The sequence below is a fragment of the Nelumbo lutea genome, chromosome 1 (assembly GCF_056320005.1).
Source record: "Nelumbo lutea isolate HS-2025 chromosome 1, American lotus-T2T, whole genome shotgun sequence".
Taxonomy (NCBI): Eukaryota; Viridiplantae; Streptophyta; class Magnoliopsida; order Proteales; family Nelumbonaceae; genus Nelumbo; species Nelumbo lutea.
Window position 1 is genome coordinate 149,623,177 of NC_142684.1, and position 61,466 is coordinate 149,684,642.

The window sequence follows — 61,466 nt, forward strand, 5'->3', positions numbered from 1 at the left end:
TATGTATTTATATACTATTTGTAATTATTTTGATCTTAAATTTAATGATATTAATGTATTTACAAAACTTGTATGTATTTTCCTAGTGTATCCATGCGTTTTTATATTTTCCGTCCATATCCATGTGTTTCTAAAGCATATTTGTATCCGAGTTATCCGATATGATACCCGATATCGGTACTTTAATCATTGGATGACAGATGTCTTTGCTAAGAAAAATTTTGAAGAAACTGAGGAAATTCTAAGAATTCTCAATAATTATGAGAAAGCTACAAGTCAAAAAGTGAATTTTTGGGTCTTATTTATTTTTTTCAATGAGAACACTCCATTGAGATTCCAAAAATTAATTACTAGAAGCATGCGAATGAAAAGGGTGGAGAAGCCTAGCAGCTTCTAGCGGAACTCTAAATATCCAAGAATAAATCCTTTGATTTAATCATTGAAAGAATTAGCGGTAAAATGCAAGGTTGGAAGGAACAATTCTTGACCCAAGTAAAAAAAGAAATTCTTATAAAGTTTGTAGCTTCTACTTTACCTATATACACAACGTCTTGCTTTTTAGTTCCTAAGGGTGTTTGTAAAGCCATCTCAAAACTTGAAAGGCAATTCTGGTGAGGTGCTTCAAATATTTGAAGGAAGATAAAGTGGCTCAAATGGACTATCCTCTATAGAAATAAGGAGGGTAGCTTAGGCTTTAGGGACCCATACATCTTCAACTTAGATTTACTAGCTAATTAGGCTTGGAGGATTCTAAATAATCCCGCAAACTTACTTGCTCAAATTTACAAAGCTCGTTACTTTGGTAAGGAACAATTTCTAAGGGCTAAGATCTCCTAGTGCAGTTCTTGGGGATGGAGGAGTGTGTGTGCAGGTAGAGAGGTGTTAAAGGAAGGTTTTGTCTATAAAATAGTTAAGAGAGAGAATGTGGATATTTGGAAGGATCATTGACTTCCCAGCCTTCCCAATTTTAAAATTTCCCATGATAGCTGATGGATTATTTAGGGCCTGTTTGGCGTGCCTTTTGGAGAAGACTTTCTTGTAGCTCTAACAGTCAAAAGACCCATTGAGCTTTTGACATAAGATTTGGGCAGCCCGAAGACAATTTGGCAGATGCACGTCTTTCCGTGCATCTGTCCACGTCTTTCCACTCGAGATTAAAACACGAAAGACACGGGAACCATCTTTTGGTGACTAGATCTTCCACGAGTCAAACGGGAATATACTGAAAATCGGTCTTCTTGGCTTGTAAACAGCCAAAAGACCGTGGAGAAAGACATGCCAAACAGGCCCTTAGTTAGCAAGGTTTTAGAGTTGATTAAACATAGAGATCAGTCCTAGAATTCCAGTCTCATTAGTACCCTTTACCTCTAGCTATTGCTAATGAAATCCAGAAAATTTATACCCCCTTCTCTTGCAGGGAGGATAAAATGGTGTTGGATTCTCAATAGGAAAAGAATTTTTTTTTCCAATAAAATCTACTACTCAGGAGGCCGAGATGGATGGGTGTTTTGCTAAATCTTTGAATTCTACTAATGACTAAAGGAACTGCTGGGAGGTCCTTTGGAGCCTTGAGCTTCGACCTAAGATAAAAATGTTTTTCTGGAGGGCTTTACATAATAGTCTTCCATAACTAGTTAGCAAAGGGCTTGTTGTTTACAGTATATGCCCTGGCTGTGGTAAGGAGGTAAAGTCTATATCCCATGCTCTTTTGTACTGTGAAGAAACTAGACCAATTTGGTTTTACATCATCCATGAGCATGAGGCCTGATTCAGGGTCCATTCAATCTCTTGGTGATTATTTTGGTGTTTGGACTATAGGTTTGCAAGAGAGAAAGCTGAAGAAAAAAAAACTATTCATATTTTGTAACTGTTTGCTGGTGCATTTGGTTAAGAAGAAATGAAATCCTTTTTGAAAATAAAATCGGTAATGGTCAAGATGTTCTCTCTCATGTTCATAGGATCTTGATGAATTCAAGAAACTTGGGTTTGAAGAGCTCTTTCAATTAAAAATCAACTATTCGGCCCCACCAAGGGAGGGAACCTCATCCAACTAATTTTAATTAGCTTTGGTTTAATGGCAGCTTTTTGAAGAACAACTATGCTGGTTATGGTGTCTTTATCTCAAATGGAAGAAGCAATTTTTTAGCAGCTCAAGCCAAACCTGATTTTCCAAGACCTGCAATTTTCTTAGAAGCTTTATGCGGTTCTATTAAGCCTAAGACTGGCAAACAGTTTGGGACTTTGGTCTTTTATTGTTAACAGTGATAGCTCAATCCTTTTTGACATCCCTTCATTCTAGTTTCGGACACATATCTTCTGAAGTGTGGTTATTGGTTGATGATGTTCTGCAAGAAGTGAAACCCGTTGATTCAGTTGTGTGAAATTTAATTAATAGATCGGAAAACTTGGTGGCCCTCTTGGCTAGCATCAAGACTCCAAAAGGGGTTTGGATTGGAGATCCCCCACTAAATCACCTTCACACCCGAAGAGAGGAAAATGTTAGCAGTGGTAACACGCCTTCACAATGATGAGTTTCAAATAAAATAAGAAGAAAACGTTGTTGCTTCACTGGTTATGGTGGGCGAGAGTTGCAGAGGAGAGCCTAGAGAGAACTAAGGGAGAGGAAAACCTGAAGAGGTCATGAGTCATGACATCTAAGAGGAACAAGAGGTCCAATGTCCAGAAAAGAGGCTGTGACTCTGTGAGACTTGGGGGATTTACCTTGCCAACCTTGGCGAGGTATCCCGAAGAAGCAAAGATTGTCAATCCCTCCCCCTCATTGTGTGTTTTTAGGCTTTAAAGTGTAAATGTGGAATAGTTTATATTATACTAAAAGTAAACAACTCTTCCTTAATCCCACTTTTCCATCTTTCCTTTATGTGTATAGTTTTCCAACCCCAACAATGCAAAGAGGTGGTTATGTAATAAGTATAGAGTTAGAATGACCCAAGGGTTTGTTGGCTTTCAAAAAGATGAAAACAAGTTGATCAAAGCTACTAAGTTTAAAACCTATATTAAACCAAACCCAATAAGTAATAACCTATATTAAACTAAAGATAATAATTATATAAGCATACATGTTTGGGTCGAGTAGATTTCGGTATTCAAATGTGAAAACCGCAATGGAACCAAACTCTCGGGTTGTTATAGTTTAAGAACTGAAACCAATAGACACTTTTAAAAGAATGATTAAATCAGGTTGGGTCGGGCTGGTTTGATTGGTTTGGTTTTCCTTGTGAGCAATCTTAGGTCTACTTAATTTTGAGTAGAATCGACCCATTTTTTCACTCCTAATTAAAACTAAATGCAATGTCACAATTAGGGGTAGCAACGAGTTGAGTTTTTCATGAGTTATTCGAGCTTGACTTGGTTTAAACTGAGCTTCGAGCCGAGCTCAATCCCAATTTATAGGCTTGTTTACTAATCGAGTCGAACTCGAGCCTAATAAAGCTTAGCTCATGAGGCTCACGAGCTCAATCGAGCTTTTACATACATACATACATATATATATATAATATTTTTATATAAAATAACTAATTATTATAATTATTAATTTTTAAATATGAAATAAAAAAATTATGTACAATTTTTTACCTTTATAAATCATTTGACTCATAATCGAGCTCGAGCTTATGAGCTTTTGACTCAAGCTGAATTCGAGCTCAAATCTTTAATTTGAACCGAGCTCAAGCCTCATATTGTCTTGTCAAGTCGAACTTGGCTCGACTCGAATCCACCCCTAGCCACAATTACAAACACCACCGAAATAAGCCCAATTGTACCTCTGTTGCACTTGCAAAGATACCAATGATATGCTTTTTTTTTTTTTTCGTCTTTGCATCAAATCATCTCATGGCAATTACTACTAATATATAAGAACTAAGAGTATATTTGGTTTATAGAAATAGGCACTTGGAATCCGAATGACCCATTCCATTTTCAACTATTTGGTTGATCTGAACGGGATTCCCATTCCCATTCTAGGCAGAATGGGATTCCCCTAATGGGAGAATAGCCATTCCTCTCCCTAGGAATGTGATTCCCATTCCGCCTCTCTACTTTTTATTTATTTTTGACAAAGAAAAAAAAAAACCCATTTCGATCCAAAGTCCCACTCGACCTCAAGTCTTCATCTCATAGGCCTTCCTCCATCTAAGTTAGCCGTTGCCAACCGCCATTTTCAATGAGATAAGACCAGTAGCTGCTTGGTCATCCTTCCCCCGCATTCCCTCTCTTCTTCCTTTCCCTCTTCTCCTCCCCTCTGTTGCCGGCCACCACTACTACTAAAGTACTAATACCGTTGATGGTAGGTATTTGCATATCCCTCTCCTTCTTCCCATCTCCTTTCTTTTTCCCCTCTTCTTTCTGCCCATCTTCTTCCAAATCTCAACCCAACTGAATAAATCTGGAATCCACCCTCTTTCTTTCCCTTTTCTTCTTCTTCTTCTTCTAAATCTTTGTGGTTGCCAATACGAATAGGAGCAGAACTGGAAAATTTGGTTGAATCAAATAGCAACAATCAAAATTTAATTCAATTTCTATTTGATCCAAATAGGTAGGGGTGAGCAAAAAAAATCGGAAAATCGAACCGAAAAATCGATTAATCGAACCAGTCAATTCAGTTTTAGTTAATTTTATACAAAAAATAACAGTTAACCGAATCGACCGATATATATTATATATATTATATTTATATTTATATTTATATTTTTTTAAAACTGAATAACCCGGGTCTGTCCGCCTAGCTCCTGTGCCCCAGGTTAGCCTACTGGCGCCTTTTCAAATTTCATACAAATAGTAATATATATTATTTTTAAATCGAATAAAAGAGTTGGCAAAGAATTTAGCCTTTCTTTTAAAATTTGATCCTTTCATTGAATGTTCACCGACTTTCATTGAAAAACGAACTTTTCGTTGAAATCAAAGTTTTGCAATCCATCAATCTTCTCTCTCTCTCTCTCTCAAGTTTCACTTCTCTTCTAATTTTCTTCTTTTTCAACTTCTCATTCTTTCGATTCTTTCTATTCTCTACTCCAAATGGCCACGTGGCCCGCACCAACCACCAGCACGACAACACCGATGGTCGCCACCTCGCTGGCAAGCAAGGCAACACTGATGGTCGCCACCTCGCTGGCAAGCAAGGACTGATCTCTGTATTTTTCTTTTCTCTCTCGCCTCTGCTCTATGTGTCTCTGACAAGCTCTCAAGCTCTCATTTTAGGCTCTTTGCGTCTCTGATAAGCGGCAACACTGGCACCAACCAGTCCGACATTGACAACAACCACTGACAGTTTTAGTTTTTATTTATTTATTTATTTTTATTTTGAAGACATAAAAAAACCCGAAAAACTGAATTCAGCTGATTGCATCGGTTCGGCTTCGGTTTACATATTTAAAAAATCGAACATATCGGTTCAATTTGAAAAAATATCCCATGATTCGGTTAACTGAACCGTGAGCACCCGGATCCAATTCCAATACCAAACAGACCCTTTTTGGTAGTATTTTGGAAAAATTTAATACCGATAGATAATAACTAAAATACTACCAATGACTGAGTTGTAGTTTGTTTTTCTTGTTTTTCTTTTAGTTTTCTATTTTTAATTTTATTTTACTTTTGAGTTTGGTTTGTGTGTTTGGAGTTTTTGGTCTTTGTACGTGATGAAGGAAGATTTGGCCCGACCTCACAGTTATGCGACATGTGGCAGAAGCAACAACTCGGCAAAAGGGCCAAGCCTAAGGCGTGAATAAGGGGACACCAGCGGACCGAACTCCCTACGGGGCCTCCGAACTCACCCTTGGCCCAAAACCAGAGTAATCCGAACTGGCCAACCTTGTAACAGCTCGGGATATACCTCGCCGAACTGGCCAACCTTGTAACAGCTCGGGATATACCTCGCCGAACTGGCCGACCTTGTAACAGCTCGGGATACACCTCGCCGAACTGGCCAACCTTGTAATAGTTTGGGATACACCTCGCCGAACTGACCTGCCCTATAGATACCTCCGAATTCAAGACTTCGCCTCGCTCACCACTCCGCATCACCTTCTGGGCACCAAAACCAAACAAGTCGTACCATGCCTGACACTGAGGAAGTTCGTGCCCGAGGGCGCCGCACCTGACTGACTTGGGATCTGACGCTTGGCGGCCGCACTCTAAATGGCCACCTGCCACCACCACTGACACCGCCATCTCCAGTTAGAGAGACGGTTAGGCAGTGACGGTTCTATCCCAGCAGAAAGGATGACGACTGAATTGACAAGCACAAGGGTAATCATACCCGACCTAACAAGGGCCTCAGAGCGAGTGCGCGAAGTGATTATAAGAGCCCCCTGCCCCCCAACAAAGAAGTTATGCAAACTTTGCGCTATCTGGTGTTATCTTGCTTTTGAAGGATTCTAACTTGAGCTTCGGAGCCGCTAAACCGGGTTCCCCCCTGGAGCTTCCTCATCTCCTCCGTTTCAGGTTCCCTGCTACCCCGTTCAGAAGCAAGGTCATTGACAGCTAAGACCGGCTGGATCGTGCTTCATCAATTGGCACCGTCTGTGGGAAACGCTTCAAAAAGCCTCCCTCCAAACTTCCATAACCCCTTTTCTTCAAAAAACCCAACACTCATGGCCTCCTCCAGCAACGCCGGACGTGGCACGGAGACAAACACCACCGAGGAACAACTTCAAGTCCCCGTGGTGTGCGTTGGACAATTCACCATCCCCCTTTCGGTGGATGGGATCCCCAGCTTGAACACGCCACAAGCAGTGGCGCCCATAAACCTTCCTACCACAAGCATCCCCTTTCCTCCCCCTATTGAGACAACCTTTATTGAACCAACTGCCGTCCCCCTGGCAGCCAGCCAAAACCGGTTGGACGACCTGATGCAGTGCATGCGGGCAATGCAAGCCCAAATACAACAGTTCCAGCAGCACCAGCTTCACCAGCACCAAGTACTACACAACATCTCCCAGTATCACTATCAACAGCAGTTCCCCCAACTGCCGCTGAACCAACCACTACTTCCACCTCGCCACCCCGCTCCGAGGCCGGTCAAGGCCTCCCCGCAGGATGGACGCCCCCACTAGGCGAAGGCCTCCTGGCCCCAAAACCCCCCTAACAGCCAGGCCTCGTCCCTAGGCCAAAGAGAGAAAATATCATCCTCGCCTCGCAACTCGCAGGCGGGTCGGGAACCTCGCCCGCGAGGTCGGCACCCTGGCGCTCCAAGCCCGAGTTCCCGCTCACGGAAAACTGATTCGGTGCCCTGGCGGCAGACTACCAGCATTTCGGGTCCATCGAGCTCGGTAACACGGAGGTTAGTAGCGCCAGCACAAGGCCCACTCAAAGGGACGAGCTCGGACGAGGTAGGAGCTGCCCCGATTCTCTCGGTTCCTTCCCCCCTCACATCAGAACTTCTGGTGGTCCCCTTACATAGAAATTTCAAGCTCCCACATCTGGACAAGTGCGACGGGTCCTTCGACCCCAACGACCACGTTGACGCTTTCCAGTCCCAAATGCACCTCGCCAGGGCCAGCGAATCGTGCATGTGCGTGGCCTTCACCACTACCCTTAGGGGAGTAGCCCGCACTTGGTACAGGAACCTGGCCCCCGGGTCGATAAAGTGTTGGGCCCAGTTTGTGCAGGTCTTTACCACACACTTTGTCACCAGCCAACAGTGCCCTAGAACAGAGGAAAGCATCTTCGGAGTAGTCCAAAGGGAAGGAGAATCCATCCGGGGCTACATCAAGCGATTCAACGAAGCATGCTTGCAGATACCGCGGTTGGACCCCACAGTGCAGCTCACGGCGTCCAAAAGAGGTGTAACGCACAAAGAATTCAAATGGCACATGGTGGCTAACCAGCCTGCAACCGTGGCCAAATTCCTCAAGCTCGCGGACAAGTTCATGAGGACAGAGGAAGAAATCAACCAACGAACTGAAGGCGGGAACGAGAAAAGAAAGAGGGAAGGCGAGCTCTCCAACCCGGTCGACAGAAAAAACCCGGCCCGGGAGCCGAAGCCGAACCAGTCGTTCCGAGCTCCCCTAGCAGTTCGGACGGATTACACGCCGTTAAACACAAGGCGGACTGAGATCTTAATGACGATCAAAGACGCCCTGTATGTGAAGTGGCCAGCTCGCCTAAAGGGAAATCCGAACGAGAGAAATAAGAATTTGTATTGTAGTTTCCATAGAGACCATGGTCATTGTACCGAGCAGTGTAATAACCTCCGGGATGAGATAGAGGGGTTCATCCGTCGCAGATACTTGAGAAACTTTGTACAGCACAACAATAATAACAATAAGGCAGGTTGGCAAGGGGAGCACGAAAAGGATGCCCCCGAGTCTAGCAGCAGACCTGCCGAACCGTTGCAGCGACAGCCTCCGGAAGAGAGGCCAGTTCGGGGAACCATCCATGTAATTGTGGGAGGTTCGGTGGTAGCGGGGTGTACCTCGGCAGCGGCCCGGACTTTAGTTCGCGAAGCGGCCCTCGAAGAACGGAACCCCCCAAAGAGACCAAAGACTGAAGAAGAAATCTTCTTCACGGAGGACGACGCGCGAGGGGTCCGCTACCCCCATGATGACGCGCTTGTCATTAAACTAAGGATCAACTTCTTCGAGGTCAGATGCGTACTCGTAGATTCGGGCAGCTCAGCGGACATCCTCTTCAAATCAGCATTTGACCAGCTACAGTTATAGAGGAGCGAGCTGAAGCCCGCGAACACTCCCCTGGTGAGTTTCAGCGGAGAGGAAGTCAGGCCCCTCGGAAAAATAACAGTACCTGTGGAAGTCGGCACATGGCCTTGTGCGGTCAGACTCAACCATGATTTCCTGGTGGTCGCGACCCCCTCCCCATACAATGCCATAATAGGGCGGCCGATCACGCATATCCTACGGGCGGTGGTCTCCACCTACTATTTGGCCATGAAGTTCCCTACGGACTTCGGTGTGGGAGTAGCGTGGGGTGACCAGCTCGAGTCCCGCAAGTGTTATGTTGCCGCCCTGAAGGGAAAAACCAAGGCGGCTGACGACCTCGAACTGGAGCGGCCTGCGGAGCAAGGTGAGGAATGAGCTTTGCCCACAGAGGAAACGGTCGCAATCCCGACTTCAGCTACGGACCCAGCTCGCACACTTCAGATCGGAGCTTCCGTCGAGGAACCCCTACGAACCAAACTGGTGAGTTTTTTACTTCAAAATTTATATATTTTTGCCTGGTCCGCGGCTGACATGCCCGGCATTAGCCCCGGCCTGATAACTCACAAACTTAATACTGACCCTGTAGTCAGACCCGTTAGACAGAAGAAACGCAACTTAGCCCCAGAACACTGGAGGGCGGTCAACGAGGAGGTCAAGAAGCTCCTCGCACCGAACTTTATAAGGGAAGTCCATTACCCGAGCTGGGTGGCCAACCCGGTGTTGGTAAAAAAGGCAAATGGCAAGTGGCGCATGTGCGTCGACTACACCGACCAAAACCAAGCTTGCCCGAAAGATTGCTTCCCCCTCCCCAGAATTGACCGCCTAGTGGACGCGACCTCGAGAAATGAGTTGCTAAGCTTCCTGGACGCCTACTCGGGCTACAACCAAATCCAGATGGACCCATCCGATGAGGAAAAAACCAGCTTCATAACCAAGTTCGGCCTATATTGCTATAAGGTCATGCCCTTCGGATTAAAAAATGCCGGGGCGACTTTCCAAAGACTTGTAAATAGGCTGTTTCGGCCCCTGATTGGCACGAAGATAGAATGCTATGTAGATGACATGGTCGTCAAGACTCAGTTTTCACAAGAATTAATACAAGACTTAGATTCTGTCTTCCAAATCTTGCGTCAGTTTAGCATGAAATTGAACCCCAACAAATGTGTCTTCGGCATCACCTCGGGCAAATTCCTATGGTACATTGTCAATCGACGCGGTATTGAGGCCAACCCGGACAAGATAAAAGCCATTCTAGATATGAGACCACATCGGAAAGTAAAAGAATTTCAGAGGCTAAACGGTCGCATAGCTGCTCTAAGCCGCTTCATGTCCAAATCGGCAGACCGCTGCCTACCTTTCTTCAAAGCAATCAAAGGCAAAGGGTTCGAGTGGACCCAGGACTGCCAGCTCGCGTTTGGCGAGCTAAAAGGTTACCTCGCTAGTGTGCCAACCTTAGCCCAGCCTGAGGAGGGCGAGGTCTTAGAACTGTACCTCTCGGCAAGCGACGAGGTGGTCAGTTCGGTACTAATAAAAGAAACAGACTGGGTCCAGCGACCCATCTATTATGTTAGTAAAATTTTGTAGGGAGCAGAGACAAGGTACCCGCAGATAGAAAAGCTAGCATACGCACTAGTGATAGCAGCTCGGAAACTCCGCCCATACTTCCAGGCTCACCCCGTCATCATCCTAACTGACAAACCTCTGAGACAAGTTTTACTCAAACCCGAGGTTTCCAGTCGACTGACGAAATGGGCCATCGAACTCAGCGAGTACGACCTCCAGTACAAGCCAAGAACCGCTATTAAGGCCCAAGCTTTGGCAGATTTTATCGCTGAGTGCACTTTCAGCCACGAAGCCCCACAGGTCGAGCCCGAGGTCCCTAGTTCGGGTGAACCCGGAGCTCCCGAGCCAATAGAGTCTGAACCCCGTGAAGTAGCAGCCAGTGTGGCATCTCTCCTGGTCAGGCGAAACGCGAACTGGGATGAGGAGCCCTGGATCCTTCACGTGGATGGTTCCTCAAACCGGCAAGGCAGCGGAGCTGGAATAGTCTTATGCGGCCCGGGCGGCACAAAATTAGAATACGCACTACGCTTTGAGTTTGCGGCATCCAACAATGAGGCAGAGTACGAAGCACTGATAGCTGGGCTGGACCTAGCACGAAAGGTAAAGGCAAAACACTTGGTCATCTGCAGCGATTCCCAGCTCGTGGTCAACCAAGTTACGGGCGAGTATGAAGCACACGAGCTCTCCATGATCGCATATTTGGCCAAAGTAAAAGAAGCCCTGCTCAACTTCCAGTCACACTTCATCAGGCAAATCCCGAGGTCAGAGAACACTGAGGCTGACGCTCTGTCCCGGTTAGCCAGCACAAGTCACAACAACATGAGAACTGTTTACATAGAGGACTTACCTCGGCCTAGTATTCTCGGGGGGACAGAGGAGGTCGCTCCCGTCTTGGAAGCAGAGCCGAGCTGGATCGACCCACTCGTGAGCTTCTTGATAGACGGAACCCTCCCTGCAGAACGCAATGCGGCCAAGAGGGTGCAGCGCCAGGCAACTAAATATGTCATAATAGACGAACGGTTATATCGACGGTCGTACACGCTCCCCTACTTGCGTTGCCTGCGACTTGCCGAAGCCGAGTTCGTACTCCACGACACTCATGAAGGCCTGTGCGGCGGACACTTGGGGGGCAGAGCATTCACCCAAAAAGCACTTCGACAAGGATACTACTGGCCAATGATGAAGGCAGAAGCTGTCGAGCTCGTCAGAAAATGTGACAAGTGTTAGAAACACGCCAATATCCACCATCAACCTGCCTCTGACCTCAAATACCTCGCCAGCCCGTGGCCCTTTGCACAATGGGGCATCGACCTCCTGGGGCCATTCCCACCAGCAACAGGTGGAAGAAAATTCCTAGTTGTTGCAGTAGATTACTTTATGAAGTGGATAGAAGCCGAACCTCTGGCAATTGTTACGGCCCGAAACATACAGAACTTCTTTTGGAAGAACATAGTATGTCGCTTCGGGTTACTTCGGGTACTAATCTCCGACAACGGCAAGCAGTTCGAGGATATCAAGTTCCAAGAGTGGTGCCAGAACATGGGGATTCGGCAAAACTTCACATCAGTCGCGCACCCATAGGCAAATGGTTAGACGGAAGTAATGAACAGAGCCATCCTGCGTGGACTGAAAGCACGTCTGGATCGAGCTAAGGGATTGTGGGCCGAAGAGCTACCAAGTGTCTTATGGGCTCACCGAACTACAGAAAAAACCGCCACGGGAGAAACCCCCTTCAACCTCACCTATGGCACCAAAGCAGTGATCCCGGCGGAAATCGAAGTACCAACATTGCGACTAGAAACATACGACGATCGGACGAACGGAGACGAGTTACGTACCAACCTTGACCTATTGGATGAGGTAAGGGACCTCACACACATCCGAACAACGGCATACCAGCAGCAGGTAGCTCGCTACTACAATACCAGAGTAAAGCAACGAAGCTTCCGAGTCGACGACCTGGTCCTTCGTAAGATTATGGTGCCTGAACCCGGCATGGGAAAACTTGGACCAAACTGGGAAGGGCCCTATAAAGTAAAAAGAGCGCTCGGGGGGGGGGACATACGAACTCGAAACCTTGAAAGGCAAATAAGTACCTCGAGCGTGGAACATCGTGAACTTAAGGCGATACTACCTATAAACCGCCAAGCGAAGTGGATGAAATTAGGTCCTATGTGCCACGATGTAGAGCCAAGAGGAACCTCGGCATAAACAAGCAAAGAAGTCAAGCATATTATCAGCTCGGCAAAAAATCAGTTCGCTGCAAAAAGCCTTCGCGGCAAAACAGGTCGCGGAAAGTATAATAACCCGGACAAGTGGCATATTCAGTTCGACAAAGAATCAGTTCGGGGAAAAGGAACAATTGGGCAAAAAGGTTATCTATTCCGTTGCAAGAAATAGGAATACATTGGCCATCAGAAGGGACTTACAAAAAAAAAAGGTTGTTACATGCCCGGAGCTACTCCTTCGCCATCAGAAGGCACTTCAACAACACTCGAAGGCCCTGCCTCTCCTTCAGAGTCTGGCTCGCCATCGGCAGCATTGGCCATCTCCTGAGTTATACGCGAAGTGGATATGGCACTAACATCGAGGTCGGGGTATGTATTCCGGATCATCCACCTGTTCAGTTTGAACCCCCTCCTGTAAGAATCCACCATCAGATCGTCAAAACGCGGAGAGGCAATGTAATCTTCAATGGCCTTCTTTTTGGCGTCTTCAATGCCTTGGGAAAAAATCTGTGTTCTCTCCCTGATGTCCTCCTGAAGATATTCAACTTGATGCTGCAAATCCAACTTCAAGTCCGCCATATGCTTGAAAACTACCCCCATGGCCTCGGCGTCACGCTGAGACCTTGCCTGCCTGGCCATCGCAACCCGAGCAGCCTCTTCGGCAGCATAAGCGGCTGCCTCAACAGCCCGGGTATTCGCCTCTGCAACACGGAAAGCTTCTTCAGCAGCATGAGCGGCAGCCTCAGCAGCTCGCGCCTGTCGCGAGCTCCTCTCCACTTGGGCCGCTAAGGCATGAATTGAAGAATTCACCTACCAAAAGAAACAAGTGAGCAATAACAGCAAAAGCGACAGAAAATGAAAAAGGCAGACGGAATCTAACTTACCACCATAGCATGTGTTACGGCACGACAGGCGACCTGATTCAAAGGAAGATCGGTCCACGCCGCGACCTCCTCAGGGAAAGTAGCCTCCCTACTCTTCTGAAGAGTGTAGTTCGGCATCAACACGCTCCTGAACTCCCCTTGAGCTCCTGAACCCGAGGGCCCAGCCCGCGTATGAGCGGACCCAGAGTGAGCAGGAGCACTTGAGTATGCAGGAGCGCCCGTATGAGTGGTCTCAGCGTAAGGCGCCCTGGCAGTTTCATGCATCGGTGGAGTCACCTCGGGCTCCCTGGGCAAATCCTCCCGCGTGTGGTATGGAATTTGGGGCTCCTCATCCAGGGGCAGCTCGGTACGAGTTCGCTTGGCGACCCGCTCCCTCCTCTTCATGCCTTGGAACAGACGCCCCCACGAGTTCTCTCCGCATCCATCACACCTGCAGAAACGAGTTCGACATCAGAAAAAATGAAAGAACAAAGCAAGCAAGAGATCGCATAGCTAGAAACCTACTCAAACTCAGGCCGGCCGCAATTAGCTTGGCCTCCGTTAAGTAGTGATGGCACTTTAAACCTTACTGTGCCCATTGCCGAGGGCCCTTCACCGTCTCTTTGTCGAGAGTAACACCTGAATCAGGAGCGGCCTCACCCCACCCGGTCTGAAAGGGCCATCCTTGTGCACTTCGCACACCGAAGTAGTCCTGCTTCCACGCCGGGACCTTATTAGGAAGATCGTGCAGAAGCTTAAAACCCTGGCGAGGAGAAAGGTAATACGCCCGTCTTCCCCCGGGAAGAGAACCCGCCTGTCTCTTGAGCATCAAGATGGAGGAGAATATCTCTAAGTCCAAGGGGAAATTCTGCTTGCAAAAAAGGGAAACTGTCCCCACCAGGTTCCGAATAGAGTTCGAATGAAGTTGGCCAATGGTGACACCGAAGTGGTTTATGACTTCGACGAGAAGGGGGTGGAAAGGAAGTTGCAACCCTGCAGTGAGCTGCTCTCAAAAAATCACGATCTCATCAGGACCGTGTTCCCAAGGAAAGCTACCCGAAGGAATAAAATATGTATACCCCCCGGGAAGTTTGTAAGACATAAGTATGGATTGAAGCCCCTCAGGCGTCATGGTCGAGGGACCAAACCTGTCTAGCATCTGACCTCGGCGGGAGGTAGACGCCAAACTGCCCGAAGCGGCTCGGCCTACTGGTTCATAGTCCTCGAGTTCCACCTCAGGATCACTGAGGCAGTCGGGGGACACGGCTCGGTTGGTAGAACCTACGTCGGCCCTACTTGAAGAGTCGTCTGATCTATCAAAGCTAGACATCGAGGAAAAGGTGGATTTAGGAAGGTACTCATCGGAAGAAAGTTTTGAAGGCTTCGGAGACGGGAACAAGCCAAAGAACCTTGAAGGCTATGTAACCAGCCTTGATGCGAGCTGGAAAAAACTTGGCAGCAAGCTGAAAAGTTGGGTGTGAGCTCAGTAGACAAACCGCAGAAGTGACAAATCGACTGGGGTCCCCCACTATTTATAGCTACAGTAACCAAGAATCGATCGTGCAGATCAAAGACGATCCGACGGCCCACGTTTTCGCTGACCGCATGTCCCATAAGGTCGAGACGTGATTGGCACACGTCTTTCCGAAAAGAGCGAAACATCAGCGCACGCCTTCTTGAAACCGACGTCGCGCCGACACGCGTCTTTCCAAAACTGACTGCACCGCACGTCTCCCTGACAGCCGCCCGCGCACGTACAGCAGTGGCACGCCTTTTTGAATGACCCGCTGTCACGTCCCAACGGCGTGAATTTTTGAAATTTAAAACGTGCGCTGTCACAACCATCAGAATTTATGAGTAGGCACGTTTCCAGCCTTCTCGGAAACCGAAGAACCTTGGCAAAAGCAACTCGCGCAGTCAAGATCTGAAGGACGGGGCAAATCCACCTACTACCTCGCGAAAATCCTCGCACCAGGGCAAGACCCTTGGCGCGAGGAGTGGGGGGCAATTTATGAAGGAAGATTTGGCCCGACCTCACAGTTATGCGACACGTGGCAGAGGCAACAGCTTGGCAAAAGGGCCAAGCCTAAGGGGTGAACAAGGGGACACTAGCGGACCGAACTCCCTACGGGGGGCCCGAACTCACCCTTGGCCCAAAACCAGAGTAATCCAAACTGGCTAACCTTGTAATAGCTTGGGATATACCTCGCCGAACTGGCCAACCTTGTAACAGCTCGGGATATACCTCGCCGAACAGGCCGACGTTGTAACAGCTCGGGATATACCTCGCCGAACTGGCCAACCTTGTAATAGTTTGGGATACACCTCGCCGAACTGACATGCCCTATAGATACCTCCGAACTCAAGACTTCGCCTCGCTCACCACTCCGCATTACCTTCTGGGCACCAAAACCAAACAAGTCGTACCATGCCTGACACTGAGGAAGTCCGTGCTCGAGGGCGCCGCACCTGACTGACTTGGGATCTGACGCTTGGCGGCCGCACTCTAAACGGCCACCTACCACCGCCACTGACACCGCCATCTCCAGTTAGAGAGACGGTTAGGCAGTGACGGTTCTGTCCCAGCAGAAAGGACGACGGTCGAATTGACAAGCACAAGGGTAATCATACCCGACCTGACAAGGGCCTCGGAGCGAGTGCGCAAAGTGATTATAAGAGCCCCCTGCCCCCCAACAAAGAAGTTATGCAAACTTTGCGCTATCTGGTGTTATCTTGCTTTTGAAGGATTCTAACTTGAGCTTCGGAGCCGCTACACCGGATTCCCCCCCGGAGCTTCCTCATCTCCTCCGTTTTAGGTTCCCTGATACCCCATTCAGAAGCAAGGTCGTTGACAGCTAAGACCGACCGGATCGCACTTCATCAATACGTGTTGTCTTTGTGCCTGTACTGGTTGGTTTTCTTAGCCTTTTATAATATTATCATCTTTTCTACCAAAGAAACCAAAATGTACCAAGGGCACCGAATCATTTTTATTATTTTAGCTTTAAGGTGAACAAGTATTTTAGAAATTTTGTAGTGAATCTGAATTCTAAAATGTATAATTTATTCATGTCATACCAATATCATGTGTCATATTTTGGTTTTGGTGGCTGGACATATGGTTTTACCTAATTAGAGAAGCTTTATTGGGGATAAATACACTAAGCTGGCATTTCCGCACTTGATGACACTGAAACGAGGCCTAGTAATCTCCCTGTTGTATTATTAAAAAACTTGCTTAACAAACTTTTCAGAGGTTGAAGTTCATTTGTGTTAGAATATAAATTATACCATTAAAATGTGATAATAAGTTTGATTTGGTAAGAGTTCATACGTCAAATGTGTTTTTTAAATGTGTTTAAGATGGTTCATAATAACTACAATGCCATTTTTTTTTTAAATCGCAAAGGCTTTCAAAAACATAAAAGCATATCTGTTGTTCTCATATGTCAGATCAATAATTAAGAACAGTTTTCTTATTTGATTGCATTTTACACACCAGTGATGTATCACACGCTTGATGTATCCAACTTTGTTGGAGAGTTAAGCTGCATTTGGCATTCCTTATTTTAAGGACTTATCTCTTTTGCATTTAAAATGCTTCAATGAAGACTGAATTTTTTAACTATAAAAAGGAGATAAATCCTTAAAATGTCCCTATACAGGATGCAACCTTAGATCCTTGTTAGAAAGGCATAAACCTTGGGCCCTTTTTAGAACAACATAAACCTAAGAATCAATGACCATTGAATGGGAGAATTCTATCTAGATTGTTTTTTTTTTTTTAATGGATATATAAATATACAATTTAATACATTATGCGCCTGTTTTACGAAATGCATACCTTAACAAGGAATGTTATCGCACTTTTTTATGTTTCTCAAAATTAATTGAATACTGAATCCGCATTATTTAGCTATTTTATGAGATTTATTTCCTAAGTGCCCATACACATTTAATTCTTCCACTTTTTCCTTAACGTTCTTCAAGCACATCATAGTTGTTGACACTTCACATAAGCCATTAAATTGCGTTTTGTTGCGTCTTTATACCTTTTTTTAGTCATTTTGGATCCTTGCACTTAGTAATATTGATTTTGGTGGAATTTGCATTTCTCTGCAATATCTATGCATATTCTAATCATTCCATCATACATATCATGAAAGAACTATCATGAAAGAACAAATTAAAAAGAAAACGAAGAAACTCCCAACGATCATACCTACAGATTTCTAAATATATTCTGACGACTTGATAAAGAATTGCCATATGCTCCTTTCATGTCTCATCGTTTTGTATTTGTGTCAATATCCTGTTGAATAGCCACTTTTTCCTATTTGGATATACATCATAAAAAATTGTTTCTATGCGCATATGATTTTGGGATAGATTCCCTACAGACGCCTCAACATATCGTGGTGATTTCTACTGTTCTCCTAGCAATCAAACCTCCACCACTTCTTGACATACTGTGATAGTTCAATTAAAAGCTACCATCTGCTCCTTTACTTGTCATCTTTTGTGTTTGTGTTAATATTGTGCCGAACAGCTACAGGTCAAAAACTGTTCTTTGTACGTATAATTTTTGTGTTAATTCCTCTTGGGTGCCTCCTCATGTCACCCTGCAACATATCCTCTCCCTGAACTAATTAACATGGTCAGGTGTGCTGTTAGAAGATGAGAACTGGTATAACTAAGGCAATTATGAGTGGTTGTCTAACAAGGCAGTGGCATCAAAGGAACCTACTATCCCCTCACTCAGAAGGCGCATGGCTGCAGCCTCTGAGAACTTCCTTGCAAAGAGGAAGCAGGAGACATATGCAGAATTGGTACGACACCACTCTGTCCGGTACTCAGTTTCATAGTACACATGGTTGATATCCTGCACACATGAATGAATTGTTAGTAATGAGTATCCAGATTAATAAATCTATAAATAAAAAAAAAAAGGAACACAGTGATAGTCAAAGTCAAGTTAAAAAAGCCTTATGCTAACTATATGGGGTCGTCTGAAAGAAAACAGTGACACACAATGAGAGAAAAAATTATCACACACAAGGCCTGTGTAATAAACATTAAGAAAAAATATATAGCAGAGCAACACTGTGAGACAAGGATGGATCCTATAGTTCTCTGAAGAAAGAGCAACGCATTTCCATCAAGGTTGTTCCAAGTTTAAGGAACTGTTTTTGGATCCTTGCAAAAGGGAGTTGAAAAAGGGAAGTGGCATTTCTTGACAAGTCATGCAGAGTGATTAGACAGCATCTAAATTGCAATCTACCATGCTACTAATTATCTTCTTTTTTTATGCTAGAGGATCAAGTAGTTTTTCATGTACCTAAATGATCGAATAAGAAAAAAAGGAAAAAGAAAGGAAAATAAGAAGGAAGAGCCTAACAAGTCTGTATTGGGAATTAAGGAAAGAAAGCATGCTAGAAATTTCTGATTCATTCATTCACATACATGATGTGGTTTCAATGGACCATTCAATAAGATCTCATCTCTGTATGTCTAAATGAAAAATGATGCATATGGGAGTGATCACATATCGTGACAAATGTGCCTAGTGATGCATCATATGGCCCATATGTCAAGGTATAGAGTCAATTAGCTGGAATGATGCAAGATCATTACCTTGATTATTTTGATTTGTTCACGACCTGCATTTGCATAATTGAATGTGATAGGATGCCAACCCTTCCTTTCCATTTTTGATGTAGATTGGTTCCACAAGGTGTAGGTCAAGGTTCTTCGTTCAACTTCACCTTCAAGGTTGCTCATCTGAAAGGACCATATAAATCAATACAATTATGAATCTCTGTTGGAACAAGTAAATTACAATTCATGGACAGTAATGATGATGATATGGGCTGTTGCTTGGTATAGTGGTAAAATATTAATGATGGCAAGTGGGAGAAGATGGGTCCAAAGCAGATAGCAGACATGCAAGAAAATGCATAAGATTTGGTCCATATCCAGTTCACCCCTCCTAAAATTCTAGATACCCAGGACCAACATTGGGTAATGGCCTTTTTTAATGATAACATAATGAGTAATGACAACAAGAAGAGCAACAACAATAACAGTACAGAATGAGAACAACATGATAACAAAAACAATAGTAGTAACATATTTACTTACTGCAAGTAATGTCTGCACATAGTGTTCGTCAGGGATACAGTTGTGCTGTTTCTGAAGCTTCTGCATTTGATATTGAGATGGAAATCAGAACAAAGGGGAAGAATTGACATCATGGACGATAAATCTAGATTGCTAGAAAACAGAACATATCTCCAGAAGTACTGTTCATTTTTTTTTAACTCGAACTGTGCAAAATCTGAATCTACTCCATTAGCCATGACATTAAAGAGTGCTCACATCACAAAAAAAAAAAAAGAAAAAAAAAAAAGAAAAAAGAAAAGAAAAAACAGAACAGGAGGCCCTCCTCTGCTTGTTAGAAACACTGAAACATCCAAGGAGGTAGGACCTTCCATTTAATAAGGTGCCACAGGTGATTTTGGATAAAAGATGTTCACAGGATGGTCACAAACACCATATTTCCATCTTTTTCTGCCAATTACCCTATTCTCTGTGACAGTTAAAAGAAAAATGAAGTACTTTCTTTAACTAGGATCATCCAACATGTCAAATTTTTAGTTTTCTTTTAGCTATTGAATAGAAGGATTCAACTACATATACACCTTTTGGCATCATTTCCAAAGTCAACTAGGCCTCCATTGTAGAGACATTATAAAGTTTTTTAAACCAAGATCAACAATACAGACAGGATTTGAGCAACAGATACTAGATAATGAAAAATATACAGACCCATGATGAAATTTCCTGTTTTTGACTTCATAAGAAATGACAAAATTTCAATGTCATAATTATCCTATAGTTTTTGTTACTAACTGTCCTATGAGTTTCAATAGCTTTACAAGTCCTTTATTCAAAATGTTAGACTAAAACAAGAGATAAAAAAATATTGCAGCAACACTGATCACCAGAGATCAAATCAGATGTGCAGATTTTTAGTTTCTCCCTCCAAAACTATTCAACTAGGCCTCTATTTCAGCACCCATTCTCCACTCATATTTACATGAAAGAATTTATCTTTATCATCAGTTTTTTTCCCCCTCCAAGTATCTCTACAAAATTCGTAACTTCCCATGCTTTACCAACTCTTTAGTCTCCCTAAAACCCTTAGCCCTACAAACTCTAGAGAGCAGTTGGCCGCACTTACCATTATCTTAATTTCAACCTAAAACTTTCTCAACTTTAGCCAGGGTATTGCAACTTTAGGCCCTAAAACCTGAAGAAAGGAAAAACCGTTTGAATTTGTTGAGAATGTTTAGGCAAGGGTGTTTTTAGTCTTTTGCTCATCTTTTTGTATTCTCTTTGTATTTGGGTGCCCAAGTAGGGTTTCCTTGTAATTTCTTGTATTAAAATATAAAGAGTTTTTGAGGGTGAACACTAGAACACACACACACACACACCCCCCTCTCAACACATTCTTCTTCTTCTTCTACTCTACTCTCTTCTCTTTTCTTTTCTTTATTCTACAAATCCTAGTTTTACAACTTGGTATCAGAGCAGGTAAAGGCACTTGGTAATACCTTTCTTGCTGATCCTCTCCCATGAGGTGATCTGTTGACATCAGACTGCCGTCGGATGACATCGGCAGTTCGTACAGGTGTCGGCAACAGTTAATGAATCCTACATGGTTTGATTCGCCCTGATTTTAGAAGACTTTTGGTATGAATCTTGTTCCTATTCGAAGCCTCTGTGATTTTTAGTGGTTTTTTCAAGGAAAAAATTGCAGAAATTCCAGATCTGATGTCGAACCTTATACACCATGTTTAATTATTTCTTCTGCTAATACCTAAACCATTTAAGTTGTTTTACACTTTGGGAGTGACGGGAAGTGGTCCTGTAATTTTCTAAGCCCTGTACAACTTTTGGGAGATTTTATTCTCCCTCTATTTTGCCGTCAACCTAGTTTTTTGGCCTCTTTTTGTCTCTTAACCACGCGGTGACCTAGTCTCTTGGGTCTTTAGCTTTGGTTAAGTTTTGGGGGTCTTTTTGGTTGACATGAAAGTATTTTGATAGAATATGGAATCATCTAAGGATATACAGATAGTTTCCAGTGTGCTCTCGGGAAATGTAGACATTTCTAGTTGTATGATAACTACTATTAAACTTGATGGAACCAACTTTTTAGAGTGGTCCCAATTTGCTAAACTTACCATCACTGGGAGAGGTAAACTGGGATTCATCACAGAAAAGGAGGTGAAGCCAAATCTTGAATATCCGAAATTTGCATAGTGGGAATAGGATAACTCCCTTGTAATGTCATGGTTAATTTGCTCAATGCAACCTCATATTGCCCGGAACTACATGTTTCTTCCAATGACCAGGATATTTGGGATAGAGTTGTTGCCACCTAGTCCAAGTTAACAGTACTGCTAGAGTATACCAACTTCGGAGGGAAGCTTGCAATATGCGTCATGGGGAGAAATCTGTTGTTAATGTACTTTTCTTCTCTATAGTCTATCTAGGAAGAAATGGATCACTTAAAAGTTTTTGTGTGGAAGGAGCTTGAAGATGGTGAACAATATTGAAAGTACATTGAGGAGAATGGAGTCTTTGAATTCTTGCTAGCTTGAATCCAAAGTTTGATTTTACTTGCTTCTGCTTACTCCCTTGTACAAGGGGAAGAGAGTAGAAGGACTTCCATGATGCAACCTCCTGTGATTGATCACTCTGCCTTCATGTCATCTCAGTCCAAGCAAAATACTAGTAAGCACCCTGCTACTGCGAAGGTTGAGGATGTTGTTTGTGGTTATTGCAAAAAGCCAAGGCATACTAAGGAAAGGTGTTGGAAGTTCAATCCTCATTTAAAATCGGAAAAATATAAAATCGAGAAGAAGGGCAATGCTCACTTAGCTACAATTGGTAATGATGCTCAACCTTTTGATGTTCTTAACTCCTTTGATGTAATGGACAAACTCGGGAATATATTGTTGTAGTTGGAAAATGATGGTACATCCTCCTCATCTGGTTCTGGAACTAGTAATCCATCTAGTTCATATGTTAAGACAAGTACTACACTTGCTTGTTCCACATCTTTTAGCCCATGGATTGTAGATTCTAGGGCCAGTGCCCATATGATTGGTAAGCCTTCACATTTTACCTCATATAAGTTAACCCTAGGGAAGGGCAAGGTTATTGTTGTTGATGGATCTTAGACCCCTATTTTGGGTTAGGGTGAAGCCAAACTCACTCATAACCTTTTTTCTTGGATTTGTTCTTCATGTGCCCTAGTTACATAAAAATTTGTTGTCTGTTAGTTCTCTTACAAAATCTCATAATTGCTTAGTGGCATTTTTTCCTACCCATTGTGTTTTTCAGGACCTGAGCATGGGGAAGATGATTGGAAGTGGGCATGAATTTGATGGAGTCTACCTCTTTGATGGACTTTTAGAGCATGGATTATCAAGCCAGACTGAGTTTTGTTCAAATGAGAAAATGAGTCTTGTGAAATTATGGCATTGTCACTTTGGTCATATGTTTTTTAATTCTGTAAAACTTTTGCTTCCAAACTTATTTGACTCAGTGCCAAAGTTGAACCTTGAATGTAAAGTTTGTCATCTACCCAAACAATGTAGAACCACATATTTTGCGAGTAGTAAAAGAAGTAATGGTGTTTTCCATTTGATCCATGTTGATGTTTGGGGCCCATATGCTATCCCTTGCATGGGTGGGTATAACACTTCATCCTCTTCATTGATGACTACATAACAAAATGGGGTGGCTAAAAGGAAGAACATGCATGTGGTTGTAGTTGCTCGAGGTTTACTGTTTCAAACTCATGTTCCCACCCATTTCTGGGGTGATGCTGTTTAGATAGCCTTGTATCTCATTAATGGACTTCCATCAAGGGTCCTTAACCTTTAGTCTCATCATCAACTTCTCTTCCCTGATGAACCTCCTTTTAATCTACCCCTCAAGATCTTTTGTTGTGTTTGTTTTGTTCATGACACAAGTCCTTCCCGACATAAGTTTGATCCTAAATCAGTTAAATGTGTATCCCTTGATTACTCTCCAGTCTAGAAAGGCTATAGATGCTTTGGTGCTCTCTCTGGCAAGAGATATGTCTCTAAGGATGTTACCTTTTTGGAGTCCTCTTTTTTCCAATCATCTCGTCCTTTTCTTCAAGGGGAGAATGCAAGTGAAGATCAAACTCCTTTTTGCTTTCCTGTCTCTATCTCTGTTCCTCCTTTTTCTCCCTCTCTTTGTAATGATGGTATTCCTTCCCCCCTCCTCCTGTGTATCGGCCTCGGTCCTAGCAGTAGTTTTTCACCAAGTGTAGTAAAAAGGGTGGCTCTTGAAGCAGAATGCCCATAACAATCTAATCTCTCGGGCTCAAGTAATCTTGAACCTCCTGATAATTCTACTACTGATCCTGACCTTGATCTTCCTATTGCCATTCGAAATGGGAGGACATGTAGCAAGTATCCTATTACTAACAATGTGTCTTATGATGCTCTTTCACCTTCCTATTGTGCCTATATTTCTGCCATCTCTTCTGTTTCCATCCCTCGCAGTGTTACGGAGGCAATGCAGTCCCCTCACAAGAAGGAAGCTATGAACCAAGAAATGAAGGCCTTAATAAAGAATCAGACTTGGGAGGTTGTTCCTTGTCCCAAGGATAAGAATCTTGTTGGGTGTAAGTAGATTTACATTGTTAAGCACAAGGCAGATGGCTCAATTGAGAGGTACAAAGCTCGGCTTGTAGCCAAAGGATACACTCAAACTTATGGCATTGATTATTTGGAAACCTTTGCTCCAGTTGCCAAAATGAATTGTATTTGTGTGATAATGTTTCTTGCTGTCCATTACTCTTGGCCTTTATATCGAATGAATGTAAAGAATGCCTTCCTTAATGGGGTTTACAAGAAGCAGTGTATATGGACTTACCACTTGGGGTTAACTTTCCTAATAGTGAAGGAAAAGTTTACTACTTGAAGAAGTCCTTGTATGGGCTCAAGCAGTCCCCTAAGGCCTAGTTTGACAAGTTCAGAAATGTTATCTTAAAGATCAGGTTTTTTTCAATCGCATGTTGACCACACCTTATTCATTAGGAGAGTTGATGGTAGAGTAACAATATTGATAGTATATGTTGATGACATTGTCGTGACAAGCGACAATATCACAAGTATCTCTCCGATACTTTCTTGGCCTTGAAGTGAAAAAATCCAAGAAGGGAATTTTTCTATCACAAAGGAAGTATGTACTTGACTTACTTCATGAAGTTGGAAAATTAGGGTGTAGGCATGTAGAAACTCCAATTAATCCCAACCACAAGTTGTGTTCTATTGAAGGAGAAGTTCTTTTAGATAAAAGGATATATCAGAGATTGGTGGACCGCCTTCTATATCTCTGTTTGACTAGACTTGACATATCCTATGTTGTTGGAATGGTTAGCCAATATATGCATGAACCTAGGACATCTCATATGCAAGCAATTAATAGAATTTTAGCCTATCTGAAAGGATGTCCTGGTAAAGGGATTTGTATTCCAATCATGACCATCTAAAGATTAAGGCTTACACAGATGCTAATTGGGCAGGGTCCATTGATGATAAAAGATCTAATTTGGTTATTGTGCCTTAGTCGGAGGCAATGTGGTTTCATGGAGAAGTAAGAAACAATTTGTAGTTGCTCATTCTAGTGCTAAGGCAGAATACAAGGCAATGACTCAATGGATTGTTTGAACTACTCTAGTTGAAGACCTTATTGACTGAGATGGGCATCCAAAAGGATATCTCAATGAGACTACTATATTATGACAATCAAGCAACCATAAATATTACCCACAATCCTGTTCAATATGATTGTACAAAGCATACACTTTATTAGAGAAAAGGTTGCTAGTGGAGAGATTTGTCTTCCTTTTGTAAGGTTGGAAGACCAACTAACTGATTGCCTCACTAAAGGTGTTTACCATCCAAAGTTTGCCAAGAACCTTGCCAAGCTAAGCATGATTAACATATATGCTTAGCTTGAGGGGGAGTGTTGAGAATATTTAGGCAAGGGTGTTTTTAGTCTTTTCCTCATCTCTTTGTATTCTCTTTGTATTGAGGGTGTGAATAGTAGAGCACACAGCACACACACACACCTCTCAACACATTCTTCTTCTTCTTCTTCTCTTCTCTTTTCTTTCTTCTACAAACCCTAGTTTTACAACTGAATTAATAGAGATACTAATATGGAAGGTGGACTATTAGCTAGTTCAATTGCAACAATAATTCCAACATATGGAATTTCTAAAACCAGTAGCACATTCTTCCGTCTCTTTGGATTTGAGGTTGCAATGTATTTCCAAAGGAATTTCTTCCCGCTGGTTCTAAGGGAAGATGCCATGAGGAAGTGAGAGGAGAAATTGAATTCTTCTCTGGGGGAAAAGTAAAAGTAAAAATAATCATATTGGTTAGAGATCATGGGGGCCCTTTGTTGTTGGGTTCCCTTCCTGTTTCCTTGGGCATTGTGTGCCTCTTTTCTTCCATAGGTATAGGATGTGGAGAACATGGAGACTCCTTATGAGCTTCAAACTAACTTGCCAAATTCAACATCTCTGAATTGTTTAAGGAAGCTCACTAAACGACCCTACAAGCAAACCTGTTATATGATGCTCCACATGTATTGGAATAATGTAATAAAGATAATAAGACTAAATGCTTTGAAAGAAAAGGTAGGGAAACCTGTACAAGGTTTGTATAGGTTTCCCTACATTTCCTTATTCTTTCAAACCAGACACAGCCTAATTAACTGCAAATTTTACATGACTCACTGTTCATGCACATTCACTATACTTCTAGAATGTGGACTAAATGGTGAAATCAGCCAGATATGATGTATAAAAATGTACTTCAGAAATCAGTAAATGTTAAAAAAACAAATTTATATTGGCAATAGCAGAAGCCATTTCAATGATTATTGTAATGTTAGAATTATATATAAAAAGGAACAGATACTTCCTTTTCTTGGAATAAATAAGGAATGCCACTCACAATATTCTGCTTCCCCTTGTTGGGATCGATGGGTGGTCGGCGCTACAGGTGAAAAGCACCAATACAAATTACTAAATATTTTCAGGAGAATGAACATGAAAGCAACTTAAAGTTATTGTGAATAAAACTTGAATATAAAAATTGCATTTTCTTTGTTAAGATGCAGCCATACAGTAACTGTGGAAAATAATGATCCACATTTTACATACAACTATATTTGTATGGTAGTAGATAGAAAACGAAATTGCAGCCTTCAATAAATTGAAACTAGTTGAAAATATAGATGAAATTCCTCAGTGCATACCTTGCAAAATTTCTTGAAAACCGAGAAGATATTTTTGTCATCTGCAACCACCTCTGCATGCCCCCGAATTAATGTAATCCACTAAAATAGCCAGACCAGTTCAAGTTAGTGTTTAGATTTCAAAATAACTAATTGAAAAGAAAAAAAAAGCACAATTATATCTTGATCCAAGATAGATATTTTTATGCATGTTAAAAAGCTAAGTGGGAGTTCTGTTACAAGACAGGAACGATTTCAAAGCAGTTTTCTCTATGCAGTAGAAAATAACTTTTCTGCCTGTCTCACTATAAAGCCTTTACAATACCAAGGCATCTTAAAGAATCTTTATACATGGATATTTTGTTTCTCCCAACACAACAAAAGAAGACAATACCAGTGGTCCTCATCCTTTCCTTGATGTGGATAGTTTGTAATTGCAATTGAACATGGCACTAAAGTCATTTATTAGTTTTACCAACCCAAAAAGCTGGAGGATGTCATCGTTTGGCAGGTGAGGTTCCATAAAAATTTGAATGACTGGGAGCTAGATGATTTATTTCTCTGCTACACATGGTTCATAACACTCTGGTGGAACCTACTTCTCTTGACAGAAGAATTTGAGTAGGTGACAAATCTGGAATTTTCACCCTGAAGTCCTTCCTCTATATGATCCAAAATTCCCTCCCTAATGACTTCCACCACAAGGCTATGTGGAAATCAGTGACCCCTTCTATGGTTTCCTTCTTTGCTTGGACTGCTACTTGGAAGAAATGCTTACTTTGGACAACCTAGATAGAAGAGGCATGCTGCTGGGCTCCACTTGCATCTTTTGCAGCAATTAAGATGTAGATATATTTCTGTTGAGTCTTAGAGAAAGTCAGATTTATATATGGTATTCAGATGAGGTCATCATGCCATTGTAACTTAATAAGTTGCAACTCTAATTGAACTACCCTTCAGAATAGCTTATCATATCATATATAAGTACAAAATATATATGCATATTATATACCATAGACTGAAGACCAAGCAGGGATTGAGTTGGATTGGATCAGTCCTAGCTCAGATTACCCAAAGCCTTATGCCCAAATCTGACCTGACCTTGGGCAAAAACCCAAGGTTCCAGACCCTCTGAGGCCTAAAGAGACAAACCTGGCCTGTTCAATACTTGGGTTGGGCCTGCCCGAGTTGCATTCCAAGCAATAATGACCCATCAATGCATTTCTAATATAAAAACCACAATGATAAACTTACTCTATATTTTCAAAGCCATTTTGCATTTATTACATATCTTAAATATGGAACTCATGACTCATGGAATGGCCAAGCAGACTAGATCAAGTTCAGTTCTATGGTCAATTCCAAGTCATGAGATTTCTAGCATCAAAATGATGATAAATTGGAAAATAAAGGAAGTAATATAAAAACCTGTGATCCTTTTCTCCATTTATCCTTTGGTATGGTAGGTGACATCTTTGGATTATACCGACTTTCTTTCTTATCAAGAAAGCTGCATACGGAAAGAACACAAGTTGTCATAGATAGGCTATACAAAACTCAGCCTTCTTTACAGTAAAACAAAGAAATCGAAAAAGGAAATTTTATTAAAAGTTAAATTTTGTTTGAGAACTGCTACAAGATTTCAAAAATGAATCTAGTAATGATCCTGCAATTCTGACTACCTGTCAACAAAACTCCTTGGAGAAGACATCACGTAGTGATATATGTAGCTAAAGTTGTACAAAGGAACACAGCTGCAGACAAAATTGAAAAATTAAATATACATACATGCAATTAAATAATGATGTCAAAACACAAAAATAGACAAAGATAACAGGTCGTTTAAAAAACAGACGTTAAAACAGGACATGCTTGGGTTAGTTAGTTGGGCATACAGCCACTTACCACAGCTATGAATGAGTTCCACTATTAGGCCATGCTTGGCTTAAACTAAAATTTCAGTAGTTTTCAAGGCATTAGGCTTGAATCATGCCTTAAGGTGAGGAGAAATAAACAAATCACTGATTACATGGACACAGACATGAGAATTGGAATCCAATGCTTGTCTTGGAGTCCTACTTAGTAAGATGAAAACATGGACTTGGGGATACAACCAAAAAAAAGCATATGACATTAAAATAGTCCATATATTTGAATTCTAACATTTTATACATATAGAAAAAGGTTTAAAAGTAATTTTTTCACTTGGAAATATTCTCTAGAAAAATGGATACATTAGCTGTTCATTTATGTCACAAATAAGAAAGGCGAAAAAAGAAATTGTTATGTATACCTCAAGTGAGGCATAAGCTTCATGAAGAGGTGCATTTCATTTTCATACCTCATGTCTAAAGTATATATCTCATAAACATTTCATGTGGATTTAAGAAAAAATGCTAAATTAATAGGATTTTAGGAAAAATGGGAGCAGATATTACTGAAACAAAGGTTTCTGAATGAGCTTTTTTTATGGGAAATGGTAAGGTTTCTGAATGAGCTTGTCTTTGCCATTTAATATTGTTCCATCTTAACATGCAAAGTGATTCGATATTACTTGAACCAAAGGCATCTTATATGTAATTTTTTTGCTTTTTGGGGAGTTAAGGGAGTTTATCTTCCCCCTCCCATTGTACCTATCTCTCATTTTTCTTTAACGAAATGTTTCTGTTACTGATAAAAAAAAGGTGGAACCAGTTTAACATGACAGAAAGGTAAATCAAGATGGTATCAAGAGAACTGTTATGGGCCCGCGCAGTGGTGTGTCCATAACAGGAACATAGTTGTCAAGGTAATTGCCAAGACATTTTTAAACAGTGCTCTTGGATACTTTTATATTCTTAACTTTTTGAGATTATAATAATAAAATAGACATTGTTAAACTAAACTATTCAGTTTAGTTAAAATACTAGCTTCTTTTTATTATTTTCTCATTTGTTAGAGTTCAATCAACATGTATACTGATTTGAACCCTCGAAGACTTCAAAACTTGAACTGATAAGCATGGAAGAACTCAAAATTTTATCCAATCAACACATATTGATTATTGTCATCATCATCATCATCTTCTTCTTCTTCCTCTTCCACCCTTTCGTTTCTTTTCTTCTTTTCCTACAACAAAAATAGAGGCTCAGCCCTCTATTTTTTGAAATTTCTTTTTTTTTCAGCTTTTTCATGAATATATTGATTTTCTATGTTTCAAATGAAGCTTATACATTTTTTTATGAAGATTAGAAACAATTAATAGCGAAAGATGGTTGCTAATTGCTATGGAACCTAAGGAATTACCCTAAGATTCATGGTTTTTATTCAAAAAACTCATCACCTATGACATTATCCAACCAGACACAAATAATGGTAAAAGACAGGTTTCGTTCAAAAAATAAAAAAAATAAATAAATAAACCATCACCGAGCCTCGCCTTGTCACCTTGAAAACTATACTTCTAGGCAATGTTTAAAACACAGAGGCATGACAGGAGGCATCTTCCTGGAGGCATGAGGTGTAGTTCAAAACATAAGAGGAGCAGGAGACATAAACCCCCTTATGGGGGAAGAAGAAGAAAGAGGATCTTTTTTTTTTATTTTATGAAAGATGTCTTGTCTTAAGAAGAATGAAAATGCCTAACACTAGATGAAAGGGAGAGTCTTGTCAAAGCGGAGGCAATCAAGCGAAGTGATCCATTCCCGACCCAAACCTTCTTTCATTTATCTTTCCTCTCCTCCCCTCCCCTCCAATTCCATTCCCTTTTCTCTTTTTTCTCCTCTTTCTTTCTTTTCCCTTTTTATGATCAGCAAGGAGGAACCAATTTATTAATGAGTGAAAAACAAGTTACATAAGTTACAAATTACAACAAACAGCTGAAAACAAGCCCAAAAAGATTACAGAACAGCCCAAAACAGCTGCTGCCTATGGACCCTGTAGAGATGTAGAGCAGTAATTATTAATGTGGTCCCCACTGCATGTTTGCTTTGTTTTATGTTATTTGTATTACTGTGCTTATGTTAGTTGTGTTGTTTATGTAAGCAGCAAGGGCATTAGTGGAACTACACTATGTTTTAAATTGCAAACATATAAATAGTTGAGTCATGAGTGGAGCAGCAACTCTAGCCTAACTACATTCTCTTCTCTTCTTCTATTCTCTGTTTTCTTTTTTTTTTCTTATTGAATTCACCTTAACAATCTCCTCCTCCCTGGTTAACACTTGTCCATTCACTTCTAACTTGGCAATTTGTTTTTTTCACCTTCTACCACTGGCTGAAGAATGAAGGACTTTGCATTACCATCCTCTTTCAGAAGCCATTTACACCTAGATTTTTGTCTCCAAGAAATTTCGTCCTTCCTTAGAACTTCCAGCTCGCACTTCAACGTCCACCTTTCCTCCCTTTCCTCCCCACTAAGAATCCCAAGTGTTTCCTTCTTATCAAACTCCTCTAACCTTGAGGTAATTCTTTCCTTAGACTCCACTTTTCCAAATAGATCTTTCTTCCAAGCTTTTATCTTCCTCTTTAACCTCTTTATTTCTTTCTTTCCCTTCCCTTTCTTTGTTTTCCTTTCCTTTTCTTTTCTGCTCACGCCTTTTAAAACACTGCCTCTAAGGTTGACTGCCTTACTTTGACAATCAAGAAATACAAAGATAGCTTAACATGTAGAACAAAGAGTTTGCATGGTCACAACACTTTATTTTGACCCTCCAATAAAACACAACATGCTATCAACCAAATTATCCAATGAGTGCACCCTCTTGTTGCTACCCCAAATGGCACACTGACAACCTGCTAACATATGGCAAAATGGAGATTGCTTCTAGGTTCTACTACCTTATTATAACAATTTAGAAATATCAAGGTAGGTTAACATGTTAAGTGATTAGTTCAAATGACCATTATACTTTCATGAAACTCTCCAATAAAACACAAACATGATATCAATCAAATGAAAAACCAGATCAATTAAACTTTCTTGCAACACTTCATAATCTTTTTTTATGAAGATTATAGATAATTAATAATGAAAGATGGTTACTCCTTGCTATAGAACCTAGGGAATTGCCCTAGGATTCATAGTTTTTATTCAAAAAAATCCCACCGCTTTACGCAATGCCAAGGTGCCTACTGACTAGGTGACAAGATGCCTCCCATCGCCTAGCCTTGCTCAGCACCTTGAAACTATGCAAAGGAAATTCTTTGGGAAGACTTGTAACCACTAAGATATCCTAGCGGGCTGTCATTCATGGAAAGTATCTTCAATATCAGCTCCTGGACTAACTAAAGGAGTAATTTCACAAGAAACCTCCTAATAAGGAAGGCGAGCAGAAGTGTTGAGTAAAATGGAGTTGTTTGGTTTCCGTACTGGAATCAAATCAACAAACTCAATTTTGACTATCAAGGTCCTCTGAGTTGATTTAATAGAAGCCACATTTAACCGCTGCCTAGCTCTGCTTAAAACCGCAAGCCTTCTTTGAAAGCCTCCATGTGGTAGCTACAAGAATAAATGACTATCCCAAACATCTTTCCCAGGTTCAGCAAATTTTTTTCAAGAAAAATCTTGTAGTCGCAGTGGAAAGCAAACTATATTAGAAATAAGTAACCAACCTATCTGAGAGGAGAACAAATCTCTGATTTGCTGGATCCTCAAGAGCTGCTCCAAGTAATAACTTCTCAGCTTCAATCATACTCGATTCTCCCCACATAACCTGCATGCAAATGAGTCAATTCAATCATAACAAAATAATGGCAAACAATTCAAAGGAAGGAAAAACTAAAAAGAAACGAAATGATATGAAACTAGGAACTAGCTGAAGGAATAAACCAAGTCAAATCCTTCCAAAATGCATTACCTTAATGCTCTTGCTCAACTGCCGACCGTAAAAGAAAGACGACTTCTTTGTTGATTCGTCAAACACAAAACCAGGATCTGAATGAATATAAATTGAGAAATTTGCGGCATCTGCATTCTGTAAACTCCCAAACTCAATGATCATAATTCCTACATCGTTTTTCCTTTTTCCTAAAGAAGAAGGAAGCAATAAGAATTGAAAGAAAAGATACGGACCTCGAAGAAGCTCTCCCATAGAAAATCGAGGGGAAGATTTCTTCGTGCGAGAAACAAAAAGGAAACCTTGGGAGGGCCATCGAAGTGCTCATCCAAGCTACGAGATCTGCGAGAGGAAGCGATGGAAGATTGGAGCTTGGACTGAGAGTGGAGTCTGAGAAGAGCGAAAACGCAGAGCACGATGGATATTGAGATTACGAGCTTCGTCCCGAACCAGAAGGCGTGGCGTAGAGTAGACGGAGGTCTCTTCTTCGTCATGGCTTCTTCTGGTTCCAGATCTCCCTCATGTGAAAGTGGTAAGGGAGAGGCGAAGAAGGCCAACGAAGCATTTAAATGGCTGTTGCGTAAGGCTTTTGCATTCAGTGAAAGCGTAAAAACAGAGGCTTGAGAAGGGCCCTTCAGGAGAATTTAAAACATAAATAAACGAAAATAGAGCTTAATTAACATCATTTATTTAATTAATATTTTTTTATCACTAAACTGCAACTCATCGATGATCTATGATTGATGGATGGATGGTTAAGATTATCCAATGGATAGGGGCAGATCTGAAAGTGGTCCGCAACCCCACAGCATAACCGTTAAAACCGTTGGTGCTTTTGTTGTGTATTCAGTAGACGTTACGAAATTCCGTCCGGCGTGGATAGATCGGTTGGAAGTTGGAACTTCGAGGTCGTTATGACGACGACAACGCTTAGCGTGTTTCCAACCTACCCCAATCACCTTCCCTTGCGGCCAGCGGCAGCGGGGCAGGCCAGTCTACCCCCCGCCGCCCCGCGTTTCCAAGTTCGAAATATTTTGGCTTTTGGGCTGTCGGTTTGGTTGAGATTAGAGGATGGCGGTGTCTACCACCTTGGACCCATTCGTCCATTGGCCCCACTGAAGAAATTAAAAGGAAGGACTAAGGAGAGAGAGAGAGAGTTGGTAAGCAAGTGTTCGTTTGGAAGGGCTTTAATGCGGCGGCCTCGGGCGTTACATGCTAGCAAGCTGTTAAGCCATGTTTCGTAAAAAAACTGAAAAAACCAAAATAGGTTTATACAAGCCAAACAATTGACTTTCCTTGAAGCTACATTAAGTAACTTCTCCGAACTCCGAAGCCGCTCCAGTCAACGCAGTTCAATCAACACAGAAGCCCTCCAAATGGGGGGCCCAAATCTTCAATCCAGCTAGTTCTGTACAAAGTAAAAAAGATAGAGAAGCGTAAGTTACATTGACGTTTAGACTGTTGGCTGTGAAATAATCCATGCATAGGGATAGCTGTGTGGGGCTGACCGGGCTGCACCCTTTTGGTCCAATGTCAAAAAGGAAGAAGCCAGTATTGGTCCCCGAAACCATGATCTTGTATCGTTTTATAACCTTTCAATAAATGGGAAAGTGAGAGCTCTTTGTTCTCTTCCCAAAGGTTTACGATGTTGGCTTGGCAATGTCATTAACTAGAGTTCTTCATCAGATACGCTATAATAAATACCAGGAAGGCACCAGCAACAACCTGCAATCCAACAAACAGAATAAGGCCTTGTCAACTAATAAAAAACAAATTTGCCTGGTTCTCAACTTGTATTACTATTTTATGGGCCTTCAATTGGAATTCCATCTGCTGCATATAGGAACCCATATCCTCATGTAATGTACAAGCATTCGAGTGGAGCTACGGCAAAGAGGGACACTTCCCCTGCTTGGTGTCGATGTTATAACATCTTTATGTGCTAATTTCAGTAATTGAAAAACAAGCAACACCAGAAAACAGTTAGTGGTGGAGTCCAATTTGTGTATGTGTTGTTTGGGGATTGGGAAGCAGACATCATGGACAGTGCCAGTATGAAAATATACTTCTCTTCAGCCTAAATTTCACAATAATGACATTTATCCAAACCATCTTATGCAAATTTCCATGTTTAACAATGTCCTACTTGGAATGGATTAAGATTTGTGCCATCCATGCTTACAATAAACAACCCTGTCCAATCATGTCCACTCATGCTAAATGAGCCTAAAAATGTGAAGGTAACGTGAATTAATCATCAAACATAACCGTTGAGTTTGCTTTCAGAAAAAAAAAAAAGAAAGAAAGAAAGAAAAACTCTAACCATTGAGTTAGCAACGTTCTGATCCAGTTAGAAAAAAAATCTATTCAAAATTAAATAAAAAAATTCATACAAATAGACATTCATTTACTTGAAAATAGAATTCATCTTCACTCAAATATGAATCTTTGTCACTGACCTGAAGTGGAGTATGACCAAGAGAATCATGTAGAGGCCTAGCATTATATAAAGGGTGTCCTGGAGGGAATTCACAAACCATTTGGTTCAGCAACTGCAAAGATCACCAAATACAATAAATTCAACAACAGAAAATTACAAGTATCCCAAGCCATTCAAGGTCAATCAACATGATCACATAGAAATTCAGTGCACAGGATTTCTTTCAATGCCACATATTTATTTATTTATTTGATCACTAACATTCTAATGCTACTTATCTTTAAAAAAACAACAATTTGTAAATCTGATCTATGAAATAGACAACCACGACCAATGCTTGGTCAGGGTAAAATCTAGAAAGATTTGGAAAAACTAAGGAGACTTGATTTCAGTTCCTCAATTGAAATGCTACTCAAAACTTTTGTACAAAACATGGTCTGCATCACAAAATCCTTTCATAAAATGAAACAAACAAAGGTTGAAATTTAATGTGTGAAATGCATGAAACAAAGTGCCAACTCCATATGGACAATAGTTGGGTTGAGTTGAATCGCATGAAACAAGTCCTTGTCTATAAACCATAGCATTAATTACTGAGATTGTACTCCCAAACAATTCAATGCAAATTACCTGGACAAATAGTTTTAGCTTTAATGGTCCAATCCAATGACTGCACGTTAGATTCATGTACCTTGTGAAAATAGCAATAGTTTTGGAAACTTTTAATGCTACTAGTTCCAGAAAAAGTTCCAGCTCTAATAATGCTATTAACAACTTCTTACCTTACTCAGACACATTTAGCTAATACTTGAAATGGACAAACATGAAGAAGAAACTTGAAAGAATATGCTCATAAGTCATAAATTTTGAAATAAAGATATGTCTAGCTTACCTTTCACAATTTTCTAAAATATCCAATTTTCAAGAAGGTTGATAAGGCCATTAAGAGAAGAAAAGTAAATCCTTTGGGTTTTATTTGTACATTTTGCACTTGATATCACTCTTTAATGTTCCCTCTTTTGTGAGTCAGCCATCAAATTAGTAGATATTTGGACCCAGACAAACGAGGGAATCAACCTTGAGCTCAAAGATCCCCAGGATCTTTCTTTCGTCAATGATTCAACCTATATGACTTCTAAGAGTCTTCCCTCAATGACTCTCTCAAAGCCCATAGGCCCCATACAAACAGAAAGTTGAGTCCTTAAAGCAGGAATAGCAACACAACCTCACCAAATACTGATTAGGAGGAAATAATCTCCTTAATAGTTCCTTTCAAGTTTCAACTTCACTTCATCTATTGAGCAGAATCCATTGATTTTCCTCAATATAAATATTATTGGTCACTTTTCCAAATTTTCAGTGCATTTTGTTTGTGGGAACTAATGCTGAGATTTATCTTTTAAACTATGTAACTACTTTTCCTATGTGTTACATTCTTCAAATGTTCAGCACCAGTGGAACCATACCATCTCTCTTTGCTCTGGCTACTAATGTGAAGCAACAGTGCAGAAGTACCTCCTTTTAACATGTCTAGGCATTTTTCAACAATTTTTCTGATCATTAACGGTAATTTTTTTGAAAGCGAGGAGAATATATAGAGAAGCCCTACTCTCTAAGATACTTAGAGAGGTAGTCAAAACAATATCAACAGCCATTGTTGGCAGCATCAGCTAATCTAAGAATAAAGCAGATTACAAATGTTATCCTGGATCTGGCACTCCCCCCATTATAGACCCAGAAATTATATGAAAGCCACAATGAGAAGAGGGGGCTCCCAGAGTATGCTATTCACAACATATACAAAAAAAAGAGAGTAAATCAAAATGCCAGCCAGGGTTGTGACCAATAATTTGACCCCACTTATTACAAAAATGCTGAAAAGATAGCATGCTGAATTCCTTCTTAAGGGATTCCCATGAGATAAGTAGCCTTTCTGCTTTCTTTATCACTATCTCCACCTGTGCTTTACCATTGAAGATTTGGTTGCTCCTTCCCCCATAAAACCCAGCAGATTACAAGAGGAGAGGAAGACAAAGAAGCTTCCCTTTCTTGCTGAAATTCCCTTCAGGCCAAGCTGAGAATAAAGCACATATCCTTAGGAGACGCCCAAGATTTGCCAAAGAGCTTGATAAAATGAGCCCGAGCTCTGAAAGAAAAAAGGGCAGTGAAGAAGTGCTATACTGATTGCTAGTCCTCCTCACAAGGTGGACATTGGTTCACCAGTATAATACCCCTTGCCCTTAAATTTTCAATGGTTTGGATTTTATTTAAGATTGCAGCCCAAGTTAAACACCACTTTGGTTGGCACCCCTAATTCTTTCTTGTTAAAGCCCAACCTGGCTAGTATATCTTTTCGTCATTAGCAGGACCTTAGCATCCAACTCAATGAGCAGTACAGATGGGAAAGAAAGTCAATAATTCCCTGGTTTCACATCTTAAACACCATGTCCCTTCAACCAATAGAAACCAAATAATCATAACTTGATAATCTCCTTCAACAAAGCAAGCCAGTCCAGTCTCTCTTCTATGCAAATCTCAGTCCATAAATAAGAGCTGACAGTTCTGCCCTTAGGGACTGTTTGATAACAGCTGAAGTGGCTGAACTGAATCATTTATTGCTTTGTCATTTAGTAATTAAGTTTTTAAGTTGTGAGCTTCTTAATGGCTGAAGTGAAGTCGAGTTGATTACTGTACCCTCAAACATTTTATTATTTAAATATTTTTTTTTGAAAGGGATAAAGAATAAGAATGAAGTAGTTCCAAACATCACTACAGATTAGGCTGGGAAATGTTTTGTTTCCCTTTTGTTTCACAAATTAGTCTTTTAATTATCCCCAAAATAACTATATCCTATTTATCCCTTTTTTTTCCATGGAATAAACTCTGATACCTGGATACTTATACATGCCCGGTGTAGGCATAACGGTTTCAGATACAATACTGGATACTGCATGGATACTTCCAGATGTACTCTATAGCATTAACACTTTTGAAGTATGTAAAATAGTATGTTTTAACAAGTTATAGCATAAAAATTCTGTACATGTTAGAAATTTAATTAAGTCTGGCAAGAGTCAAGTCCTAGAAATGACATTTGGCTTCATAAATTAGATATAAAAGCATGATTTAAGCATATTAGATCGTGAATCCCTACCTATAACAATATCCACAATCTAGGAAAGGAAGTATCATGTCACATTTTACGTATCTGTTTGTCTTAGTATAGGGCGGCAGTTCTCTCTTTCGTTTGAGACTGTGAAGCCCTATTCTGTTTGACTTCTCCATCTCTTCCTCTTCTAGTCTCATATCAGAAGCTTCTTTTTATTTATTTAATTAAATACAGGTCTAATAACAAGGCTGAATTGCACTAAGGGAAGAAAAAATACCTGTCTTGGCAAAAGACGAGGAAGGAATAGTGGATTGTTTCAATCGAGCCATAGCCCGGTTTAGAATGTCTACCTCTGCTGCTGAAATTTAGGGAAGCTACTTGGGGAAGTAGTGGTCTGTCTCACACATGAAGAAGCACTCAAGGTGATAGGCTTTTGCACTCCATCCACCAGATTTGGACTTGCCACATGTCCATAAGGTCCTGGACCTTTATTCAGCTTTTTCTCCCTCCTAAGGGCTGCTGGTTTAAGGTGAGGATGCAAGATCCAACAGGTATCTTTGGTATGTCTCTCTCCCCCACAGTGAGAGAATTTCAAATTTCTTTTACCTCCCCCTTTCTCTCCTTTTTGTGTGGCTGAAACAAGTGCTAAATGTTCACCCAGCTGTGGAGGGGCTTCTACCTTCATTTCTTTTCTCCGGATCTCCTCATTTCTATTAAGTAGTAAACATGCTACTAAGAGGGAAGTTCATCTCTCCCCAAGACCTGAGAATCGATGCTTTCATAAAAAGAGTTGAGTCCAACAAGAAATTTGAACACTCTCATTTCCTCAGTTTGCTTTTGGTGCATTTCTTGGTCCTCAGAATTCTTCCAATCAAGAACAAGATGATGATTAAGCCCTTCCCAAAGCCCCTCAAGAGTAGCAAAGTAAGTAGCAACTGATAAACTTCCTTGAGTCAAGGCTGCAATGTCTTGTGTCAGTCTAAAAGTTCTTGCATTATTTTTCCTTTGTTCATAGGTGGTAGACAATTTCTTCCAAATCTTATGAGCTGAAGGATAGTGTTGGACTGTCCTAGCAATTTTTGGTGTCATGGAAGATAACAGCCGTGCCATAACAAGTGCATTTTTTTTCTGTCTAAGTTCCATACATAGGTTCTTCCTTCTTAGGTTCTTTGACTTGTCCATCTTGTGGAGACTCTGTAACTTGATGTATCTTATTAGTATAATCCTTGTTGTATATTACTTATACATCTTATTCTTCTTTTCTCTTCCAGCCCTATATGGGCGTTCTTGTAATTGTACATATCTTTTAATATATAAGAGATTCTTTGAGGTGGGGGTCGATTATTCTTGACACCTCTAAGATTATTCTTGTTCTTTTCTCTATTCAGTCAAGAGTGTTGACACATCTATGTACCCTAGTAAACCACGACTTGTGATGCGAAGTTTTGCTATGGACCACTCCTTGAAGTTGTATTCATTTAGTTTCACATTAGTGATCTGAAGATTTGGGAAGCTAGTGTTCTCCATGTTGAATAAGCTTTCACTTGGCTGACTTTCCTTGGAGGTTACCTCACTAGAGTTTTTAGGACATAATGAACTGTTTCTGATGTGAAATTTCACCCAAAAAACAGAAGAGAACAATCAGTACTACCAGCCTGTAGACTAAAGAATACTCCAACACAAAACAGCAGGACAAAAATAGAGGAACTTGGGCTGCAACACAAAACAAACACCTGGTCTGCAACCAGACACTGTTCAGCTTCTAAAAACAAGTAGAGGGCAATAACCTGTACTCCACTCCCAATCCGATGGAAGCCTCTAACCGAACACAAAAAGTCTTCCACAAAGATATCTAAAAACCTTCTTGGGCTGCACCTTCCTGCAGTTAAAAATCTTAACCTGCTTACTGCAAGTTACTCTACTAGTCCAGAGACTACTCACAGCTTGTCTTGCCCTATTGGAACATTACCGAACCTCTTCTAGGTTCCTTGGATCTTCTCCCAAGGGAAAACCCAAGAAAGCAACTGGGTTTAGAGCACCACGAGCAGAACTAGGGTTTCATTAACACCCTAAGTAAAGAAAACTGTTGAGAATGGCTAGACAGGGGTGTTTTTGGTTTTTTTTCTCCTTTCTTATACTCTCTCAGTATTTGGGCACCCATATAGGGGCCTTCCTATAATTATTATTTTCTCAGACTATAGTGTATTCTTTTGAGGGTGCGAACAGTGAAAAAACACACACCTCTTGACACTCGCTCTCTTCTTCCCCTTCTTCTCTTTTCTTCTCTTCTTCCTCTCTCTTGAAACCCTAGTTTCTACAACTTGGTATCAGAGCGGGTAGAAACATCTGGGAGTTGTTCTCTGCTGATCTCCTACCCAGAGGCGAACTGCTGACATTAGACCATTGCCGGATGACGTCAGCAGTCCGTACAGGAGCCGGCAGCAGTCTATGAAACCAACACAGTTTGATTCACCTTGATTTTAGAAAAAATTTGGTATGACTCTTGTCATCATATGAAGCTTTTATGATTTTTGGTGGATTTTCTAAGGAAAAATTGCGGAAATTCCAGATCTGATGTCGAGCCATGTACAGCAGGTTTAATGATATTTTTCTGCTGTAAAACCTAGACCATTCAGGTCATTTTTCAATTTGGGATTGACGGGAAGTGGTCCCGTAATTTTCTGAGCACTGTGTGATTTTCGGGAGTTTTTTTTTCTCCTATTTTGCCGCCAACCTAGTTTTTTCGGGCTTCCTTTGGTTCTTAACCATGTGGTAACCTGGCTTTTGGGTCTGGAACCTTGGTTAAAGTGTTGGGGGTCCTTTTTGGTTGGTGAAAAGGTGTCTTGCTAGAATATGGAATCACCTAAGGATTTTTAGATGGTTCCCGGCGTGCTCCCGGGAACTGTAGATATTTCCAATGGTATGATAACTACTGTTAAACTAGATGTAACTAATTTCTTAGAGTGGTCTCAGTCTGCTAAACTTACCATTACTGGTAGGGGTAAATTGGGATTCATCGTTCATCATAGGAAGGGAAGTGAAGCCAAGTCCTGAAGACCCGAAATTTGCAAGGTGAGAACAGGACAACTCCCTTGTTATGTTATGGCTGATTTGCTCAATGCAACCTCATATTGCCCAAAATTACATGTTTCTTCCATCTGCCAAGGATATCTGGGAGGGAAGCTTGCCGTATGCGTCAAGGGGAGAGATTTGTTGCTATGTATTTCTCTTCTCTATAGTCTATCTGGGAAAGAAATGGATCACTTGAAGTCTCTAGTTTGGAAGGACCCTGAAGATGGTGAGCAGTATTGGACAATCATAGAGGAGAATAGAGTCTTTGCTTATTTGGCAGGCTTAAACCCAGAGTTTGATTTCACCAGGCAAAACATTCTTAGTGCAAGCGTTGTCTCTCTTGCTACTGCTTACTCTCTTCTACAAGGGGAAGAAAGTCGAAGAACCGCCATGATGCAATCCTCTGTGAGTGATCATTTTGCCTTTATGTCATCACGACCCAAGCAAAATACTAGCAAACATCCCATTGTAGAGAAGGTCGAGGATGTTATTTGTGAGTATTGCAAGAAGCCAAGACACACTAAAGAAAGGTGTTGGAAGCTCAGTCCTCATCTAAAGTCGGAGAAGTACAAAACCAGGAAGAAGGGCAATGCTCACTTGGCTATAGTTGGTAATGATGCTCAACCCTCGGATGTGCTTAACTCCTCTGATGTGATGGACAAGCTCATTAATATATTGTTGTAGCTAGAGAAGTGTGGTACATCCTCTTCATCTGGTTCTGGACTTAGTAATCTATCTAGTTCATATGCCAAGACAGGTACTGCACTTGCTTGGTCCACCTCCTTTAGCCCATGGATTGTAGACTCTGGGGCCAGTGCCCATATGACTGGTATGCCTTCACATTTTACCTCATATAAGTTAACCCCGGGGAAGGGCAAGATTACTGTTGCTAATGGATCTCAGACCCCAATCTCGGGTCAGGGTGAAGTCAGAATCACCTTTCTCTTGACTTTGTTCTACATGTGTCCCGACTACAAAAAAATTTATTGAATGTTAGTTCTTTAACAAAATCCCATAATTGCTTAATGACCTTTTTTTCCAACCATTGTGTTTTTCAGGACCTGAGCACGAGGAAGAAGATTGGAAGTGGGCATGAAGTGGATGGAGTCTACCTCCTAGATGGACCTTCAGAGCATGGATTGTAAGCCAGACTGAGTCTTGTTCCAATGAGAAAATGAGTCTTTTTAAATTATGGCATTGTCGCCTTGGTCATATGTCTATCAATTCTGTCAAGTTTTTGTTTCCAAACTTGTTTGATTCTGTGTCCAAATTGAATTTTGAATGTGGAGTTTGTTATTTATCCAAACAATGTAGAAATACATATTTTGCAACCAGTAAAAGAAGTAATGTTGCTTTCCACTTGATCCATACTGATGTTTGGGGCCCGTATGCTGTCTCTTGTATGGGGCGGTACAGATATTTCATTTTCTTCATTTATGACTACAGTCGGTATACATGGCTTTATTTGATTAAAAGTAGAGATGAAGTTCCTATGGTTGTTCAAAACTTCATGAATATGGTCGAGACACAATTTGAGAAAAGAGTTAAGATAATAAGATCTGACAATGCCAATGAATACTTTGAACGTCACTTGCATAGATTTCTCGAAGACAGGATCACTATTTACCAGAGTTCATGTAGTCATACTCCACAACAAAATGGGGTGGTTGAAAGAAAAAATAGGCATGTGGTTGAAGTTGCTCGAGGTTTATTGTTCCAAACTCATGTTCCAACTCGTTTCCGGGGTGATGTTGTTGAGACAATTGTATATCTCATTAACAGACTCCCATCAAGGGTCCTTAACCTTCATTCTCCTCATCAACTACTCTTCCCTGATGAACCTCCTTTTAATATACCCCTTAAGGTCTTTGGTTGTGTTTGTTTTGTTCATGATATGAGTCCTTTGTGGTGCAAGTTTGATTCTAAATCAATTAAGTGTGTATTCTTTGGTTACTCTCCACCAGAAAGGCTATAGATGCTTTGATACTCTCTCTAGCAAGAGATATGTCTCCAAGGATGCTACCTTTTTGGAATCCTCTTCTTTTTTCCAGTTACCTCGTCCTTCTCTTCAGGGGGAGAATGCAAGTGAGCATTGGACTCCCTTCTGCCTTCCTGTTCCTACCTCTATTCCTTCCTCTCTTCGTACCTCTATTCCTTCTCCTCCTCCTCCTCCTGTGTATTGACCTTGGTCCTAGCAACAGTTTTTCATTAGGCATATTAAGAGAGTGGCTCCTGAAGCAGAATGCCCATCACAATCTGATTCCCCGGACTCAAGTAATCTTGAACCTCCTAACAATCCTATTATTTATTCTAACCTTGATCTTCCTATTGCCATTCGAAAAGGGAAGAGGACATGTAGAAAGTATCATATCACTAACTATGTGTCTTATGATGCTCTTTCACCTTCCTATTGTGCCTATATTTCTGCTATCTCTTTTGTTTCCATCCCTTGCAGTGTTACAGAGGCAATGCAGTGCCCCCACTGGAAGGAAAATATGAACCAAGAAATGGAGGCCCTAATAAAGAACCAGACTTGGAAGATTGTTCCTTGCCCCAAAGATAAGATTCTTGTTGGGTGTAAGTGGGTTTATACTATTAAGCACAAGGCAGATGGCTCAATTGAAAGATACAAAACTCGACTTGTAGCCAAAGGATACACTCAAACTTATGGCATTGATTATCTGGAAACCTTTGCTCTAGTTGCTAAAATGAACTCTATTTGTGTGATCATGTCTCTTGCCGCCCATTACTTGTGGCCTTTATATCAAATGGATGTAAAGAATGTCTTCTTAATAGGGACTTACAAGAGGAAGTGTATATGAACTTACCACCTGGGGTAAGTTTTCCTAACAGTGATGGAAAAGTGTGCCGCTTGAAGAAGTCTTTGTATGGGCTAAAACAATCTCCAAGGGCATGGTTTGACAGGTTCAGAAATGCCATTTTAAATATTGGTTTTTCTCAATCTTAGGCTGACCACACCTTATTTATTAGAAGAGTTGATGGTAGAGTAACAATGTTGATAGTATATGTTGATGACATTGTTGTGACAGGTGATGATATCACAGGTATCTCTCAGTTAAAGTCATTCCTTGCTTCTGAATTTGAGATTAAGGACCTTGGTGATCTCCGATACTTTCTTGGCATTGAAGTTGCAAGATCCAAGAAGGGGATTTTTCTGTCACAAAGGAAATATGTACTTGATTTGCTTCATGGGGTTGGGAAATTAGGGTATAAGCTTGTAGAAACTCCAATGCTGTTGAACTCTACTGAAGGAGAAGTTCTTCCAGATAGGGGGTATATCAAAGATTGGTGGGACGCCTTTTGTATCTTTGTTTGACTAGACCTGACATTTCCTATGCTGTTGGAGTGGTTAGCCAATATATGCATGAACCCAAGACATTTCATATGCAGGCAGTTAACAGAATTTTAGCCTACCTGAAAGGATGCCCTGGCAAAGGGATGTTGTATTCCAACCATGACCATCTAAATATTGAAGCTTACACAGATGTTGATTGGGCAGGGTCCACCACCGATGATAGAAGATCTACATCCGGTTATTGTGCCTTAGTTGGAGGTAATGTGGTTTCTTGGAGAAGTAAGAAACAATCTGTGGTTGCTCATTCTAGTGCTAAGGCAGAGTACAGGGCAATGGCTCATGGAGTGTCTGAACTACTCTAGTTGAAGACCTTATTGACTGAGATGAGCATCCAAGCAGATTTTCCAATGAGACTATATTGTGACAATCAAGCAGCCATAAATATTGCTCACAATCCTGTCCAACATGATCGTACAAAGCATATTGAGGTGGATAGACACTTTATTAGAGAAAGAATTGCTAGCGGAGAGATTTGCCTTTCTTTTGTAAGGTAAGAAGACCAACTAGCTGATTGCCTCACTAAAGGTGTTCACCATCCAAAGTTTGCTAAGAACCTTGCCAAGCTGGGCATGATTGACATATATGCTTAGGTTGAGGGGGAGTATTGAGAATGGCTAGACAGGGGTGTTTTTGGTTTTTTTCTCCTTTCTTATACTCTCTCATTATTTGGGCACCCATATAGGGGCCTTCTTGTAATTATTATTTTCTTAGATTATAGTGTATTCTTTTGAGGGTGTGAACAGTGAAAAAACACACACCTCTCGACACTTGCTCTCTTCTTCCCCTTCTTCTTCTCTTCTCTTCCCTTCCTCCTCTCTCTTGAAACCCTAGTTTCTACAACTAAAACGAAAAAGAATAGAAGAACAGTATATAAGATTTTGAATCAATGATAGTATCGATGCTCTGATACCATGTATGTACTTGTCTATATTCAGTTCTATAGAAGAAGAAGAAGAAGAGAATAGAAGACAAAGAGGTTTAGAAGAAATGGGCAGCCCCTCTCTCCAGCCCTCCAAGACAACTTTTATACTAGGGCAATAAGAAAGAGATACAATGACAAATCTGCCCCTGATTAGTAGGTAGTAAGAAAACATAAAAACAAAGCAGGCCCAGGACCATTTAGCCGAAGAAGGAAGTTACACAAGTAAATGTTATGACATAACATAAATAGGCTCAAGCCCACAATGCTAGGCTACATAACATGTATGTCTTTTTTCCTTGATAAATTGACCTTAGTATTACAGTATAAGAGTGGGACTCAAGGAACCTGGCAGCATTGACACACTTCGAGACAAGCTAGACAACTCACAAGGAAGATAGGAGTGATACGGCTATAGACTCACAAAGCAGCAAATGGTGTGGCCAATTCACTGTCTAAGCAAGGGGTTAGTAAAGAACAATTTTATTTGGGGGTTACAACTTAGCTGTGATTTGTTAAAACAGATAAGAATTAGGTAGCATCTTCTAGCCTAACAAGTCAGATCTTTAACCACTCATAAATACAGTTCTTTCCTCACAATCAATAAATTTTTTTCACTGTAACCAATAAAAAAGAAAATTTGATAGGAGCAATTGTAGAAGTGAGTTACATAAACTTGATGGTTGATGGACATTCAAGAGTGCTTGTGGGCTGGTTAATGAAAAACAGCCTAGTATCATGGCAATATCAAAACCAGTGTTTTAAAAGGCGTGGGAGGCATACGCCTGGAGGCGCGCCTCTAGGTGAGGCACTCCCAAAACGCCCTGAGGCATATGCCAGAGGCACTGACACCTCTGAGGCATATGCCTCTTGCGCTTTTTTCATGGGGCGTGCTAGAGGCATACGCCTCATGCGCCTCATGTACATCTGACATAAAAAGACAAAAAAAAAAAGAAAAAAGAAAAAAAAAAGAAAGGAAAGGAAAGGAAAAGAAAGGGAAAGGAAAGAAAAAGAAACGAGCTCGCTTCGCTCGCTTGCCTCTGCTTCGACAAGACCCCCCCTTTGAACTAATGTTATGCACCTTTATTCTTCTTAATATAAAAGATTTTTATTAAAAATAAAGAAAAAAATGAGATCCCCCCGTCCTCTTCATCCTCCTCCTAACCCCCCTCCTCTTAAGGAGGTTTACGCCCCCTTGTGTTCAGGAGGCTTACACCTTGTGCGTTCTGAACTATGCCTCACGCCTCTTAAGTAGCGGAACGCCTCACGTCACGCCTCCGCGTTTTAAAACATTGATCAAAACATCATGAGGGAAATAAGAATTTTGGAAAGGGAAGTAATTAGCATTTTCAGCTGAGTTCATAGATCAGCTAATTGTATGGCTGATGCCTAGAAAAGACTAAAATAACCCTAGAACAAAGCTGTATTTTAACACTCCCCCTCAAGTTGGAGCTTATATATCATACGACTCCAACTTGTTACAAATGTATTTCATCCAAGCACCACTCAAGCCTTTGGTAAACAAATCAGCTAGTTGATCTTCAAACTTCACGTATGGGGTAATGATTTCTCCACTGACCCCCTTTTCTCTAACAAAGTGACAATCCACATCTATGTCTTTAGTCCTCTCATGATACACTGGATTGGAAGAGATACGAATGGCTGCCTAATTGTCACAAAATAGCTTCATGGGGGTTGTGACTGATATTCCCATCTCTTGTAACAATTGTCTCAACCACACCAACTCACATGTAGTGTGGGCCATGGCTTTGTACTTGGCCTCAGCATTACTCTTGGCCACCACATTTTGCTTCTTGCTCTTCCAAGTAATCAAATTCCCTGCCAAAAATGTGCAGTAACCAGTCGTTGATTTCCTGTCAGTAACTGACCCTGCCCAATTAGCTTCTATGTATCATTCCAAGGAAAGTTCTCTCTCTTTCTTATACAACAACCCTTTACCTGGAGCACCCTTCAAATAGTGTAGAACTCTAACAATACCTTCCCAATGGATTGTCCTTGGGTTCTGCATGAATTGGCTCAATAATCCAACACTGAAGGAAATGTTTGGTCTTGTAATGGTTAAATAAATCAGTTTTCCAACTACTCTCCTATACCGTCCAGGATCAGCTAGGGGCTCCCCCTCACTATCAGACATCTTCACATTCAGATCTATAGGGGTATCCACTAGCTTTGCCCCTAAATGACCAGTTTCTTCCAACAAGTCAAGCACATACTTCCTTTGTGAGAAAGAGATTCCCCACTTTGACCTTACTACTTCTATGCCCAGAAAATATTTGAAGTGCCCCAAGTCCTTAGTCTACAACTGGTTTTATAAGAATCGTTTGAGCTTTTCAATGTCATGCTCATCACTTCCTGTGATAATGATGTTATCCACATAGACTGACAACACAATCTTCCCAAAGGTAGTATCTCTACTGAACACTGAACGATCAACCCTACATTGTGTCACCCCAAACTGTTGTACCACACTACTGAATCTCCCAAACCAGGTCCTCGAGATTACTTCAACCCACAAATTGCTTTCTTCAACTGGCACACCTTACCTTCCTCCCCCTGAGCAATGTACCCTGGAGGTTGCTCCATATACACCTCCTCCTCTAGGTCACCGTGAAGAAATGCATTTTTAATATCCAACTGGAACAACGACAAATCAAAATGTGCAGCCAGTGAAATACGCACCCGGACCAAACCCATTTTAGCTATAGGTAAAAAAGTATCAGTATAATCAACACCTTAGGTTTGTGTATACCCTTTGGCTACTAAGCGTGCTTTATATCTCTCCACACTACCATTGGCATGATTCTTAACATTGTCAACCCAACGACAACCAATTGCATTCTTTCCTGGAGGCAGAGAAGTGAGGTCCCAAGTATGATTAGATTGAAGAGCATGAAATTCCTCATCCATTGCCCTTTTCCATTCTAGAGAGAGGAGCATCTTGAAGAGATCTAGGAACAAACATAGACGATAGAAGGGATACAAAATTCCGATAGGATGGAGATAAATGGGCAAATGAAATACAACGAGATATAGGATGTTCAGTACAAGCACGCTTGCAAAGCGCAATGAGAAGATCGAAATGAGATGGATCCGTCGACTGAGGAGTCGTTGATGGCTGAGATGGATCTGTCGACTGAGGGCCATGAGCATACACTCGATGTATCAGTGGTCGCATTGACTCTTTAACAATAGGAGTAGACATAGACACCTCCTCCATTGGTAAGGGAAGAGGAGGTGGGGATAGAGTATCAAGAGAAGTAGGCTCAATTGAGAAAAAAAAGGAACGCTTTCAAAGAAGGTCACATCAAGAATAATAAAGGAGTGCCAAAAGGAAGGGCTGTAGCACTTATATCCTTTCTGGGTCTGAGAGTACCCTAAAAAGACAGATTTAAGAGCACGAGCGTCCAACTTATCCAATGCCTATCCCAAGCGATGAACAAAACAAACCCAACCAAAGACACACGGAGGCAAAGGGAATGGAGATTGAAAAGGAAGGACATAAAAGGAGAGGAGCCACTTAGCACGGAAGATGGCATACGATTAATGAGAAAGCAAGAAGTAAGAACATCACTCCAATATTTTTTTGGAACTGACATTTGAATCAAAAGTGCCCAAGCAGTGTGAAGTAATGTCTATTCTTTCGCTTGACTACTCCATTTTGTTGAGTGAAGGAATAGGATGATTGATGTATTATGCCATGAGATTCAAAGAACATACGAAATGGGCATTGGAAATATTCTTTTGCATTGTCAGATCGAAAGTATTTAATGGAGATACCAAATTGATTCTTAATTTCAGCATAAAAGGAGAGAAATACATCAAACACCTATGTACGAGATTCCATTAAATAAATCCAAGTCATTCTTGAAAAATCATCAACAAAGGAAATAAAATATTTAAAACCATTGTATGATTTAACTGAACAAGGACCCCAAACATTTGAATGAACAAGTTCAAAAAGACTCGAGACTCTAGTAGGTTCCCTTGGAACAAAAGAGACACGATGATGTTTACTAAGTTGACAAACTTCACACTATAACTCACGAATAGACACAACCTCTGGAACAAGACTCTTGAGAGCTGGAAGAGAAGGGTGACCCATCTGATAGTGCCACTGTAACAGTGTAATCAAGGAATGAAGAGTTGTTTGTGATCCACCACCATCAAGATAACACAATCCTCCAGCTTCATGCCCGCCACCAATTGTCTTCCCCGTCTCGAGATCCTAAAAAAATGCAATAGGATGGAAAGAATGAGAGGGAGCAATTCAAAGATTTTGTCAACTTACTAACAAACATAAGACTAAAAAGAAATTTAGGAACATATAGGACCGATGGTAAAGTAAAATTAGAATGTAAATAAGCATCACTGGTACGAGAAACACGAGAGGTAGTACCATTGGCCAGAGTAACCGGTTGAGCGGTAGAGGGAGGGGATAAAGATGCAAATAGGTATGAGGATCCAGTCATGTGATCTGAGGCCCTAGAATCAATAATCCATGGTTTAAAAGAAGAAACAAGACATGTTGTACCTGACTTTGCAAGAGTTGTAGTATTATCGAAAGAAGGAGACAAACAAAATTTTTCATACTCTTCTCGGGTGATGGAAACCATTTCCTTCTCCTTCCCAGTACCTAAAGCAGTGGAGTCATCTCCCATAGTACCACTATCTCCTTCTACAGTAGCATGATTGGCCCAAGTAGAAGGTGGACCATACAGATCATAACAATAGTTCATAGTATGTCCTTCTCGTCCACAATAGCTGCATTGTTTGATCATTCCTAGACCAGCAACACTGACACCACGACCTCTAAAATTCCCATCTCTACCACCATTGCGACCTCCTTCACACCACAATTACTCCCTCTGGGATAGCTACTTCTACCATGTGAGCCACCTCTACCACCTTTGGTTGTAGCTAGGGTTGACTTCTCTAATATTGGAGAGCTATTTGTATGTGGACTCATAACCCTTCTTACTCTGGAGAAGACTTTTGATAGTGTAGGTATGTCACTGCTACCTAAAATCTGGGCACACACTACTTCAAATTCAGGCCTCAATTCAGAAAGAAAACGTGCCGCATCCAACTAATCTTTCTATTGTTTTTGCACTTTGAGATAAATTGAAAGAGGCTGATACAATCCAACTCGTTCTGCAAACTCTTCAAGCAAGCATAGTACTCTTCTACACTCCTATCACCTTGTTGTAGTTGAAAATACTCTTGATACAATTGATAGATTCTAGTTACATTGTATTGTTCAGAACACAACAGCTTAGCATGTTCCCAAATTTCTTTCGCAGTATCAAAGAACATCATGCTCACACTGATATGAGGTTTCATACTGTTCCAAAGACATGTCATAATTTGTGCATTCTCCTGGATCCAATCATTATACCCTGCAATTCCTGGGTCTGGTTTGTTTTCTTTAATATATTTTAACTTTCCTCTCGCCATCAAATTTACCTCCATCGACTTTACCCATGATACGTAGTCGGTACCATTAAGTTTAACCGAAGTCATTTGTACAGCCACGAAATCAGGTTGTACCATCACATTTGTTTTGTATTCACTACCAGAAGCTGTCATCAATTACTTTTGCACCACTCTCCCAAGACGAAGACCTTCCTGACTCAACAGCAGCACTCAACCGACTTATCTAATGGTTCTGAAACTTCAACAGCATAGTCGCAACTCCTAAACCTGGAACATCAGTAAAGGAACTCTTTCCACGAGTCAACTAACCTCACAGTTCACAGATAACTACCCACCAAACACATCACCCACATACATCAATCAACCGAATTTCACATTCACAGTTCCTCTTCGATCTGTGGAGTAGAGAGGATCTAAAACACCATCAAACAATCAACCAACAAAGCAACTTGAGGCATAGAAGCCTCCTAACCTTTTGGGCGATTAGTCCTTTTTGGTTCTTCCCTTTCCTTTCTTCTTGTATTAGTAGAAAACTTCAGCCAAACCAGTTCCAAGCATCCTTCACTGATGCAGTTGAGAAAACCAATCAACTAGGCTCTAATACCATGTTATCAGGCTTGTATTTAATTAAATAAATAAAAAGAAGTTTCTGATATGAGCCTAGAAGAGGAAGAGATGGAGAAGAAGAAGAAGAGGAGAAGAAGTCGAACAAAATAGGGCTTCACAGTTTCATACGAAAGAGAGAACTACCGCCCTGTATGTTTAATCCATAATGAAAAGTGAAATTACAATACTACCCCTATATACAAATGCTTGAGAATAAAGACAAAGAACACTGATTTAAAGAAGACAAAAGACTAAGATAACCCTAAAACAAAGTTTTATTTTAACAAGCCTCATCCGAATGACCCTTGGGTGATTGACTTGGGTGCCTTTGAACATATGACAAACAATTCCTCCTACCTCTCATCTTATCATCTTGGTTTTGGGCAAGGTAAAGTAAGAGTGGCTGATGGTTCTCTTTCCCTTATTCATGAAAAAAGGGATATCCAACTTGGAAAGGATCTTCCTCTTAAATCTGTTTTGCATGTTCCAAACTTTACTGCAAATTTGCTTTCAGTTTCTAAAATCACCAAAGACTTGGATTGTATTGTCGCCTTTTTCCTCACACATTGTGTTTTCCAGGATTAGTTGACGAGGCAACCGATTGGGAGTGGTTATGAGGCTGGTGGTCTCTACTACCTCAATGAAGATATCGGTTCAGCTCATCAAGCTTCAACAAGTTAAATTGGGGAATGCAAGGAGTATAGTGCTACCATCTATCTTTGGCATGCTAGATTTGGTCATTTATCTTTTACTTTGTTAAGAGTCTTGTTTCCATAGTTGTTTCAAAATGTGTCAATTGAGAGTCTATTTTGTGAAGTGTATCAGCTGTCTAAACATTGTAGAACAAGTTATCCTAGCTCTAGTAATGAAGTTAATGTTCCTTTTGATTTGGTTCATTCCGATGTGTGTGATCCTTCACCCATTACTTCTATGGATGGTTATTGTTACTTTATCAGTTTTATTGACCACTTTACAAGATGTACTTGGATTTACTTGATGAAAGGAAGAGAGGAAGTACCTAGAATCACCACGGTTTTCTATAAAATGGATGAAACTCTGTTTGGAAAAAAGATTAAACAATTTCATTCTGATAATGCAAGAGAATACTTCAAGAATTCTCTAAATGTGTTTTTTGAAGATGAGGGAACATTACATCAGTCCTCTTGCAACTTCACTCCACAACAGAATGGAGTTGCTGAGAGGAAAAATAGACATGTACTAGAAACTACTCGTGCTCTCTTGTTTCAAAACAAGGTGCCAAAGAAATTCTAGTCTCATACTGTTTTCACTGCATTTTATCTCATAAACAGGATGCCATCTAGAGTTTTGGGTATGAAGGCTCCTTTTTCTCTTTTGTGTCTAGATCAACCTACCTTTTCCTTACCCCCAAAGGTCTTTGGTTGTGTGCGTTTCATTTATATCAAGGATCCTAAAAGGACAAAGCCGGATCCAAAGGCAATCTGGGGGGGTGTTTTTAGGCTATTCTCCTACACAAAAGGGATACAAGTGTCTAGATCCAATTACTGGGAAGAAGTTCATTACAAAAGACGTCACCTTTCATGAGTCTTAGTTCTTTTTTGACCCTCCTTAGAATCCTCTTCAGGGGGAGACTAATGGGGTGGAAGAGACTTCCTCGGGGGTTAATCATCTTGTTCCTGCTCCTACTCCTCTTCCAATTGCTCTCTTTATCCAGTTCCTCTTGAACCTACGGGGGTTAATCATCTTGTTCCTGCTCCTACTCCTCTTCCAATTGCTCTCTTTATCCAGTTCCTCTTGAACCTACTGAGTCTGCTTGTCCAGTTGATGAAGAAGTCACTGCTCCTAACCATTGTGATGAAGAAGCCAAAGAACTGGTCCTAACCATTGTGATGTAAGTGTTTATCAAAGGAAAAGAAAGAGAGACTTGCTAGTTCATGATTGCAACCAATTGGATGACCTTGAAGCCAGTCAAGGTATGGTTCCTCCCACTACATCCACTAGTCTTGATCCTGATCTTCCCGTTACTTTGCGGAAAACAGTTCAATCCTGCACTCTCGATCCTATAAGTAGATTTGTCCTGTATTCTCATTTGTCCCTTACCTATCACTCTTTTGTTTGTGCATTGTCTTCTGTTTCTACTCCTAGGTTCTTAGAGGCTATTGTTGACCCCAAATGGAAGGAAGCTATGGATGAAGAAATGAGAGCATTATTGAAAGCAAACACTTGGGAGCTAGTGGATCTACCAGATAGGAAGAGCACTGTGGGTTTAAGTGGGTTTACACAATTAAAATAGAGCATATGGCACTATTGAAAGATATAAAGCTAGATTGGTTGCAAAAGGGTTCACCCAAAGGGAAGGTATTGATTGCAAGGAGACTTTTGCTCCAGTTGCCAAATTAAATACAATCAGAGTGTTACTTTCTTTAGTAGCAAACTTTTCCTAGGAACTACATCAATTGGATGTTAAGAATGTGTTCCTAAATGGAGACTTGCAGGAAAAAGTGTATATGGACCCTCCAGGATACAACATGAGAGGAGAGGTGTGTAAACTAAAAAGGGCCTTGTATGGGCTCAAACAATCCCCAAGAGCATGGTTTAAGAAATTGTGCAAGGTAATGAAGGAAATAGGGTACAAACAAAGTGGTGCATATCATATATTGTTCTATAAGAGGGATGGTGAGAAGTTGACAACTTTGATTGTCTATGTTGATGATATGGTGGTTACTGGAAATGATGCAAAGGAAATTATGGAATTAAAAGGTTTCTTAGCCTCAAAATTTGAAATCAATGATCTAGGGCGTTTGAGATATTTCTTGGGAATAGAAGTGGCTAGATCCAATGAAGGGATTTACATCTACCAGAGAAATATGCTCTTGACTTGTTGAAGGAGACTAGGAAGTTAGGAATCAAACCTACCAACACTCCCATAGAGCAAAATCATGGATTGCAAGGAGGTAATGAGGAACCTTACCCTAACAAAGAAAGATATCAATGGTTGGTTGGAAAACTGTTGTATCTATCTCTCACTATACCAGATATTGCATATTCAATCCATGTAGTTAGCCAATTCATGCATAATCCACAAGTCTCACATATGAAAGCAGTAGAGAAAATCTTGAGATATTCAAGTCATGTCCCAGGAAAGGATTACTATTTAAGAAGCATGACAAAATAGAAGTTGAAGCATTCACAGATGCTGATTGGGCTGGATCCCGTGGAAACAGGAGATCTACATCAGGATATTGCACCTTTGTGGGTGGAATCTGGTCACATGGAGAAGCAAGAAACAGGTTGTTGTGGCAAGATCAAGTGCTGAAGTTGAATACAAAGCCATGGCTCACGGTGTTGCTAAACTTCTTTGGCTTCGAATCCTCCTAAAGGAAATGGGGATCGATATAACTGGACCACTCAAGCTCTGTTGTGACAATCAAGCTACAATTAACATTGCAAATGACCCAGTCTAGCATGATAGAACAAAGCATATTGAGATAGATAGACATTTTGTATGTGAAAGGATTGTCTCTGGAGAACCTTGTATTCCCTATATGCCATCAACAAAACTACTAGCTGATGCTTTCACTAAAGGACTCACAAAATCCAGATTTATGGAGCTGTTATGCAAGCTGGGCATGATAGATATCTATGCTCAACTTGAGGGGGAGTGTTGTGTAGCCTAGCATTGTGGGCTTGGGCCTATTTATGTTATGTCATAACATTTACTTGTGTAACTTCCTTCCTGGGCTAAATGGGCCTGGGAGGGCTGGAGAGAGGGGTTGCCCATTTCTTCTAAACCTCTTTTTCTTTTATTCTCCTCTTCTTCTATAGAACTGACTACAGACAAATACATACAATACAAATTCACAATTCACAAATTATCAAGTGAAAACAAGAATGACAATGAATAAAATGGTATAAATAATACCACCCAAAAAAATTCATCAGCAAATTACAAATTAAGTCGAAATCAAATGATTTACTTCTTCGATTACTATGGCTTAAGGACCTTTTTAAGTTTAAGAGACTTAGAACACAACCAAAAGATCTGAGAATGTTAAGCTACAAAATCTTACTTCAACTTGTTGGCCAGCATGAAGTCTAATCCCACTAGCATCATACATTACCTGTTAAAATTCCACAACAATTAATCCTGACAGCATATCTAAGATAAATGCATGACAGAAAAATTACAAAACAATGGAATTAAGATAAGAGCTAGCAGCAAAAATATGGGGGACCATAAATGGTAGTAATAGTATCTAAAGATTACAATCACAGGATGATGTAAAGTAAGTGATAAAATACAAACCAAGTTCTCTAATTAACAAAAAGCAATGGCTTTATGAAGTGTCCAATCTCAGAAAATAAATCCAGTCCATAAGCACTTTCTGTTGGTGCTATGGATTGCTAGTATTAACTAGAAGGAGCAATTGATTTCATGAACACCAGTTCTATGATCAAATTTGTGAAGGCATAACTATTAAGAGCTTCACACTCTGCACACTAGACCAAATGCAGATTGAACAAAAGAAAAATCACTGGGTAATAATGGATAGATTAGTTCGGAGCTTTAACAAGCTCCATGAAAAACAATGGTGAACGAAATCAATTAGATAAAAAATATCAACAAACAAGAATTTATTTGAAATTAGCTTTATGTCGTTTATTAAAACACTTGTTTCAGAGAAATGGGTAACAATTATATGAAATGACCATGTACACATAAAAGAATGAAACACTTGGTTAAAATACATGCAACATAATGCTTTTTAATGATCAGAAAAAATAATGACCAAGAAACCGGAGATCAAACTAAAATAATACCAACCTAGCTAATTTACTTGACTAAAAGTTCCAAAATTTCAGTTATCTTTTCTTTTGAATTTTCCGTTTTCAACATTCTAATCCAAATCTCCTACAGTAAGAATGGACGGGTCTAGACAAACAGTTATAGCTCATTGAAATATCATGACTATATCTGCCTTCCCTTTGGACTAACCACAGATGCATAACATAACAAACTTAAAACAACCGTGAGCAGGGAATCTGATAAAAATATCTTGAAACAATTTTTGTACTACCAGCTAAGTCGCTACCAGGAAAAAAAATCTAGACACAATTTCCAAACCCCCATGATGAGGGAATTTGGCCCTCTAGTGACATCACACCACGTGACACTTCCGAACCATTGCTTAACACTTTGGCGCCACATAGGCAATGACGTGCCTTCGCCTAGATGATGGACTCCACCTCGTGAGCACCTCGGGCACATCGCATGCTGACGCCACCTAGCTGGTGACCCGCCTGACATGATGATCGGCTTCTTCGGCATGCGCTTAATCGTCTTCGAATCCTCTGGGATCACATTGCCCCATAGATGGGGCTGATTCCTGCAATGCGCTAAGTGAAGCTCATGATTACCTATGCCTATATGGCGCCCCATTGATTAGAAAAGGTACGCGCAAGACCTCTCTTGCTTCCTGACATTTTAGCTCTCACAGTACATAATCAATAATTTAAGCATTGCCCACCCCGAGTAAAGCACCCCGGGTACTATTATGGTTTTCTTGCAGCTCGGCCATTCGACCTATCATCGGAGCTGTCCTCGAGGAGGCAGCACCAGATAGCCCCATCACCCCATAATCGATAAACTGAAGTACTGATTTAAAAAAAAAAAAACCTTGAGTACAATTCATGGTTATCTCCAGTAATTCACTATTCTGAAAAGAAAACTAAAAAAACGCATCTCGTATTCTAAATCGATAAATCCATCCATCAAACAAAACATAATGTCCAACACCGGTTTAAGTAAATAATTGGCAATAAAGGTATAATGGCATTCTCATTCCAAGCATGTGACCCAATCTGAATTATTTCAAAAATGAAAAGAATAAGAAGGAAGCAGAGACGGATAATACGAACCGGGTGGCCAAGGGCTTCGGAAATTGGGCGAGAGCGAAGGCTAAGAATGCAGGGAGGAGAGGGAGGTTCACGGGGAGAAGAGAAGATGATGATGACGCCGACTGGGAGTAGGGTGACGCATCGGCGGCAGTTGTCAACTTGTCACGGTATCACCTCATCCATGTTCCCCCGCGCAAATCAATCCTAAGGATCGAAATGACCAAACATATTCTCCAACAACTTACAACAACAATTATCGGAGTCTCTGCGGGATAGAATGACGTCACCCCCTTGCGTGCATGTGCACTCCCCACTCCTCGTTCCTTCTTCCCCCCTGCGGTGTCTTAACATACTTAATCCATCCAATTCATCTGATTTATATTTTATTTAGGGTTAAATACTTGAACTATCCATATATTTATTAAACATAGAGCTTATGTTTGTATAATCTATATTATTATATATAAAAATGTGAAACTTGTTTCTATTTATTTCTTTGTTGTATAAAAGCTATTTTATACCAGTTTTAATAGCTATTAAAATACTCATAATTAGTACATTTCTAATGTTAAAGTTGAAAATGTAGCTTTAGTTTCCATCTAATTTAATCCCCTCTCATTAACCCTCTTTTTCTCTTATTAAATTAGATATGTATCAATATTTTTAACAATATAAACCTATATATTTTAAAACTCACTCAGAAACAAAATCATTTTTTAATCCAAGTGGTGGGTAAGCAATTCAACCATCCAAATCAAATTGATCAACATATGAAATCATAGTTAGGTAATAAAAATAAATATAAAAACTTACAAAAATGTAGAAAATTTTACACATTTATGATATTTTTATTAATCAAATTAAAAAATAAGTATAATAAACAATAATTAGTTTTATTAGTAGCGAAAATGAAATACATAATTTAGAACTTACCAAAATGAAATTGTTTTATTGTTTGGCAAAGATCAATAGTTCAAATTTTGGGTCAAATATGTTAACATTTAATGTCATAAATAAATAATAAAAGTTAATAAAATATAAAATAAAAAATTAAAGAAAAACATAATTTTTCTAAAAAAAACATTTAGGCACATGCATAATATCATATATTTATCATACTAAACAAAAAGTAAGTGTGACATATTAGAATTATTTTTACACACAAAAATACAAAAAAAAATTATAAAAAAAAAAATGAACACATCTATGATTCTATATTTACACTACTATTGAAAATATGAATAAGATTGTGGAACTTTCTTTTGACTAAAATACTCATTTTTGAATTTAGTTCCTATTTAATTACGAGGTTTAAAATTATAATTTGAACTACTACTTTTCACCCCATTGCTCTATTTAAATCTTACATTTTTTATAAGTAAAGAAAAAAAGATACACAAAAAAGATTAAATATTAGAAAAAGAAGAATCTAACCAAGCAAGTAGGCTTATCAATGATCTTTGAAACTTCACAACTTGATCCGATTATCACATATTTGGATGAGGTGTTTACATAATCGGATTTGGATTTTCAACCCGCATCCAATTAATAATAAAAAACAAAAAATAAAAAATACATAAAGTTTATAGAAGAATTTGGATGCAATATTACTATCATTATCATCATCTAAAATTACCACGTGCAATGCACATGCACACTTACTAGTCAGTTAAAGTATCCCCATAGTTTATGATGATAGACAAAACCCTTAAATATTGATAGGAAATATAAAATGACCATGTTTACCTTCCTTTAAGTAAAGAGGTAAAAATTATGAAACATACCAAAAAAAGGTGACCACTGCAAATCACAACGAGATTTCCACTGAGATGGAATAGAAAAGAAGCTACAGGGCACACACCCTGCCAACAAAGTGAGGGTGAGCTTGTCTGAGTAATGTTCATAAAATACTCGTTCATTAGAGAACCATTTCGTATTTGATAATTACTAAGTAGGAAAAAATCTTAAGTTGAAATAGAGAAGCTTGTTGTGCTCATATTGTAGCTTTGGTTGACAAATGGGAAGAAATATAGCCGAATCCAATGCATCCCTTGCTTTTGGATTGAAAAGTTGTGCTTATTAGAGGTCCTATCAGGATTTGAATTGTTTGACACAGAGGTGAACTGGTGGTGGAAGAAGCGGTGGTGTTGGCAAAAATGTTCCTAGAGGTCGAAAGAAATATGGAATTGGATATATTGGACACAAATACATGATTTCCCAATGTATTAGTGGGTGATCCATAATCTATGAGGTAATTGTCCATAGGAGTACATCCAACAGAAATACATGCCCAAGATATATAACAGGGATGAAACCTAGATAAACAATTTAACTTCTCCAATATTCATCATGAAAATAGAGAGAAGAATAAAAAAGATATACAAAAATCGATTTCAAAAGAAAAAAAAAAACTAAATTCTAGGGTTCATAACCACAAACCGAACTAAAACTGAAAACCTTTTTATGACATACAAAATGATAAAGATGGCAACTTTGTAATCGTATGAACTCCCACAGAGAGAGTGCATGGCAAATTCTCCATCACCAACCCAAACAAGAAGATGGACCTGTTTCTTCCTTTTTTGAGGAGAAAAATTTTTTGTAGTGATATATTGGCCAAAGCAGTTTGGGCTCATGTTGAAACTGGGTCATATGTGTCGACTACCAAATTATGAAGCTACAATAGTAAAATAAAAAGCAATCTACAAAGTTGAGGAGATTGGACTTTTCCGAGAATGTTGGAATGAGCAGTTGCATAATAGATTATCTTGTTGTAGCCTTCATACCAGTCTTCAAGCCATACCTTTTCTCCTCCAAAGCCTACTTTTTTCTTTTTTTTCTTCTTTCTTATTTGAAGAGAAACTGCCACCAAAGGTCCAATGGTATTTTTGACCATAAAGGGTAGTTTAGGCATTCTGAAAAAAATAAAAGTGCCACATTGTTATGGTCTGACATAGGCTTAGCCTTGCCTACGCTTGACAGGCTTACGTTAGGGACATCACCGTCATTTTTGCCTATAAGATTTTTGAGAGATTTGATGTAATCTTCAGGCAGACCACCAAAAGCTTACCGTACTTTTTGAGGAGGGGTGGTCGACCTCCTTGGGTGCCTAACCTCGGCACTCCTAGACCTTCATCCCTTGCGGGGCGGCCCTGGTTAATGGCTAGCATGGCTACCAGGGTTCCTCATGGACGCACACATGCTCATGGGGACAGTGTTGGACCGGAACTGCGCTACCGACACTCAAGGGAGGCTTGGCATGCGGGGCTGGCTCAAACATGACCCTTTGCCACGCCAGCCCCTTGCCCAAGCTGAGTGAGCTACCTCGTTGCCTCTAGCGCACGGGTGTGTTCCGGCCCAAGCGGTTGCCTATCATCATGGCACATAGGTGCCTATCATCATTGGCATACAGGAGACCCATCACATCGGTGCCCAGTCACCTCTCCGGCGCATGGTCGCCTTGCATTATAGTCGTCCCCCTTTAGCACGTAAGCGGTGCCTCCCATGGACCGGTTTGAGCTAGCAAAGTGCCCCAGCCATTGGACTTGAGGTCATGATCCAGTGCTACTGACTTTGGTGGAGCCATCCCATCGGGCAACTCCTAGCCTCTAAGCGCACAAAGGCTTGTCCTGGCCTACCTTGGCCTGGACGCCGCATGGGTTTCTTCTACTGTAAAACTACCCCCATGACAGTTGGTATCAGAGCAAGTTGGCTAATTGCAGCCGCAGTTGGTTTTCAACAGATTAGCCCAGATCTAGTTGAATCGGTCATCACGACAAGTAGCAACATTGTGGGGTGCGGTCCCTAGGCACTTCCACCTAGGATCGAGCATATTTCAGATCAGGCCTAGCAAGAGGCCATTCATTGCTCGTGTCCCCATTCCAATGACCCTAAAACAACTTCCCTTACAGGGACAGACGCATTGGTTGTTGTCCTCATGCGGGGGCAGACGCGGGAGCCTTGTTAGGAATGTGGGTACATTGGTTGTTGGAGCATGGCGGCCCTAGACCGGCAAAGTAACAGGTGGACATGCTTAGTTTTCAAGTGGATCACTTGTAGCAGCAGAAGCTCATCACAAGGCGAGTGCATGTTCGGCAACATCATGGG

At 40.6% G+C, this 61,466-nt stretch overlaps 1 protein-coding gene across 20 annotated transcripts; it reads right to left on the bottom strand.

Annotated features, from left to right (window-relative positions):
- Window positions 1-17,586: 17,586 nt before the first annotated feature.
- LOC148878315 (glycosyltransferase BC10-like) lies at window positions 17,587-57,728 on the bottom strand. 20 transcript variants are annotated; one of them, XM_088952772.1, is made up of 16 exons: window positions 57,381-57,728; window positions 55,532-55,582; window positions 35,577-35,637; window positions 34,966-35,058; window positions 34,307-34,448; window positions 34,015-34,231; window positions 32,743-33,914; window positions 32,528-32,644; window positions 32,283-32,383; window positions 28,374-28,445; window positions 28,120-28,201; window positions 26,713-26,793; window positions 26,409-26,450; window positions 19,477-19,536; window positions 18,970-19,116; window positions 17,587-18,217 (listed from the first exon to the last, which is right to left on the bottom strand). In XM_088952772.1, exons 7-16 carry the CDS (start codon window positions 32,998-33,000, stop codon window positions 18,038-18,040), a joined length of 1,140 nt encoding a protein of 379 aa, XP_088808898.1. In that variant the 5' UTR covers window positions 33,001-33,914; window positions 34,015-34,231; window positions 34,307-34,448; window positions 34,966-35,058; window positions 35,577-35,637; window positions 55,532-55,582; window positions 57,381-57,728; the 3' UTR covers window positions 17,587-18,037. The 20 variants fall into 20 exon arrangements, with proteins under 20 accessions (XP_088808898.1, XP_088808828.1, XP_088808932.1 ...); XM_088952702.1 differs by having other exon boundaries at window positions 32,743-33,138; window positions 33,952-34,231; XM_088952806.1 differs by having other exon boundaries at window positions 34,966-35,024; window positions 57,381-57,714.
- Window positions 57,729-61,466: the final 3,738 nt, after the last annotated feature.

Bases quoted from the DNA above. Each gene is read 5' to 3' on its own strand.
- LOC148878315 (XM_088952682.1), bottom strand. From the start codon at position 34,077: ATGGTTTCGGGGACCAATACTGGCTTCTTCCTTTTTGACATTGGACCA. The intron at 19,537-26,408 runs GTGAGTGGCATT...TATCAAATGCAG, and splicing joins ACAAGGGGAAGCAGAATATT to AAGCTTCAGAAACAGCACAA. The intron at 18,218-18,969 runs GTAATGATCTTG...TCATGTGTGCAG, and splicing joins AACAAATCAAAATAATCAAG to GATATCAACCATGTGTACTA.